The sequence below is a fragment of the Muntiacus reevesi genome, chromosome 3 (assembly GCF_963930625.1).
Source record: "Muntiacus reevesi chromosome 3, mMunRee1.1, whole genome shotgun sequence".
NCBI classification, from domain to species: Eukaryota; Metazoa; Chordata; class Mammalia; order Artiodactyla; family Cervidae; genus Muntiacus; species Muntiacus reevesi.
In genome coordinates this window covers 187,769,426-187,830,373 of record NC_089251.1, presented here as the reverse complement: position 1 = coordinate 187,830,373, position 60,948 = coordinate 187,769,426, and the positions used below count along the sequence as shown (strand labels likewise).

At 38.4% G+C, this 60,948-nt stretch overlaps 6 protein-coding genes across 6 annotated transcripts in view; 4 read left to right on the top strand and 2 right to left on the bottom strand.

The window, feature by feature from the left end:
- The first annotated feature begins 7,170 nt into the window (after positions 1 to 7,170).
- Positions 7,171 to 8,205, top strand: LOC136163354 (trace amine-associated receptor 6-like). The gene has a single exon (XM_065927787.1). It carries the CDS (start codon positions 7,177 to 7,179, stop codon positions 8,203 to 8,205), a length of 1,029 nt encoding a protein of 342 aa, XP_065783859.1. The 5' UTR covers positions 7,171 to 7,176.
- Positions 8,206 to 14,244: 6,039 nt separating this feature from the next.
- Positions 14,245 to 15,276, top strand: LOC136164178 (trace amine-associated receptor 7a-like). Its single transcript, XM_065928963.1, has one exon. The coding sequence runs from the start codon at positions 14,245 to 14,247 to the stop codon at positions 15,274 to 15,276; it is 1,032 nt and encodes a 343-aa protein (XP_065785035.1).
- Positions 15,277 to 27,034: 11,758 nt separating this feature from the next.
- LOC136164177 (trace amine-associated receptor 7a-like) lies at positions 27,035 to 31,074 on the top strand. The gene is made up of 4 exons (XM_065928962.1): positions 27,035 to 28,062; positions 28,796 to 28,897; positions 30,246 to 30,267; positions 30,874 to 31,074. Exons 1-4 carry the CDS (start codon positions 27,035 to 27,037, stop codon positions 31,072 to 31,074), a joined length of 1,353 nt encoding a protein of 450 aa, XP_065785034.1.
- Positions 31,075 to 33,747: 2,673 nt separating this feature from the next.
- LOC136164176 (trace amine-associated receptor 7a-like) lies at positions 33,748 to 34,779 on the top strand. Its single transcript, XM_065928961.1, has one exon. It carries the CDS (start codon positions 33,748 to 33,750, stop codon positions 34,777 to 34,779), a length of 1,032 nt encoding a protein of 343 aa, XP_065785033.1.
- A 13,369-nt stretch (positions 34,780 to 48,148) lies between these two features.
- LOC136163352 (trace amine-associated receptor 6) lies at positions 48,149 to 49,183 on the bottom strand. The gene has a single exon (XM_065927786.1). It carries the CDS (start codon positions 49,175 to 49,177, stop codon positions 48,149 to 48,151), a length of 1,029 nt encoding a protein of 342 aa, XP_065783858.1. The 5' UTR covers positions 49,178 to 49,183.
- A 9,991-nt stretch (positions 49,184 to 59,174) lies between these two features.
- LOC136164175 (trace amine-associated receptor 7a-like) overlaps positions 59,175 to 60,948 on the bottom strand; it is a 2,573-nt gene continuing 799 nt past the window's right edge. Inside the window, exon 2 of the mRNA XM_065928960.1 lies at positions 59,175 to 60,242. Within this exon, the coding sequence (XP_065785032.1) occupies positions 59,175 to 60,242 (1,068 nt within the window). The remainder of the gene's footprint in view (positions 60,243 to 60,948) is intronic.

The following is a 60,948-nucleotide window of genomic DNA, read 5'->3' as shown; positions in this document are numbered from 1 at the left end:
CATGCCTCAGAAGAAAATGACCTACTTGTTCATATGAGTACCTTCAAGAAGAACCTTCCACTTTGCTTGGGATATAGGGGAAACAACACCTATTTGCTGAATAAATAAATGCATGTTTCCTTTAAATACAGAGATACTTCATAGACATTGGAAAAAAATTGCATAGCATGAAACTTGAGAATTAAGTTTCATTTAGGGCAAAACAAAGACTGTAGCCTAGGAGATGGCATTTCAGAGAGTTTTGAACTGCTCTGAGGGGGCAAGGGGAGGAACTAGATATATAGGAGTTTTGCAACAAAGGGTGGGTAGTTGGGAATATAAAAAAAATTACTGTTAATTAAAGAATCCAGATGTGTCAAGTTAAGAAATTTAGTGCTTTTCTATATAAAGAAGTAAGAGTCTGGGCTCACTGAAACCATTCCTATGACATGCACCTCAGCTGCCTGGAGTCAGTATCCTGTATTTTCACATTTGGAGTATTCTCAGGTATCACTGTAGGGAGTGGTACAGTGTGATGGTTATTAGAGGGTAGGTATTCTTTTCTGAGTTTCATCAGGACTCAGAAGCTCGTGTTGGAGTACTGTAGTTGCTGATGACTGAAACATTCTTGTTTACTGATATGGCAGGACATATTCTATTTCTCATAGATTATATAAGAATACACATTTTGTTCAGTCACTCAGTCGTGTCTGACTCTTTGTGATCCCATGGACTGCAGCACACCAGGCTTCCCTCTCCTTCACCATCTCCTGGAGCTTGCTCAAACTTATGTTCATTGAGACGGTGATGCTATGCAACCATCTCAGCCTCTGTCGTCCCCTTCGATTCTGCCTTCAATCTTTCCCAGCATCAGGGTCTTTTCTAATGAATTAACTCTACACATCAGGTGGTGAAAGTATTGGAGCTTCAGTTTCAGCTTCAGCATCAGTCCTTTAACAAGTAATCAGGACTGATTTCCTTTAGGATTGACTGATTAGATCTCCTTGCAGTCCAAGGGATTCCCAAGAGTCTTCTCCAACACCACAGTTCAAAAGCATCAATTCTTCAGTGCTCAGCTTTCTTTATAGTCTAACTCTCACATCCATACATGACTACTAGAAAAACCACACCTTTGACTAGACGGATCTTTGTTGGCAAAGTAGTGTCTCTGCTTTTTAATACACTGTCTAGGTTGGTCATAGCTTTTCTTCCAAGGAGCAAGCATCTTTTAATTTCATAGCTGCAGTCACCATCTGCAGTGATTTTGGAGCCCCCAAAGACTCAATGTTTCCATTCCCTCCCCATCTATTTGCCATGAACTGATAGGACCGGATGCCATGATCTTAGTTTTCTGAATGTTGAGCTTTAAGCCAACTTTGTCATTCTCCTCTTTCACCTTCATCAAGAGGCTCTTTAGTTCTTCTTCACTTTCTGCCATAAGGGTGGTATCATCTGCATATCTGAGATTATTGATATTTCTCCCAGCAAGCTTGATTTCAGCTTGATTTCCAGCTCCAATCTTTATCCAGCCCAGCATTTTGCAGGATGTATTCTTCATATAAGTTAAATAAGCAGAGTGACAATATACAGCCTTGACGTACTCCTTTCCCAATTTGGCACCAGTCTGTTGACTATGTCTGGTTCTAACTGGTGCTTCTTGAACCTGCATACATATTTCTTAGGGGCAGGTAAGGTGGTCTGGTATTCCCGTCTCTTCAAGAATTTTCCACAGTTTGTTGTGACCCACACACTCAAAGGTTTTAGTGTAGTGAATGAAGCAGACATAGATGCTTTTCTGGAATTCTCTTGCTTTTTCTATGATCCAATGAATGTTGGCAATTTGATCTCTGGTTCTTCTGCCTTTTCTAAATCCAGCTGGAACAACTGGAAGTTCTCAGTTCACAAACTGTTGAAACTTAGCTTGAAGGATTTTGAGCATTACCTTGCTAGTATATGAAATGAATGCAATTGTGAGGATGTTTGGACATTCTTTGGCATTGCCTTTCTTTGGAATTGGAATTAAAACTAATCTTTTCTAGTCCTGTGGCCACCGTTGAGTGTTCCAAATTTGCTGAATATTGAGTACAGCACTTAACAGCTCCATCTTTTAGAATTTGAAATAGCTCAGATGGAATTCCATCACCTCCACTAACTTTACATAGTGATGCTTCCTAAATTCCACTTGACTTCACACTCCAGGATGTCTGGGTATAGATGAGTGTGGTTATCTAGGTCATTAAGATCTTTTCACATACATTAGATAAATAACTCTTTATGCATCATAGTGTTTATAGTAATACCAAAATTGCAGACACTATAGATGCTCATTTTGTAGTTTTTAGGATCATTCCCTGGAAAGAGGATTCCTCTTTGTCAGACATTTATATGTAAATTCAGGGTCAGAAACATTTCCAAATCAGGCATATCACATTAGCCACATTTTTTTGACCTTCCAATCATTAGCCCACTGTGATAAATGTACAAAATGCTAAAACTGAAAGCAACTTTGAGATGATCTATTCTGAACCATTTCTTTTTATTTTTAGAGACTCTAATTTTAATACTTTCATAATAGACATGTACAACAGATATAATGTATTCATACTTCTATAATCTGATGAATTTGGATTTTGTAGACACCTGTAAAGTTATTATAAAAATCAAGACTGAACATATATATCAGTTCAGTTCAGTTCAGTCACTCAATCGTGTCTAACTCTTTGCAACTCCATGGATTGCAGCACTCCAGGCTTCCCTGTCTTTCACCAACACCTGAAGTTTGTGCAAACTCATGTCCATCGAGTCGGTGATGCCATTCAATGATCTCATCCTCTGTCGTCCCCTTCTCCTCCTGCCTTCAATCTTTCCCAGCATCAGGGTCTTTTCAAATGAGTCAGTTCTTCGCCATCAGGCAGCCAAAGTATTGGAGTTTCAGCTTCAACACCAGTCTTTCCAATGAACATCCAGGACTGATCTCCTTTAGGATGGACTGGTTGGATCTCCTTGCAGTCCAAGGGACTTTCAAGAGTCTTCTCCAACACCACAGTTCAAAGGCATTAATTCTTTGGCACTCAGCTTTCTATATAGTCCATCTCTCACATCCATACATGACTACTGGAAAAACCATACCTTTGACTAGGCAGACCTTTGTTGGCAAAGTAATGTCTCTGCTTTTCAATATGCTATCTAGGTTGGTCATAGCTTTTCTTCCAAGGAGCAAGCATCTTTTAATTTCATGACTGCAGTCAACATCTGCAGTGATTTTGGAGCCCCCCCAAATAAAGTCTCTCACTGTTTCCATTGTTTACCCATCTATTTGCCATGAAGTGATGGGACTGGATGCCACAATCTTAGTGTTATGCATGTCGAGTTTTAAGCCATTTTTTTTCACTCTCCTCTTTCAATTTCGTCAAGAGACTCTTTAGTTCTTTGTTTTCTGCCATAAGGGTGGTGTCATCTGCATATCTGAGTATTGATATTTCTCCCAGCAATCTTGATTCTGGCTAGTGCTTCATCCAGTCTGACATTTCTCATGATGTACTCGGCATATAAGTTAAATAAGCAGGGTGACTATATACAGCCTTTAGCACTCCTTTCCTGATTTGGAACCAGTCTGTTGTTCCATGTCCAGCTCTTACTTTTGCTTCTTGTCCTGCATACAGATTTCTCAGGATGCATGTAAGATAGTCTGGTATTCCCATTTCTTGAAGAATTTTCCACAGTTTGTCGTGATCCACACAGTCAAGGCTTTGGCATAGTCAATCAAGCAGACATAGGTGTCTTTCTGGAACTCTCTTGCTCTTTCTATGATCCAACAGATGTGGGCAATTGGATCTCAAATTCCTCTGCTTTTTCTAATTCGAACTTGAACATCTGGAATTTCACCATTCATGTACTGTTGAAGTCTGGCTTGGAGAATTTTGAGCGTTACTTTGCTACTATGTGAGGTGAGTGCAATTGTGTGGTAGTCTGACCATTCTTTGACATTGCCTTTCTTTGGGATTGGAATGAAAACTGACCCTTTCCAGTCCTGTGGCCACTGCTGAGTTTTCCAAATTTGCTGGCATATCGAGTGTAGCACTTTCAATGCATTGTCTTTCAGGATTAGAAATAGCTCAACTGGAATTCCATCACCTCCACTAGCTTTGTTATATATCACTTCCCAGATTTCACCTTGTCCTTTGTAATGTTCTTCCTCCTCATCCCTACACACTCAACCCTCTTCCATCCCCACGCAGTCACTGATCAGCTTTATGTCACTCTATACTATTTGCACTTCCTCAGTCAGTTCAGTCGCTCAGTCGTGTCTGACTCTTTGCCACCCCGTAGACTGCAGCAAGCCAGGCCGCCCTGTCCATCACCAACTTCCGGAGATTGCTCAAACTCATGTCCATCATGTGGAACTCCCTAGAATTTTATAGAATATATTTCCTAGCATTTTACATAAATGCAACCATACATTATATTATGAGCTCATTTTTGTTTGAATTATTTCACTCTGAAGAATAATATAGAGAGTAAGCCATGTCAAAGCATGAATCAGCATTTGATTCTTTTTCTTTTTGATTGAGTAGGACTTCACTATGTGAACTGACCACGTTTGTTTCTTCTTCTTTTGTTGATTGAGGTAGACTTTGAATCATCCCTTTTCAGGTGCAGGCCCTAGCTTAAGTGACCTGAACGAGGTCATACAGCCAGAGTCTTGTGAATTCTCCGAGTGGGGCCAGCCACTCTCCAGAGGGTGTCTGGCTGCATCCGGTCCTGCTGGGCCAGCCCAGTGGTCGACCTTCATCATCTCCTCCCTCTGGCCCTGCACAAGCTCTCCTTTCTAAGAATTGCTTCACTTCTGCTCCATTATATGTGGCTTGCCTGCTTTTAATGATCCACGACCATCTATTTCTTCTCTATTTTATACTAATGCAAATATTATATATAATTTACATGATATATGCATTACTTCATTATATTAATTATAATTCATTGGAATACAAATTTGGTATAATACATTGATATACTGTATGATATATAGAAATATATGCTCTATGTATGTAATTATGCATTATATATTTCTTCTTAGTTCCATATGAGTTTTAAAGAATTTTGTAAGATTTCAATTAAAATTTTGACTTTAACTAGAGTTATGTTTCCAAAAATAAATTGTCTGATAACTTTGAAAGCACAACTCCATTGTCTTCTTGGACCTAGTGTACTGAGGAGAAGCTTGATCATGACATGATATTCATGTCTTTCTCATAAGCTGGTGCCCTCTGGTCTCTGTTCCTAGGAGCTTTTAAAAGTTTCTGTTTATATTTGTCTGTAGTTAGCATCTGCATTTGTATCATTTTTCCTCTTTGCACTTGGTAGGAACTTGAAGTTTAGACCCTTTAGCTGAGAAGAAACTTTTTATAGCATTGTTTTTATTATTTTCTTGTCCTCATTCTTCAGTTGCTTTTTCTGGGATTAAGAATTTCTTTCGGGATCTATTAGAAAAAATATTTCTTTCAATACAATATTTCTTACAATACAATATTCTTTCAAATACAATAAAGTTTATTGTATATCTCTACCCTGGTTTTTCCACTAGTTTACTCCACCAGATTTTCCTCTTTCAGAAACACTTTTTGGGGCATCTCATTGGGGTTTTAGGAGGCAATGAACTCTGTGATTAGTTAACAGGGCTTATCTTCAGATGGTATGTACCGATTCAAGCATTCCCTTGTTAAAATGATGAAATGCTTAAGTTCAGACCTGGCTAGCCTGGGCACAGTGAAGACAGGGATACTCTTTTTACATTTAGACTGTAGTTTCAAACTGGGGTTGTCCAACCTAAATTATTAACACGCAGATTGACCAGAAAGCTCTGGGGTGTGCCTGAGATCTAATGAGGGGTGAGGAAGGAGGATTTGCAGAGGACCCTGGGAGTCTGTGGTTGGAGAAAATACAATGTTGTATCATTTGCCATTTCACAGAAATTATTCCATAAGAGGTTAACATATTTTAAGAAATATCTATTAAACAGAAATAAATTATGTAAAGAATCAAGCTCATAACCAACTCAGTTTTATACTGACTTGCAAAAATGCTTAAAACTTGCATGTAATTAATGTAATTACTATGTGTTAGTAACACTATGAAGACATCTTTTCTAAAGAATATTTGATTTGGGGGGTTAGAACATGAGCATATCACTTTTTTGGGGGGCAGTATTGAATGCACTACAGAGGGGAATGTGAGGTCTTCTATCCACGAGGATCTCACAGCAGCAGTATTCAGGGGGATTACCCTCGTTTCTCAGGTGGATGGAGAAGCGTTGCAATCTGCTTCCAGTGACAACATCCTGAGAAGAGAGTGATCTTTTCTCGATCAGCATTGACTTTTGCGGAAGCTCACAAATGTGGGTGTGCCTAAATATCGTGGTGTTTTTAATGGTTTCCTGTAATGTAATTCGTCCTTTACAAGCTGCTCACGGTGTAAGGTCCCTTGTCTGTTCGTTGGTGCCTGCTGAAGATGCAAAAGTGATTCTTGCCTGGAGGAAAAAAGCCAAGTATTTGCTTTCACTGTGTGTACCCAGTTATATCTTTTTAGCTAAAATACAGTTAAGTGTCCACAACAGGATTGAGAATTGGCAAAAGGTTTAAGTCTAAGAATAAAAAAAAGTCTTTGGCCAAAGAAACATAATGGGTAACTTCATGTGAGGAACTCTTTTGAAGAATGACTTTCTTAATAATCACTCTTGGAAATAATCTTCCAAGTTCACACCTTGCACTACAGGGATTCCATCTAGGGATTCTCTTACAGATAGCGTTTATATATCAAGAAGGATTGTGTGCTTTAGGCAGTAATGCAGATAAACCTAGCAGGAGATGATTCTCTCTCTCTGTTGCAAAGAGGAACTCTGGAGGTAAGAAAAAACAGGAAAATATTTATGAAAAAAAAAATTTTATCAAATTCAGGGAACGAAGAATTAGTTGAAATTAATCCCAATGTTATTGTTCAGTGTAATTTTTGTGATTTATTTTGTTATTAAACACATTTGAGATTTATAAAAGAAGGAAAAAATATAATTGTAACAATATCTGATAATTTCCTCAGACATCCTAGTGGATGTATGTTTTTCCCCTAGGTGTATTGAAAATCAGAATCCTATATTCTTCATGAAAATCGAGGACAGAATTCTCTGAGTGTAAAGGACAGATCATGAGCAACTCGTCCCCCACCGCAGCTGTGCCGCTCTGCTACGAGCACCTGAATGGATCATGTGTGAAAACCCCCTACTCGCCCACGTCCCGCCTGATTCTCTACATGGTGTATGGTTTTGGGGCCACGCTGGCCGTGTTTGGGAACCTCCTGGTGATGACTGCCATCCTGCATTTCAAGCAGCTGCACTCACCAACCAATTTTCTCATCGCCTCTCTGGCCTGTGCAGACTTTCTGGTGGGAGTGACTGTGATGCCCTTCAGCATGGTCAGGTCCGTGGAGAGCTGCTGGTACTTCGGGCGAACTTTCTGCACTTTTCACACGTGCTTTGACGCGGCATTTTGTTACTCTTCTCTCTTCCACCTGTCCTTCATCTCCATCGACAGGTACATTGCTGTGACTGACCCCCTGGTCTATCCCACCAAGTTCACGGTGTCTGTGTCAGGGGTCTGCATCGGCGTCTCCTGGATCCTGCCCATCACTTACAGTGGGGCCGTGTTCTACACGGGTGCCAATGAGAATGGGCTAGAGGAATTGTCTAGGGCCCTCAACTGTGTAGGAGGCTGTCAGATGGTTGTAAATCAAAACTGGGTGTTGATAGATTTTCTGTCCTTCTTTATACCTACCCTTGTTATGCTAATTCTCTACAGTAATATTTTCCTTGTGGCCAGACAACAGGCCAAAAAGATAGAAAATACTGGTAGCAAAACAGAGTCATCATCAGACAGTTACAAATCCAGAGTGGCCAAGAGAGAGAGAAAAGCAGCTAAAACTCTGGGCATCACAGTCATAGCATTCATGATTTCGTGGTTACCATACAGTATTGACTCACTAATCGATGCCTTTATGGGCTTCATAACCCCGGCCTATATTTATGAGATTTGCTGTTGGTGTGCTTATTACAACTCAGCCATGAACCCCTTGATCTATGCTTTATTTTACCCTTGGTTTAGGAAAGCCATCAAAGTCATTGTGAGTGGTCGGGTTTTCAAGGATAGGTCTGGGAGCATGAATTTGTTCTCTGAATAAATGTAAGCCATTGGGTGGAGGAGGCTGAAGGTATCTTTACCCTTTCCAAATGAAATGAGTTTTAAAAAATCAAATAAGATTTTTCATGAAAGAAAACAAATTGCTTTTTCAATTTAACTGGATAAGCCCTTGTATTTCAGTCTTGTTAGGATGTGCACTTCCCTTTGCTTCTCCAAAAATATTTATTTGACTAATAAATGTTAACTCCCTTATTTGTTAACTACTGCAGAACTCACCATACCCCACTCTCTGCAGAGAGTCCACTCCCCCCCCCAAACACTTCTTTATTCCATTAACCATTCCTTTTTTACCCTGTAAACATTTCAGTTGTCTCTGATTTCCTTTGTCTTTCCTTCCAAAGTGGTACTTATTTCCAACTCCTCAGAAATTTCTCTGTGATTCACTTTCTCAAGGTGGTTGCCTTTTTTTTTTTCCTTTTCTGCTTTGCTCATATTCCCAGGAAACTTTGGGTTTCAGTTAAATCTATTATGCTTAAGGTTTGCACTGGTGTCTGTCTGAGAATTGACTTCAGCAACTTTTGCATCCTGTCTCTGGCCTACAGTGGTGCCAAATATACACAGATACCCAAGATGATGGGATGGAGGGGTAAGTAACTGCCCTCTGCTGGTAAGTGATTGTCAGCTTGTTTAAATCAGTTCTGCACATTTGTAGGATTACTATTATTTTTCACACCTGGCTCTCTTAAGATTCTTCGGTTCAGAAACACTATTCTTGTGATTAGAAAACAGATTAAAAAGATTTAAACATTACTAGAAAGTAAAATTGTTGCCAGGGAATTGCAAGAACTGAGTGGCTAAGAGACAGAGAAAAGCGGCTAAAACCCTGGACATCATAGCTTCGTATTTTTGGTCTCATGATTTTTCAATGTAATTGATTCATTCATTGATTTTTTTTTGAGTTTTATAGCATTTAATATGCTTATGAGATATTTTGCTTATTCAGTTACTATAACTGGCTCCAAATCTTTTGATTTATGCCTCATTTTACTTTGGTTTAAGAGAGTAATAAAACTTATTTAACTGGAAATATTAAAGGACATTTCATTAATCAACACTAAATTCTAAAACAAATTTCATATTGATGATTTGAAAAATTTAATAGTTATCTGGTGATATACTGAAAATTTCTGAATAATTGTTATGTGAAATACAGTGCTTGAAAATGATCCACTAAATTGGGGAGGAAAAACAGTACCTCAATTTCAGCAGCATCAGTCTTATACTGTTAGTTTTTGAGAAGTGAGTATCCTTTGAGCATTTGATAAAAACATATTATTTAGTACTGGTTGACACAGTGGTCATGATTTCTAGTTTCCTCACATCTTTACACTGTCCTGCTCTGTCAGTTGTTATTTTTCTCTTTCAAGTCCCTGTTTTTCTTCTACCTTTCCTACCAAGCTTAACTTTTTCTTTTTTCATTTTCAAATGTTTCTTCCAAATTGTCTGTTAACATCTTCCTGTAAACTCAGTTTCAGTTCAGTTCAGTTGCTCAGTCATGTCCGACTCTCTGCAACCCCAGGACTTAGTTTAGTTTGCTTTTATTTTTAGCAAATTGATTCTTGGGGTCCAGTCTTTCTGGAGCTCCTAAAGGTCTCTGAGTCATATCCATCAGCTATTACAGACCCAGGATGAGATTCATATTTTATATTTTAGGAGATATTTTGTAAAGGTAGGAATAACTATGAGCGATATGTTTACTGCAGTAGAAGTTTCTTTTATGTAACAGTTTTCTCATTTCATGAAGTTTGTTGCTTTTACTTTCCAGCTCATGATGGAGGGCAATTGTCTTTTATTTTTCCCCATATTAGTACTATTTGGAATTTATAGCTATTCATGATAAAAATAACACTATTATTTATGTTATTGAAAAATGGATAATTTAGAAATGTTAATGTGGTATAAAACTTTTTGAAAAACTTAATGATCTTACTTCATGTATTTTACAAAATCAAAACTGATTTATTCCAGATATTAAAAAACTAGAAGAAAATATAGTTTTTATAATTTATTGGTGGAATCATGACAGAATATCCATATAGATTCATGCACTAAATTTAAATTTTTCAACTTCAAAGTGAAAGAAAGGCATGTTAAAGAAAAACAAACAAACTTGGAAAAGCTATTGGGAGCAAACAGGATGAAGAATGAGTAGATTCAAAAATATAAAAAGAATTTACAAAACATTAAGATGGAGTTGAATATCCCACTAAACAGAAACAGGAAATTTTATAGAGGTATGGTTAATAAATACATTAAAATGTCAAATGTACACATAATTTTAAAATTAATTGAAATATTATAGTTTTGTATCTCATATTTGATATCAGATCATTAATATCAGATTAGAGTGTGAGAAGTTGAGTACTCTGCTGAAAGTTGAGCGCTTTCATAAACAACTAGGAAAAACATAGTTTAGCATTTTCTCTTAGAGGGGAATTAAGATATTTATGTAAAATTTCAAATCACACATATCACATGACTCTGTAGTTCTGTTTCTGGCAAGCAAGCATATGAAGAGAGTCAGGCAAGGGAAATGTAACAAGGACATTCATTGTATATCTCTCAATTATTAATTACAATAAACTAGGATTCATATGGTGTAAATTAAATAAATTATGCTCTACCTTTGAAATGAGATGTTATGGAACCATTAAAAAGCACAAGTGACCATTAAAAATAGCAACTGACAAGGAAAGAAAATCTCAATATACTTTTTTGACTAAAATCAAAAGAAAACAAAAGCAAAAAATCTGACCTAAATTATAAAGCAACATATAATAAGCCCCCATATTACACTTTGACAAAATGTAACTTTGTGTATAATAGTGTCTGTGTAAGGGGGGATTTACTTTGCAATTTATCTTTAAAATGTTAATGTTTGTGATAAAATAAATATATTAAAATTGATGTTAACAATGAACATCTCTATTTTTATCTAAGCATTGAAGTTAGTTTTATCTGTGTGATTGCTTGTTTTATTTTGGTGGACTAACATTTGAGCATATATCTTTGGTATATTTTTGCCTTATCTAACGAAACTAAATTGTAAGTACATTGGTATATTTTAGAAACTGCATCTTAAAGAGATTTAAGTATCTCAGGATTTATATCTTAATATTTTTAAAGTATTTTTAATGGTTTCTTTCAGTGTATCTTTAATGCTCCGACTCTTCTCTATATTAATTATGTGCTATACTCAAGAGCGATGGAAGCTACCAAGAGTTATGTTTCCACGTTCCACTTGTGCTTTATTTCTACTCTTTAGGTCATTTTTGAAAAGTGATAAACGTGCACAGTGGATGTGTTGAGTAGACGACATAACCTCCCAGCGTGGCTGGAAGGAGCCCTAGAGGTAGGAAAACGCATTCCTCAGCAGACAGACCTCAAAGAACACCCGCAGATACTGTGAGCCGGAGCTCTCTGAACATGGACGCCACTCTGGGGATAAAGGAGCAGACCCCTATGTTTATTGAGATGTTTTTCTTGTACCTGGTGCAACGTGAGGCTCTAAGTAGATTTAAGAGTATTGCAGAAAAATAAATCCTATCTAGCATCCCTGAGCAGGTGGAGTGAAGATTTGTATCTGTCACCACGGGTGACATGTCCTCGCCCCTCCTGCCCTCTGACCTCTGCAGAAATCCAAACAGCCCGGCAAAACGAGGGGGTGAGGACAGGTTTGCGCAGGGCTCCTGGAGCGCACGCCGCCCCCACACTGCGCCTGCGCCACCGCCGCTCTCAGCCGTGCGGATGCTCTCAGCCCTGCGGATGCGACCAGCCCACATCTCCCAGCCTCAACGCACACCTGTCTCTGCCTGGGAAACCCCTGTCTGTCTTTACCTTACATATCTTCTCGATCCTCTCGACGTATATTTAAAGTTACCTTCTTAAAAAATAAATAAAGTTACCTTCTTGGTAAAATTACCTGTGGATACAGTTCCCTTGCTTCATTGTGGTGACCCCCACTGCACTCTGCTTATTGGAGCCATCACCACATTGAGCTGTCATTACTTGTCCACATGTTAGCCTCTCACATAGAGAAGTAACATAAAGTATAATGGATAAGCTCTAATTTATTAACAAATCCTATAAGGTGATAGCAGTCCACCAGGAGGAAAGAAAGATTTGGCGCAAACTGAAACACTCATAGCTTGCTGGTGAGAGCATAAAATGGTCCAACTACCTTAGAAAATGTGTACTTCCTTATGGAGTTAAACATACACTTCCCAATATGACAGCCCCAAGATGAACAGTCTAAATATTTATCAACTCGTATATGGATAAAATAACTGGAAGGCAATTGAATTCAGACAATGGAATTCCATTTAGCAATAACGAGAAATGAGCTGCAAATGTTCTCAGACATGGGTGAAACTCACAGACGCTGAGCTGAATAAAATAAGCCAGACACAGAAGAAGACAAACCGTGTGACTCTTTGACACAAGGTTTTCAGGCCGCAGAAATTAATCCCTGGCCATAGAAGGGAGACCAGTGGTTCTCCAGGATAGGAGAAGGGAAATGTGGGTTGAGATTAAGTATAAAAGGGACTGAGGAGACATACAGGGTGTTGCTTCCTTTCTTGGTTGTGGTGGTGAATACAAGAGTGGATACATTTATCATGTCGTCAGTCTGTACACACTAAAAATGTAAACTTTTCAAATTTATTTTGTGCCTCAATATTAAAAAGCTGATTTTTCAACATAGGTAGAAGTCATTGAGGGCTTCCCAGGTGGTGAAGAATCTGCCTGTCAATGCAGGATAGGCAAGAGACATGGGTTTGATCCCTGGGTTGGGAAAATCCCCTGGAGTAGGAAATAGCAATCCACTCCAGTATTACTGCCTGTGAAATGTCGTGGACAGAGGAGCCTGGTAGACTCCAGTCCGTGGGATCGCAAAGAGCTGAACATGACTGAGCGCTGAGCACACCACACAGACACTCATCAGAAAACATTTTTTGAAACATCAGCTCATCTATTCTAGAACACTAAGGGGAAATGGAAATGTGTCAGTGGTAAAATCTGGAGTATAATATAGGAATGCTCCCATTCCGAAGTTCTTTCAGCAATTAATTTTTTAAAATATCTTCCACACCGTTCCCATTACAACAAGAAAAATGTCAGCAGGAACAATGTTTTATTTGTATTTGCACTTCCTTGGTTGTTTCATGAGGCAAAGACTTTGCCCTCTACTCCTCCACTTTTCCAAATCAGAGTTATTAAAGTTAAACCTGAAGCATTCAACTGTTTAATATATGATTCTATGTAATTTTTTTCTTTAACACAAACTGACACTGGAAGAGAGAAAGGACTTATTTGAAAGAGTTCTCGTGACATTCAACACATAAATTGTAAACAAATGATTCTAACAAAAATGAAAAGGCAATAACTAATGACAACAAATAATATGGCTTTCAATTTCTGCTCAAAGGTTTTAAAGGATAGGTAGTTATGTTTCATGCAAAGGTCAAATGACATCAGGAAATTATAGGACATAAACTTAGTTTAGCATAAACATAAAAATGTTATTTAATTCTTTCTAAACACCTTGCACTTGTGGGGATTCCGTCTTAAGAGCTTTGGGGATTGAAATTATGGCACTATGTTCCTGAGAGGAGAGAGTGTTTGGGGCATTATCATTGCTCTGTTAAATTAGGGTAATAGTGCTAATAAAACGTGGCATTCGGACATGCCTCATGTAATAGCTTCTTGAAGACAAACTCTCCTCTGAAATGAAGACCTAAGTAATGCAGGAAGTTTTTTTTTTAATTTAAGTAAACAGCATTTTATGTAACAATGAAAATTAACTGCTTGTACATTTAGAGGTGAATCATTTTACAAGATGAGGATATGAATCACCTTCTAAACATGTAAGTAAAGATTTGCACTTACAAGGAAGCAAAGACAGAATGCACTGGCAACTACTGACATTGTATTTATCTTTTCTTTAAGGACATTTCAAAATCAGGAATGCCATCCTGGGCCACAGAGGGTGACAGGTTTCCAGGTATCAAATTAGAGAATCATGAGCAGAGCGTCTCCTTCTGCTGTGGCTGAGCCGCTCTGCTATGAGCACCTGAACGGATCCTGTGTGAAAACCCCCTACTCGCCAGGTCCCCGCCTCATCCTCTACACGGTGTTCATCTTTGGAGCTGTGCTGGCTGTATTTGGAAACCTTCTGGTGATGATTGCAATTCTCCACTTCAAGCAGCTGCATTCTCCTACCAACTTCTTGATCGCCTCCCTGGCCTGTGCGGACTTCTTGGTGGGAGTGACTGTGATGCCCTTCAGCACAGTGAGGTCCGTGGAGAGCTGCTGGTACTTTGGGGAGCATTACTGTCAACTCCACTCGTGTTTTGAAGGCTCATTCTGTTACGCTTCCATCTACCACTTGTGCTTTATCTCCCTGGACAGGTACATTGCCGTCTCTGACCCCCTGGTCTATCCAGCCAGGGTCACTGTGTCTGTCTCTGGCATGTGTATCGCCTTCTCCTGGCTCTTTTCGATTATTTTTTCTTTTTCCCTTCTTGGCACAGGAGCAAATGCAGTTGGCCTGGAGGATCTAGTGAGTGCTCTCACCTGTGTGGGAGGCTGTCAAATTGCAGTGAATCAGAGTTGGGTATTGGTGAATTTCCTTTTATTTTTCATCCCCACCCTTGTGATGATAGCTGTTTATGTCAAGATTTTCCTCATTGCTAAACAGCAGGCTAGAAAAATTGAGAGTCTGAGCAATAAGACTGAGCAATGCTCAGACAGCTACCAAGACAGAGTGGCCAAGAGGGAGAGAAAGGCTGCAAGAACGCTGGGCGTCGCAGTGCTAGCGTTTCTGATCTCCTGGCTGCCTTACTTCCTGGACTCCATCATTGATGCCTTCCTAGGTTTCATCACTCCCACGTATATTTATGAAATACTGGTTTGGATTGCTTATTATAACTCAGCTATGAACCCCTTGATTTATGCTTTCTTTTATCCTTGGTTTCGAAAAGCCATCAAACTCATCGTTACAGGCAAAGTCTTGAGAGAGAATTCCTCAACAGTAAATTTATTTTCTGGGTAAGTCTACATTTTAGACGGAGGAATTGAATATAGATTCACAGTGAACACACCATTGGGTAGAAAACGTAAACCTGAAGATTTAAATTCAGTTTCATCTTTCTTTGGTCAATATAACATAAAAACCTGGTTGTTGTGGAAACAGCATGACCTTGGAGCCAGAAACGTGGCATTTTACCTTTGATCTCGGGCTGCTACTTGTCTCTGAACTTCACTGTACAGTCTAGTCATTAATCCCTTCCTTGCAGCATTCTTGAGAAAATGTAAAAGAATATATGGGGAAGGATAGAGTATATTTTTTATTCAAAATCTTCTTTTATCATTTTATAATAGCTTAATCCCTGGTTATAGCTTCTCTTTATTCCTTTGTAATCTTTTCTATTACAATGTAAATGCAGCTGTGGAATACTTAGAGAGGTCCTGGTTAAGGAGAGCAAGGTGGTAAGTCTGCCCTGTCTGGTGGTCAGATTTATGAGGTCAGAAATATGATCTCAGTGTCAGGTACGATCAATTCAGAGATAGATTTATTGACTGATATTATATATATATATATATATATATATATATATATATATATATATATATATATATACATAGGAGAAGGGCACTCCCAACATTCTTGCCTGGAGAATTTCATGGACAGAGAAGCCTGGTGGGCTACAATCCGTGGGGTCGCAAAGAGTTGGACACGACTGAGGTACTCACACCCACACATGTATCAGCTGAATTATTCACCATGGGAAAGATAATTGATGTCACAATTAGCATTCGTTTGTTGAGTGGGCTTCTTCCTGGTGATCCTCTGCTCATAAAATTTCACTTGAGTTTAGAAATTTTACTAGTTAACATATGTTTAGACTATGCATGAGTTTTTAAGATTGTCACTCATTATTGTACTTTAATTAAATTAACTTACAATTTTGTTCACTTTTGCATTGTTCGAGAAATTATTTATAAGGGTTTTCAATGATACACAAAAAAGCCCAGATTAAAAATGTATTCAAAAAAATAGAACACTGAAGTGAAAGGCATAAAAGGATGACAGACAGAGGTTGATAAATACATTTTACATGACTCACAAATTTGAAACTGAATATGTTAAGCAACTCACATTGGATAAAAGCCAGCCAGCTTTCGAGAAATGAAGCCTTGTTTTTGCTACAAAGATTGGAGGATGCTATACATCTGGGTTTTTAAAAATAAATTAAAAAATTATTTTACATAAATTGCTTGCTTCTATTCTAACTTTCCCTGGTGGCTCAGTGGTAAAGGATCTGCCTGCCAACGCAGGGGACGTGGGTTCAATCCATGGGTTGGAAAGTTCCCCTGAAGATGGAAATGGTAACCCACTCCAGTAGTCTTGCCTGGGAAATCCCATGGACAGAGGAGCCTGGTGAGTTACAGTACAATGGAGTAAAAAAAAGAGTCAGACTTGATTTAGCAATTAAAACAACAGCAAAACATTTTTACTTTTGTCGTAATTAGACATCAAGATCTAAAAATTAGAGCATCATATCTCCTGAGCAGGAGTGGATTCACATCAATATATTCTGATTTTTTTTCTACTTTCTTGTTTGATATACCTTAGTCATATATTAGCACATCATTTCTATTATTAGACATATGCTTTAAATCAATAAACCTTTCCTGAGAAACTGAATTATTTCTGATTACATTATACTATACTTGATTGAGATTCTCTCATCTTCAATTGGTGATTAAAGATGATTTAAAGGTACTTTAAACTGCTTAGTATTTAGTTTACCCACAGTTCTTCAGTTCCGACACTGAAAATCATCAATTTATTTTGACTTAGTGCTTTCAATGGAGTAACTTTCCCTAATTCTGTGCCACAGCTATAAGAGTTATACTTCCTGATTCTAAAAATGAAAAAGCTAAAATCAAAGTGTTTAAAAGTCTGTTGAATACCATAAAGCTTATGGATTCAAATAAGTGCTTCTAACATCTAGTTTAATACATTTGCACTTGTTTTTCCTTTTTCTTTTACATATGCTTTTACATATGCTAGACAAATCTTTAATTTTACCACTTTGTTTCCTAGAACTACATATTAGTCTATTTTTTAGAATATTTCTGAACTTTCTTTATGAGAGAGCACACTCTAGGCCTCATTTCTCTTTTCCATGAATTACTGTACTCATGTGGGACTGTCCACTTGCCTTTGCCTCAGCGAACATTTACTGAGTGCTTCTGGTATGCAAACCTAAGAATGCTTTGTTACAGACTCATCCTTTGCTTGGGACCGTCTTACCTACCCTATTCCATCTTTGCAACAACACTCTGTGAGAGGAAATATTATGACTGTATTAAATTATTATTACTTCTAGGTCACAAATGTGGGACCTGAGGCAAAGAGAGATGAGTCTCATGCCCAAAGTGGCATATTTGTTAAACAATAGGGGTCAGTGTTCATGTCCAAGGAGTCAGAAAGTGAAGTAAGTAGTAACTCCTCCTCCCCTGATGTGGCCTACCCACTGAAATAAAATTATTAAAAGCAAGAAATGGAATATTTTCTGCCATATCAGTTAACAGTGGAGGTTACGATCATCAGCAATTGCAGCCACCACGGAGAGCGAGCTGGTAACCTTGAGGGAACTCAAGAAGGAAAGAATATCTGCCATCCACAACCACATAAATTTCTTATGTATCATAGTGCTTATAGTAATATCAAAATTGCAGACTCTACACACACTTATTTTGTGGTTCTTGGGATCATCCCCTGGAAAGAGCATCCCTCTCTGTCAGATTTTGGTAGATCAATTCAAGGCCAGAAAAATTCCCAGACCAAGAATATCACATTAGCCAGATTTTCTTGACCATCCAATCATTGACCCTCGGTGACAAATGTGCAAAACACTAAAACTGAAGGTAACTTTGAGATGATCTTTTCTGAACCATTACCTTTTACTTTTTAACAGAGAAACTCAAATTTTAATATTTTCATAACAGCCATATGCATAATAGACATAAACTACACATACAAATGATATACAATTTGATGTTTTGACATTTGTAGACACCTGCAAATTCATCACCAAAATCAAGACTAAGCTTATTTATTACTCCAAAAGTATCTTCACATCTTTAGTAATGTCTTTCTTATTCATCCCTACAAACTTAGCCCCCTTCTGTCCCAGGTAGCCACTGCTGAATTTCATGTCACTCTACACTAGTTTGAACTTTCTAGCATTTTATATAAATGCAAGCATACATTATACACACTTATTTTTGTCTGAATTATTTCAGTGTGTTTAGTAATTTGGAGAATAAGCCTTGTCAAAGCATGAATCAGTATCTAGTTCCTTTTTCTTTGTGACTTTGAGACTGACTGAGTAGTGTTGCACTGTGTGGGTTGGCCACAATTTGTTTATTCTTCCTATTTGTTGATTGAGTTTGGGTTTGGACCATCAGTTTTTAAATGCAGGCTGAAGTTTAAGTGACCTGAGCAAGGCCAGATACCCAGAGTCTCATGAACTCACAGAGTGGGGCTAGCCGCCACCCAGGGAATGTCTGACTGGATCTGGTCCTGCTGGAACAGCCAGTGATCCACTTCCATCTGCTCCTTCCTTGGGTCTTGGCACAACCTCTTCTTGCTAAGAACTGCCCCACCTCTGCTTGCTTATTTGTGGCTTGTCTGCTTCTAATGATCCATGACCATCTATTTGTAGCTCTGTTTTATACTTACGCAAATTACATATTTGAAATATACAAGCATATATTGTATTAATTATAATCCAGTTTAATAATCTAATGCAGTATAATTATATTATTATATATATATAATTCAGTTTAATATTTGTTATAATATATTGATATATTGTATAGTACATAGAAATGCATACTATATATACATGCAATTAGAATTAATGTTCTTAATTCCAAACTAGCTTTAAAGAATTTTATAGGACTTCAATCATTATTTTAATTTTAACTAGAATGATGATTTCAAAAGTAAATTCTCTGATAACTTAAAAAACATGACTCCCTTGCTTTCTTGGACCTAGTGTACTGATGAGAATTTTGATCCCAGTATGATATTCACATCACTTTCATAAACCTGTTCCCTCTGGTCTCTGTTCTCAGGAACTTTTAAGAATTTCTCTTTAGACTTGTCCATATTTAGTGCCTGTATTTATTCTGTTTTCCTTCTTTAAACTTGATAGGCACTTGCATTTCAAGTTTAGACCCTTTCGCTCAGAATAAACTGTCTCAAGCATTGTTTTATGATTTTCTTGTTCTCATTCATTTAAAAAAAAATACATTTTGTTTCCTTGGCTGCATCCAGCCTTAGCTGAGGCAGGATCTTTATTCCATCACGTGGGATCTTTTATTGCAGTGCACAGAATCCAGAGCACACGGGGTTGGTCATTAGGGCGTGCTGGCTTAACTGCTGTGTAGCACGTGGGATCTCAGTTTCCTGACCAGGGATCAAATTCATGTCCCCTACGTTGCAAGGCAGACACTTACCCACGGGACCACCTGGAAAGTTCCCTTGTCCTCATTCTTCTTTTGCTTTTTCTGGGATTAAGAATCTCTGCCATGCTTTATTAGAAAGAACATTTTTTTCCACCTTAATGGTAAACTTTTATTGTGTATAGTGTGGATTGTATTTTCTCTAACCTGTTTTTTCCATTAGTTTGCTCCAGTGAATTTTTATCTTTCAGAAATATTTCAGGGGCATTTCAATGGAATTTTAGGAGGAAGTAAACACCGTGATCAGTGAACAGGGCTTATCTACAGAGGGCATGTGCAAGTTAAACCATTCCTTTGTGAAAACAATGAAATGTTTAAATTCAGACCTGGCTAGCCTGGGCGCAGGGAAGACAGGGGTATTCAAGTTATTATATTCAGGTTATACAAACAGGAATATTTAGGTTTTGTTTAAACATGGAGTCATCAAAACTGAGTTATTATCACACACAATGACTAGGCAGCTCTGAGATCTAATGAGAGCTGAGGAAGAAAGATATATAGAGGACATTGGGAGTCTGTGGTTGGAGAAAATACAATAATATATCATTTCTTGTTTCATTCAATTTATTCCACAAGAGGATAACATATATTTCTGAGAAATACCCATTAAACACAAATAGATTATATAAAGAATCAAGTTCATAATTTGATTCATAAAGAACCAAGTGTGATTCAGTTTCACACTCACTTGTAAAAATGCATTAAATTATAATTAATGTGTGTGTACTTATTGTGTGTTATCAATGCCAATTGCTGTTGATTCATAGTTCAACACTTCTACCCTGCTTTGTATTTGGTTACATCCAGCCTCTAATCCAAAGAGACAAGAGTACAAAGCATTTCACTCTCACCCCTCCCATTAACAAGCTTCTGAGTCTGGGTGCTGGAAAAATCGCAACTTTAATGCACCTTTCTCCTGTTTTGTTTTAAGGAGGAAAGTCTCACATTATCAGTCACCGGGGAGAGAGTTTATTGAATGGATTTTTATTTTAAGAATGCCTGAGAGTTTCAAAATCTGCAAATAGGGACCTAAAATTTTGGATAATGCAAGATAACCAAAACTGGCCTCCAAATTCTGTCCTTGGTATTAGAAGGATAGAATGAGAAATCTGATTACTGCCTCTGAGAAATATGATTGCTGTCTAATCTGATCTTCATTTGAGGCAGATCACTTTCTCAAGATGTATGCGCGTAAAAGGAAGAGTCAGGTACTGAAGGAATTTTGGAGGGTTTAGGAAGAGTCTCCAATTTTTGCCTCAACAAGGCTAGTTGTCCTTAACTGACGAACAACAAACATGAGAGTAACAAGTAACCTAGGTTCCTCTAGTGAGTTTTCAAGGTAGCAAAAAAGAAAGCGTAGAAGAATGCAGGATGACTCTTCTCTTTTCACAGCAGACATTAGATATTGTATTTTTCAAATTAGCCAGGAGCAAAGTCACAGACAGGTGTTTTCATCATATAATAAAGATATTTATTGCACTAAGTAATAAAGGCATGGCCTTGAGGAGGGCCTGGCAGCCCACTCCAGTATTCTTGCCTGGAGAATCCCATGGACAGAGGCGCCTGGGGGGCTACAGTCCACCGGCTCAGAAAGAGTTGGACACGACTGAAGTGACTTAACAAAGTAATAAATGATAAAGTGGTTTATTTGTGTCATCTGTCTTGATGCTTTGTACACACCCTTACTATATGTACTTGTTTCTTCCCATTTCTATGAATCCTGAATCTCATTTTTCATTCTCAAATCTGTAATCATTTTCTCATTTAGGTTTAACTTTCATTTATCTTTCAATGGTTCTTCTTTCTCAGTCTTTTGCAACATTATTTCATTTTCTAGGGCTGTCATAGCAAAGTATCACAGGTGGGGTGGCTCAATCAACAGAAATTATTTCTCCCCCTTAGAAATGTAGAGGTTAGAATTCCAAGATCAAAGTGTCAGCAAGAGTTCGTTTGCTCAGAGGACCTCTCCTTGGATTGCAGATGGCTGACTTCGCTCTGGGTCGTCTCATGGTCCTTGCTACATGAGAGTCTGTGTCCTAATCTACTTTTCTAAGAATACCAGTCATGTAGGATTAAAAACTCATTTTAGCTTAATTGACTTTTTAAAGATCTTGTCTCCAAAAATTGCAAAATACTGAGAGTTAGGACTTCAACATATGAACTGGGGGTGAGGGGTCCTGATTCAGCCCATATCAGACTGTCCAGGCTTGAAGACATTATCTCAGGGTCTGTTTATTTACTGCTCTCCTGTGACTCTACCTCCTCTGTATCTTCCTGGAGCTTTAGGAGCAGGAGGTAAGCCTCTCCTGCTTAACGGCTGGGAAGAATCTTAGAATGTTCACTTGTGGTATTGTGGAAACAGTGATTCTACTCAGGTATTAGTTACAGATATTATGAAGAAGTAGAAAATTGTGGAAAAAATTTACCAAAAAAAACCCCTGGTATAATGATTATTAGCTAATATAAAATCTGCATGTGAAAAAATTATCTATTGTCACTAGCAGGGACCATTTCTGCATCAATTTCTCTCACTTGAAACTAATGTGTAATTCACATTCTCATTTTTTTCTCAGCAGTTTCCTCACCTAAGTGTAGTCTGTATTTACTTCTCCAGGATGTTTTAGGATTAAAAATTCTTTGCTTTTGCTGCAAAAAAACCCAATATTAGAAAAAGCATAAACAATGTATAAATCTCTGACCCATGTCTCCTGTATCTCCTATATTGCAGGCAGATTCTTTATCTGCTGAGCCATTTTGGAAGTCCAGTGTATTTTGTATAATGAAACCATTGTAGTACAAGTAGTGGTATGTAGGTCCTTTTCTTTTGGATTTTTCTGTCTTGTCATTCATTTGAAGTAATTTTTTCTCATTGGTTTTCATTGAGTCTTTTCATTGTTTTCAAACAAATACTGAACCTTAATTATACACAAGTAAGTACCTGTGTAAGGATAGCTAAGGATTAAAAAAATGTATTTTATCTAGTATTTTCCTCAAGGAAAATAATTTTGTGGGTAGTATGGACAATTCATTTTGAAACATATTTTTTTGAGACTCAGAAAAGTATCACAGATCTAACTCCCATGAGCAGAGGATGAGTTGCCATCACAAGACTGGCACATGGTATTTGGTCATTCCTGTAACATTGTCTTCTCACCCACATATGGTCCCACGGCCTGTGGGTTTAAAAGTTGTTAAAGCAACCTTATTTTTCAGTAGAAAGGACTTTTGAGGAATCCCCAAGCATGTGTGGACTTGTGTGGGCAAATAGAAGGGTACATTAGTTTAGGACTGTAGGATTAATTTCCATAAATGGAAGACTGGGCTTGGAAAAAGAGGAAGACAACAAGTAGACCAATAGCATCATAAAAATAAGTACATTTTCATGTTATCACTTAGTATCCTCAATACATCAGATTAACTGCAGCAGATTTTAAAAAAGGACATGCTTCCTATTTTTAGAGCACAGAGAACACAGGCAAAATTAAGTGAGTCAGATAATAGTTCCATTCAATAAATGTCACACAGAATTACACTGTTACTAAATTAAATTGTAAATAGTCAGGCCAAAGGAAAAATAAAGATTTTTAAAATATTTCCTATGGGTAGGAAAAATATTCTATTGTTATGAATGATACCAAAATCTCTAGTACAATTCTGAATATGAAATTTCTTTTGAGCATGTAGTGAGTATGTGGAACTCAACAAAAGAAAAAGAAAACAAGAGAGCAGATTCTTTCATTCACTTCAGGAGAGCAGTAGCAGTGTTAGTCGCTCAGTTGTGTCTGACTCGTTGCAACCCCATAAACTGTAGCCTGCCAGGCTCCTCTGTCCATGGGATTCTCAAGGCAAGAACACTGGAGTGGATTGCCATTCCCTTCTCCAGAGCATCTTCCTGACCTGGTGATCGAACCCAGGTCTTCTGCATTGTAGGCAGATTCTTTTCCATCGGAGTTACAGGGAAGATCACTTCAGGATAGTCTTTCCTAAATATGACTACCCCAGGTTGGCTGATCATGGCTTTCTAATTACACAAGCATGTAATGCTTTTGTTGGTACCATATTACAACCTCCTTAGCCTTAGATGACTGAATTAGAGTTGGCAAAATGATTCCAGGAAAACTCATTAGTAGGTAGGAATTAATCTATAATATTATTACTCAAGAGAAAAATAACAAAGACGCCAGATCATGTTAATACTAAGTATGAGGATGAAGCTCTTTGATCTTGCTTGAGTTCTATTCAAAGTTTTGATTGCTCATTGTTTCCATCTTTAATATGATAAAAATCTATCTATCACTGAAATTCAGCACACACTGAGAGATGAAATTTTAGAAGCAATCTCTTTGGAGTTCAGTAAAAGACAAAATGGTCCAATAGTATCACATTTTATAAACATTGTTTTATTGCTATTGTGGTTCAGCTGCTAAGTCATGTCCAACTCTTTGTGACCCCCATGGAGAGCAGTGCACCAGGCTTCCCTGTCCCTCACTGTCTCCCTGAGTTTGCTCAAACTCATGTCCACTGAGTTGGTGGTGTTATCTAACCATCTCCCTCTATCGCCCCCTTCTCCTCCTGCCCTCAATCTTTCCCAGCATCAGGGTCTTTCTGATGAGTCAGCTCTTTGCATCAGGAGGCCAAAGTACTGGAGCTTTAGCATTAGTCCTTTCAATGAATATTCAGGGTTGATTTCCTTTAGGATTGACTGGTTTGATCTCCTTGCTGTCTATGGGATTCTCAAGAGTCTTCTCCAGCACCACAATTTGAAAACATAAATTCTTCAGGCTCAGCCTTCTTTATGGTCCAACTCTCACATCCGTACATGACTACTGGAAAAACCATAGCTTTGACTATATGGACCTTTGTTGGCAAAGTGATGTCTCTGCTTTTATTATGCTAATTTGTAATAGCTTTTCTTCCCAGGAATAAGCATCTTTTAATTTCATGGCTGCAGACACCATCCATAGTGATTTTGAAGCCCAAGAAAATCAAGTCTGTCACCATTTCCATTTTTACCCTCTATTTGCCATGAAGTGATGAGACCAGAGGCCATGAACTTAGTTTTTGAATGTTGAGTTTTAAGCCAGCTTTTTCACTCTCCTCTTTCACTTTTTACCTCCTCTTCACTTTCTTCCCCCTAGGGTGGTGTCATATGCATATCTGAGATTATTGATATTTCTCCTGGCAATCTTGATTCCAGCTTGTGCTTCATCCAGCCCAGCATTTTGCATGATGTACTCTGCATAGAGGTTAAGTAAGCAGGGTGACAATATACAGCCTTAATGTACTGCTTTTCCAGTTTAGAACCAGTCCATTGTTTCAAGTCTAGTTTTAATTGTTGCTTCTTGAAGGGCTTCCCATACAGGGCTTCTCTGGAGGCAGGTAAGGTAGTCTGGTATTTCCATCTCTTGAACAATTACCCACATTTTGTTGTGACCCACACAGTCAAATGCTTTAGCATAGTCAATGAAGCATTCTTTTGCTCTTTCTGCAATCCAACGGATGATGGCAATTTGATCTCTGGTTCCTCTGCCTTTTCTTAATCCCGCTTGTACCTCTGGAAGTTCTCAATTCCCCGTTGAAGCCTAGCTTGGAGAGCTTTGAGCATTCCCTTACTAGCATGTGAAATAAGCACAGTTGTGCAGTAGTTTGAACCTTCTTTGGCATTGTCCTTCTTTGGGACTGGAATGAAAACTGACCTTCTCCAGTCCTGTGGCCACTGTTGAGTTTCCCAAATTTCCTGGCCTATTGAGTGCAGCACTTTCACAGCATCATCTTTTAAGATATGCAATAGCTCAGCTGTAATTCTATCCCCTTTGTTCATAGTAATGCTTCCTAAGGCCCACCTGACTTCACACTCCAAGATGTCTGACTCTAGGGGAATGACCACAACATCATGGTTATCTGAGTCTCTAAGATCTTTTTTGTACAATTCTTCTGTGTTATTCTTGCCAGCTCTTCTTAATCTCTTCTGCTTCTATTAGGTCCTTATCATTTCTGTCCTTTATTGTGTCCATCTTTGCATGAACTACTGCTTTGATAACTCTCATTTCCTTGAAAAGATCTATACAATAAATAAATATAAATGTCATATGCATGAATGACTGGAATGCATTTGAATTTACAGATATCTTGCATGACTTACAACTCATAAATTTTCTCCTACTAAAGTGTCTCTGGCTTTTTATTCATCCTAAAGAGAATTTTCTTAAATATCTCTCTTCAGTATATCCTGTGCAATAGGTCCTTTTTGTGTAGACCTCTTCAGATACATAAAATCTTGTATTTTTAGTTAGCTAAGAATTTTTCCTTTTAGCAATGAATAAATTTTGAAATACATCAATTGGAATTTTGTATTTCATTGGATGATCTTAGAATTTTAGTCTGCTAATATGGTGAATTATGGTAATAGATTTTTAATTGTTAAAGCAAATTTCCATTCTTGGCATAGACTCAAATTAAGATGTATCATCTCTTTATATGCTGTTAATTTTATTTTGTTTAGGATTTCTGCTTCGTTATGAGTGAGAGTGTTCATTCTTTTTTCCTTGGGTTTTGTATCCATGCTACTCTACATCAAACAATAAATTTTAATTGGAGTTTATTAAGTGTAAGTTTCTTCTTCTTCACAGCTTGCACCATAGGGACTCCGCTGTGGATGGTTTTTTATGTGGGATTTGGCTGTGCTTCCTTGGGGGGTTTGGCATTAACTTTTTAAATAGCTTGGAGGTGGGTAGTAAAAGGTAACCTGTACCTTTTGCATCTCCTGCATTGGCAGGCAGGAGTTTTACCACTGGCATCATATGGGCTTCCCTAAAATGTAATGAGTGACTAAGAAATCAATATGCACCATGCTAACTTTGACAAAGAGGAACATCCCCCCAAACATCAGCCAGGTAATAAAAGATTGTTGATAGATTATAAGACGAGACATCTTTGGTGGGAAAAGAAAATTTGCAACTGATTTATTTGAAGTTAAATTAGTATTCAATTTAGAAAATTGTTTCATAGTACATTTTAGTATAAAAATAATACTTTATATTCAAAAATTAAAATCAAATTCAGTATACAGTTATTTAATATGTTCAGAGATTAAAACTAACATAAATACATGACAGGTCATGCTATAATAATGTTTGGTAATTAAAACAAAAATAATCAGTTCAGAGCTATCTTTTCTCTCCCACCAGGAAATAGAAAACTGCTCTATTTTATTTGATTGAAAAGGGGCAGAACTTCTGCAGATGTCACGAGTTACGGACAGCAGCATCATGAGCAGCAGCTCACCCAGCATTGCAGCCGTGCCGCTCTGCTACGAGCACCTGAACGGATCCTGTGTGAAAACCCCCTACTCGCCAGGTCCCCGCCTCATCCTCTACACGGTGTTTGGCTTTGGAGCTGTGCTGGCTGTAATTGGAAACCTCTTGGTAATGATTTCCATTCTCCACTTCAAGCAGCTGCATTCTCCTACCAACTTCTTGATCGCCTCCCTGGCCTGTGCGGACTTCTTGGTGGGAGTGACTGTGATGCCCTTCAGCACAGTGAGGTCCGTGGAGAGCTGCTGGTACTTTGGGGAAAGCTACTGTCAATTTCATTCCTGTTTTGACGTGTCATTCTGTTACGCTTCCATCTACCACTTGTGCTTTATCTCCCTGGACAGGTACATTGCCGTCTCTGACCCCCTGGTCTATCCAGCCAGGGTCACTGTGTCTGTCTCTGGCATGTGTATTGCCTTCTCCTGGCTCTTTCCCATTATTTACACTTTTTCCCTTCTTGGCACAGGAGCAAATGCAGTTGGCCTGGAGGATCTAGTAAGTGCTCTCACCTGTGTGGGAGGCTGTCAAATTGCAGTGAATCAGAGTTGGGTATTGGTGAATTTCCTTTTATTTTTCATCCCCACCCTTGTCATGATAGCTGTTTATGTCAAGATTTTCCTCATTGCTAAACAGCAGGCTAGAAAAATTGAGAGTCTGAGCAATAAGACTGAGCAATGCTCAGACAGCTACCAAGACAGAGTGGCCAAGAGGGAGAGAAAGGCTGCAAGAACGCTGGGCGTCGCAGTGCTAGCATTTCTGATCTCCTGGCTGCCTTACTTCCTGGACTCCATCATTGATTCTTTCCTAGGTTTCATCACTCCCACGTATGTTTTTGAAATATTGATTTGGATTGCTTATTATAACTCAGCTATGAACCCCTTGATTTATGCTTTCTTTTATCCTTGGTTTCGAAAAGCCATCAAACTCATTGTCACTGGCAAAGTCTTGAGAGAGAATTCCTCGACAATAAATTTATTTTCTGGGTAAGTCTACATTTTAGATGGAGAATTGATAATAGATTCACAGTGAACAAAGCTGGGAAAAAAATTTAGTCATATGTGATTAAAATCTTCTAATGTAAAATAAATTATGCTTCAAATTTGACCCAAACACTTAAATTCAGTTTCATCATTTTTGGTAAATATAACATAAAATCCTGTGTGTAAAGGAAACAGCATGATCTTGGGCTGCTTCCACTCTCTGAGCTTCACTTTATGACTCTAGTTAATAACCTCTCCTTTGTAGCATTCTTAAGAAAAGGTAAAAGAATGTACAAAGAAAGTAAAGTCACTCAGTTGTTTCTGACTTTTTGCCACCCCAAGGACTATACTGTCCATGGAATTCTCCAGGTCAAACTACTTGAGTGGGTAGCCTTTCCCTTCTCCAGAGGATCTTCCCAACCCAGGGATTGAACCCAGGTCCCCCGCATTGCAGGCAGATTCTTTACCACCTGAGCCACAAGGGAAGCCCAAGAATACTAGAGTGGGTAGCCTATCCCTTTTTCCCGACCCAGGAATCGAACCAGGGTCTCCTGCATTGAAGATTCTTTACTAACTGAGCTATCAGAGAAGCCGAAAAAAAAGTATAGAAAAAAAACCTATGTTTTTATTATTCTAAATCCTCCCTTTCATTGCTTTATAATAGTTCAGTCCTTGGTTACTACTTCTCTTTGTATTTTTGTGGTTGAGATACTTTTCCTTTAAAATGTACATGCAGCTGGGGAGTACTCAGAGACATCCTGGCTCAGGGAGGGCAAAGTAGTGACTCCGCACTGTCAGAGGTTCAGATTTGTGGTCCAGAAGCACGATCTCAGAGTCAGTAAAATCAACCCAGAAATAAAGAGTGACTATAACATCCATTTAATTATTTACTATGGGAAAGGTGATTGGTGTCATTAACAGTATTTGATTATTCAGTAAGCTTCTTTATACTGATTAAGTCTACTCCTACAATTTCATTTTGGTTCAGAAATGTTACCAGTTAACATATGTTTAGAACATGGGTTTTAAGACTGTCACTCATGACTGTACTTTATCTTAAATTAATTTAATATTTGTTCACTTTTACATTGTACCAAAAATATTATTTTTTAAATATTCATTTTATTAAAGTATAGTAATCAAATGTACCAAAATTATTTATAAGGGCTTTCAATGATTCACATGAAATGTCCAAATTAAAAAACACCCAAAAGAATAGAAAAGTGAAATGAAGGAGATAAATGATGATAGAGAGGCTGGTAAACACGTTTTGTGTGACCCACAGATTTGAAACTGAATTAATTTAAGCAATTCACATTGGATAAGTTAAGCTATTCACTTTGTATGACATTCACCAGCTTTTCAGACATGAAGACTTGTTCTTGGTCCTAAGATTGGAGGGTGCTGTGTGTCCCATGCACTGAGTTAATTGCTTGATTCTCTTCTAACTTTTGGTTTGTTGTAATCAGTCACCAAAATTTAAAAATCAGAGAATCATGTCTTTGGGGCAAGAGTGAATACATATCAAAATATTTTTGTGTAGGGAGGTGGGAGGGGGGATCGGGATGGGGAATACATGTAAATCCATGGCTGATTCATGTCAATATATGACAAAACCCACTACAATATTGTAAAGTAATTAGCCTCCAACTAATAAAAATAAATGAAAAAAAATTCTTGTTAGTTTTCTTTAATTTCTTGCTTGATATAAATCAGAAATATATTAGCACATCATTTCTATTATTAAACAAATGCTTTAAACTGGTAATCCTTTCCTGAGACAGTGAAATTTTTCTGAATATATTATGCTTGAGTGTAACTCCCTCATCTTCATTTTATGATTAAAGATGATACAGATAATTTAAAGGCACCCTAGACTGCTTAGTATTAGTTTATACACAACTCTTCTGACACTGAAAATCATCAATTTATTTTGATTTAATGCTTTCAATGTAGTAACTTTCTCTAATCCTGTGCCACAGGCTATAGAGAAATCATACCAATCATTTTGAAAATAGAAAAAGCTACAAAGTGCTTACAAAATCTGCTGAATATCTTAAAGCTTCTGGATTCAAATAAGCGCTTCTAATATCTAGTTTAATAATTTTACACTTGTCTTTCCGTTTTTTAAGTCACTTTTCACATGTTTTTAACTAATGATTTAATTTTACTCCTTTCTTTCCCAGATCAACATATCATTTCATTTTGGTAAATATTTCATAACTTTCTTTCTAAAAACACAAGCTTCTGCTCATTTATGTGCACGAGTATATAAAAGAAATAATTCTTTATGCATCATAATGGTTATTGTGATATCCAAATTACAGACACTTCACACTTATTTTGTGGTTATTGGGATGTACCTCTGGAAAGAGCATCCCTCTCTGTCAGACATTTGGAGATGAAATCAGAGACAGAAAACTTCGCACACCAAGAAAATCAAGATGGTCACAGTTTCTTGGCCATTCAGTTGTTAGTCTACTGTGATAAATGTACAAAATAATAAAACTGAAGGTGACTTTGAGATGACCTATTCTGAACCATCCCTTTAAAATAATTACTTAAGTAATTTAAAGTTTTTCTTGGCTGCACCGCATGGCTTACAGAAATCTCAGTTAGCCCATTGTTGGGGTCCTTTAATGGACCTGGACCTGGCGGTCTGGAGTTGACGATAAGAAAGTGAAAGAGAGAGCTAGAGGGAGGGAGAGATAGAGACAGAGAGAGAGAGAGAGAGAAAGAAAGAAAGACAGACACAGGGACCTAAGCTCTGATGGAGCAAAAGTGCTTTAATGATTTTTCTGTGAATATATATAGGCTGTGGTACAAGAAGTTTCTTACGACAATGATAAAGATCAGAAAACCAAATGTACAGTAACCCTTACCGAGGGAGAAAAGGATAATAATGGTCACAAGGTCAGGGGACAATCCACATCTCAAGAAAGGGGGCGAGACTCAGCAATTTGTCGTAAAGAGAATGTTTCACTAAAGGAGACCCAAGCGTGGCTCACACAATGACCTCAGTCCTGAGAGCTGCGGGCAGGTCTACTCGCTTCTGGCAGAAGCTGATGAGGAACAGAGATTTATGAGAAACAGCACGTAGGAATCCTCCCGTCAAACATTCCCTGACAGCCCATCAGGTTTTGAACCCAGGCCATGGAAGTGAAAGCATTGAGTCCTAACCACTGGACCACCAGGCAACTCCCCATATTTAACATTTTTTAATAGAGAAGCTCATAATTTCATATTTTTCATAATGAACTCTAAATTGAACATATGTACCCTATACAACTTGATAAGCTTTGACATTTGTAGACACCTATAAAATCACCACCAAGATCAAGACTGAACATACATATCTCCTCAAAGTTCCTTCATGTCGTTTGCAATGTCCTTCCTGCTCCCCCCTACACACTCGACCCTCCTGCACCCCCAGGCAGCCGCTGATCCGCTTTACGTCACGCTATCCTAGTTGGTACTTCTAGCATTTTATTTAAATACAGCTATACCTATATACTCATTTTTGTCTGAATTATTTCACTCTGCATAGTAATTTGGAGAATAATCCATGTCAAAGCAAGAATCAGTATTTTAGTCTTTTTTCTTTGTGATAGTGGGGTAGCATTTCACTGTGTGAATTGAGAACAGTTTATTTATTCATGGCACCTGCTGACTGAAGTTTGGTTTGAACCATCCCTTTCTAGATGCAGGTCACAACTTAAGTGACTTGAGCAAGATAGCCAGAGTCTCGTGAACTCACAGAAGGGGGCTTGGCCCCCCTCCAGCAGGTGTCTGGCTGGATTGGACCTTGCTGGGAAGCCAACAAATCTACCTTCATCCCCTCCTGGCCCTAGTCTTGGCACAAGATCTCCTTTCTAAGAATTGCCTCATCTCTACTCCCCTAGATGTGGCTTGCCTGGTTCTGATGATCCATGACCATCTAGATCTTGCTCTATTTTATACTAATGTAAGTTTTATTTACAAATTTGTTGTATAATCATGTGTAATATGACTTATAATTTAATATAATAAAACATTTGTTATGCTGTGAAAAGTGAAAATGTTAGTCGCTCAGTTGTGTCTGACTCTTTGCGGCCCCAAGGACTGTAACCCACCAGGCTCCTCTGCCCATGCAATTCTCCAGGCAAGAATACAGGGGTGGGTAGCCGTTTCCATCTCCAGGGGATATTCTTGACCCAAGGATTGAACCTGGGTCTCCTGCATTGAAGGTAGATTCTTTACCATCTGAGCCACTATATTGTATATTATAGTATATAGAATTGTATACTATATATAATTATTCATTGTTTATTACTTCTGATTTGAGGCAAAAGGAGAAGAGGGTGACAGAAGATGAGATGGTTGAATGGTATCACCAATTCACTGGACATGAACTTGAGCAAACTCTGGGAAATAATGAGGGACAAAGAAGTCTGGCGTGCTGCAGTTCCTGGGGTCATGAAGAGTCGGACATGACTTGGGAATAAACAAATAAACAAATATAAATATCATATGCATGAATGACTGTGGAATGCATTTGAATTTACAGATATCTTGCATGACTTACAGCTCATACATTTTCTCCTACTGAAGTGTCTCTGACTTTTTATTCATCTTAAAGAGAATTTTCTTAAATATCTCTCTTCAGTATATCTTGTGCAATAGGTTCTCTTTTGTGTAGACCTCTTCAAATACATAAGATCTTGTATTTTTAGTTAGCTAAGAATTTTTCCTTTTAGCAATGAATAGATTTCGAAATACATCAAATGGAATTTTGTATTTCATTGGATGATCTTAGAATTTTAATCTGTTAAAACGGTGAATTATGGTAATAGATTTTCAATTGTTAAAGCAAACTTTCACTCTTGGCATAGACTCTAATCAAGATGTATCATCTCTTTATACGCTATTAATTTTATTTTGTTTAGGATTTCTGCTTCATTACGAGTGAGAGTATTCATTCTTTTTCCTTGGATTTTGTATCCATGATATTCTACATCAAACAATAAATTTTAATTGGAGATTAAAAATGTAAGTTTCTTCTTCACAGCTTGCACCATAGGGACTCCACTGTGGATGATTTTGGATGTGGGATTTGGCTGTGCTTCCTTGGGGGGTTTGGCATTAACTTTTTAAATAGTTTGGAGGTGGGTAGTAAAAGGTAACCTGCATCTTTTGCATCTCCTGCATTGGCAGGCAGGAGTTTTACCACTGGCATTATATGGGCTTCCCTAAAAGGTAATGAGGGACTAACAAATCAATACGCACCATGCTAACTTTGACAAAGAGGAACATCCCCCCAAACATCAGCCAGGTAATAAAAGATTGTTCATAAATTATAAGACAAGACATCTTTTGTGGGAAAGAAAATTTGCAACAGATTTATTTGAAGTTAAATTATTACTCAATTTAGAAAATTGTTTCATCGTACGTTTTAAGTACAGAAATACTACTTTATATTCTAAAATCAAAATAAATTCAAATTCAATATTCAGTTATTTAATATGTTCAGAGATTAAAATTAACATAAATACATGACAGGTCATGCTACAATATTTGGTAATTATAACAAAAATAATCAGTTCAGAGATATGTTTTCTCTCCCACCAGGAAATAGAAAACTGGTCTATTTTATTTGATTGAAAAGGGGCAGAACTTCTGCAGATGTCACGAGTTACGGACAGCAGCATCATGAACAGCAGCTCACCCAGCGTTGCAGCTGTGCCGCTCTGCTACGAGCACCTGAACGGATCCTGTGTGAAAACCCCTTACTCGCCAGGTCCCCGCCTCATCCTCTACGCGGTGTTTGGCTTTGGAGCTGTGCTGGCTGTATTTGGAAACCTTTTGGTAATGATTTCCATTCTCCACTTCAAGCAGCTGCATTCTCCTACCAACTTCTTGATCGCCTCCCTGGCCTGTGCGGACTTCTTGGTGGGAGTGACTGTGATGCCCTTCAGCACAGTGAGGTCCGTGGAGAGCTGCTGGTACTTTGGGGAGCGTTACTGTCAATTTCACACTTGTTTTGATGGGTCATTCTGTTATGCTTCCATCTATCACTTGTGCTTTATCTCTCTGGACAGGTACATTGCCGTCTCTGACCCCCTGGTCTATCCAGCCAGGGTCACTGTGTCTGTCTCTGGCATGTGTATTGCCTTCTCCTGGCTCTTTTCGATTATTTTTTCTTTTTCCCTTCTTGGCACAGGAGCAAATGCAGCTGGCCTGGAGGATCTAGTAAGTGCTCTCACCTGTGTGGGAGGCTGTCAATTTGCAGTGAATCAGAGTTGGGTATTGGTGAATTTCCTTTTATTTTTCATCCCCACCCTTGTCATGATAGCTGTCTATGTCAAGATTTTCCTCATTGCTAAACAACAGGCTAGAAAAATTGAGAGTCTCAGCAGTAAGACTGGGCGATGCTCAGACAGCTACCAAGACAGAGTGGGCAAGAGGGAGAGAAAGGCCGCAAGAACGCTGGGCGTCACAGTGCTAGCGTTTCTGATCTCCTGGCTGCCTTACTTCCTGGACTCCATCATTGATGCCTTCCTAGGTTTCATCACTCCCACATATGTTTTTGAAATACTGGTTTGGATTGCTTATTATAACTCAGCTATGAACCCTTTGATTTATGCTTTCTTTTATCCTTGGTTTCGAAAAGCCATCAAACTCATTGTCACTGGCAAAGTCTTGAGAGAGAATTCCTCAACAGTAAATTTATTTTCTGGGTAAGTCTGCATTTTAGATGGGGAATTGATAATAGATTCACAGTGAACAAAGCTGGGAAGAAAATTTAGTCATATGTGATTAAAATCTTCTAATGTAAAATAAATTATGCTTCAAATTTGACCCAAACACTTAAATTCAGTTTCATCATTTTTGGTAAATATAACATAAAATCCTGTGTGGATGGAAACAGCATGATCTTGGAGCCAGAGACACGGCAGTTTAACACCGATCTTGGGCTGCTTCCACTCTCTGGGCTTCACTTTATGACTCTAGTTAATAACGTCTCCTTTGTAACATTCTTAAGGAAATGTAAAAGAATGTACAAAGAAAGTAAAGTCACTCAGTTGTGTCTGACTTTTTGCCACCCCATGGACTATACCATCCATGGAATTCTCCAGGTCAAACTACTTGAGTGGGTAGCCTTTCCCTTCTCCAGAGGATCTTCCCAACCCAGGGATTGAACCCAGGTCCCCCGCATTGCAGGCAGATTCTTTGCCAACTGAGCCTCAAGGGAAGCCCAAGAATACTAGACTGGGTAGCCTATCCCTTCTCCAGTGGATCTTCCCAACCCAGGGATTGAACCCAGGTCCCCCGCATTGCAGGCAGATTCTTTGCCAACTGAGCCTCAAGGGAAGCCCAAGAATACTAGACTGGGTAGCCTATCCCTTCTCCAGTGGATCTTCCCAACCCAGGGATTGAACCCAGGTCCCCCGCATTGCAGGCAGATTCTTTGCCAACTGAGCCTCAAGGGAAGCCCAAGAATACTAGAGTGGGTAGCCTATCCCTTTTTCCTGACCCAGGAATCGAACCAGGGTCTCCTGCATTGCAGATTGTTACTATGTGAGCTATCAGAGAAGCTGAAAAAAATGTATAGAAAAAAAAACTACTATGTTTTTATTATTCTAAATCCTCCCTTTCATTGCTTTATAATAGTTCAGTCCTTGGTTACTACTTCTCTTTGTATTTTTGTGGTTGTAATACTTTTCCTTTAAAATGTACATGCAGCTGGGGAGTACTCAGAGACATCCTGGCTCAGGGAGGGCAAAGTAGTGACTCTGCACTGTCAGGGGCTCAGATTTGTGGTCCAGAAGCACGATCTCAGAGTCAGTAAAATCAAGCCAGGGAGAAAGAGTGACTATAACATCCATTTAATTATTTACTATGGGAAAGGTGATTGGTGTCATTAACAGTATTTGATTACTCAGTAAGCTTCTTTATACTGATTAAGTCTACTCCTACAATTTCATTTTGGTTCAGAAATGTTACCAGTTAACATATGTTTAGAACATGGGTTTTAAGACTGTCACTCATGACTGTACTTTATCTTAAATTAATTTAATATTTGTTCACTTTTACATTGTACCAAAAATATTATTTTTTAAATATTCATTTTATTAAAGTATAGTAATCAAATGTACCAAAATTATTTATAAGGGCTTTCAATGATTCACATGAAATGTCCAAATTAAAAAACACCCAAAAGAATAGAAAAGTGAAATGAAGGAGGTAAATGATGATAGAGAGGCTGGTAAACACGTTTTGTGTAACCCACAGATTTGAAACTGAATTAATTTAAGCATTTCACATTGGATAAGTTAAGCTATTCACTTTGTATGACATTCACCAGCTTTTCAGACATGAAGACTTGTTCTTGGTCCTAAGATTGGAGGGTGCTGTGTGTCCCATGCACTGAGTTAATTGCTTGATTCTCTTCTAACTTTTGGTTTGTTGTAATCAGTCATCAAAATTTAAAAATCAGAGAATCATGTCTTTGGGGCAAGAGTGAATACATATCAAAATATTTTTGTGTAGGGAGGTGGGAGGGGGGATCGGGATGGGGAATACATGTAAATCCATGGCTGATTCATGTCAATATATGACAAAACCCACTACAATATTGTAAAGTAATTAGCCTCCAACTAATAAAAATAAATGAGAAAAAAAAATTCTTGTTATTTTTTTTTAATTTCTTGCTTGATATAAAACAGAAATATATTAGCACATCATTTCTATTATTAAACAAATGCTTTAAACTGGTAATCCTTTCCTGAGACAGTGAAATTTTTCTGAATATACTATGCTTGAGTGAAACTCCCTCATCTTCATTTTATGATTAAAGATGATACAGATTATTTAAAGGCACCCTAGACTGCTTAGTATTAGTTTATACACAACTCTTCTGACACTGAAAATCATCAATTTATTTTGATTTAATGCTTTCAATGTAGTAACTTTCTCTAATCCTGTGCCACAAGCTATAGAGAAATCATACCAATCATTTTAAAAATAGAAAAAGCTACAAAGTGCTTACAAAATCTGCTGAATATCTTAAAGCTTCTGGATTCAAATAAGTGCTTCTAACATCTAGTTTAATACTTTTACACTTGTCTTTCCGTTTTTTAAGTCACTTTTCACATGTTTTTAACTAATGATTTAATTTTACTCCTTTGTTTCCCAGATCAACATATCATTCTATTTTGGTAAATATTTCATAACTTTCTTTCTAAAAGCACAAGCTTCTGCTCATTTATGTGCACGAGTATATAAAAGAAATAATTCTTTATGCGTCATAATGGTTATTGTGATATCCAAATTACAGACACTTCACACTTATTTTGTGGTTATTGGAATGTACCTCTGGAAAGAGCATCCCTCTCTGTCAGACATTTGGAGATGAAATCAGAGACAGAAAACTTCGCACACCAAGAAAATCAAGCTGGTCACAGTTTCTTGGCCATTAAATTGTTAGCCTACTGTGATAAATGTACAAAATAATAAAACTGAAGGTGACTTTGAGATGACCTATTCTGAACCATCCCTTTAAAATAATTACTTAAGTAATTTAAAGTTTTTCTTGGCTGCACCGCATGGCTTACAGAAATCTCAGTTAGCCCATTTTTGGGGTCCTTTAATGGACCGGGACTTGGCAGTCCAGAGTTGACGATAAGAAAGTGAAAGAGAGAGCTAGAGGGAGGGAGGGAGAGAGAGAGAGAGAGAGAAAGAAAGACAGACACGGGGACCTAAGCTCTGATGGAGCAAAAGTGCTTTAATGATTTTTCTGTGAGTATATATAGGCTGTGGTACAAGAAGTTTCTTATGATAATGATAAAGATCAGAAAACCAAATGTACAGTAACCCTTATGGAGGGAACAAAGGATAATAATGGTCACAAGGTCAGGAGACAATCCGCATCTCAAGAAAGGGGGCGAGACTCAGCAATTTGTCGTAAAGAGAATGTTTCACTAAAGGAGACCCAAGCGTGGCTCACACAGTGACCTCAGTCCTGAGAGCTGCGGGCAGGTCTACTCGCTTCTGGCAGAAGCTGATGAGGAACAGAGATTTATGAGAAACAGCACGTAGGAATCCTCCCGTCAAACATTCCCTGACAGCCCATCAGGTTTTGAACCCAGGCCATGGAAGTGAAAGCATTGAGTCCTAACCACTGGACAACCAGGCAACTCCCCATATTTAACATTTTTTAATAGAGAAGCTCATAATTTCATATTTTTCATAATGAACTCTAAATTGAACATATGTACACTATACAACTTGATAAACTTTGACATTTGTAGACACCTATAAAATCACCACCAAGATCAAGACTGAACATACATATCTCCTCAAAGTTCCTTCATGTCGTTTGCAATGTCCTTCCTGCTCCCCCCTACACACTCGACCCTCCTGCACCCCCAGGCAGCCGCTGATCCGCTTTACGTCACGCTATCCTAGTTTGTACTTCTAGCATTTTATATAAATGCAGCTATACCTTATATATATTCCTTTTCCTCTGAATTATTTCACTCTGCATAGTAATTTGGAGAATAATCCATGTCAAAGCAAGAATCAGTATTTTAGTCTTTTTTCTTTGTGATAGTGGGGTAGCATTTCACTGTGTGAATTGAGCACAATTTTTTTATTCATGGCACCTGCTGACTGAAGTTTGGTTTGAACCATCCCTTTCTAGATGTAGGTCACAACTTAAGTGACTTGAGCAAGATAGCCAGAGTCTCGTGAACTCACAGAAGGGGGCTTGGCCCCCCTCCAACAGGTGTCTGGCTGGATTGGGCCTTGCTGGGAAGCCAACAAATCTACCTTCATCCCCTCCTGGCCCTAGTCTTGGCACAAGATCTCCTTTCTAAGAATTGCCTCATCTCTACTCCCCTAGATGTGGCTTGCCTGGTTCTAATGATCCATGACCATCTAGTTCTTGCTCTATTTTATACTAATGCAAGTTTTATTTACAAATTTGTTATATAATCATGTGTAATATGACTTATAATTTAATATAATAAAACATTTGTTATGCTGTGAAAAGTGAAAATGTTAGTCGCTCAGTTGTGTCTGACTCTTTGTGGCCCCAAGGACTGTAACCCACCAGGTTCCTCTGCCCATGCAATTCTCCAGGCAAGAATACAGGGGTGGGTAGCCGTTTCCATCTCCAGGGGATATTCCTGACCCAAGGATTGAACCTGGGTCTCCTGCATTGAAGGTAGCTTCTTTACCATCTGAGCCACCATATTGTATATTATAGTATATAGAAATGTATACTATGTATAATTATCCATTACACATTACTTCTTATTTGAGGCAAACGGAGAAGAGGGTGACAGAAGATGAGATGGTTGGATGGTATCACCAATTCATTGGACATGAACTTGGGTAAACTCTGGGAAATAATGAGGGATAGAGAAGTCTGGCGTGCTGCAGTCCCTGGGGTCATGAAGAGCCGGACATGAGTTGGCAATTGAACAACAACAATTCCAAAAAGTTTAAAAAAATTTTTATAGGATTTCAATTATAGTTTTAATTTTCACAAGAATTATATTTCCAAAAATAAATTATCTTGCAACTTCAAAAATATAACTCCATTGTCTTCCTGGACCTAGTGTACTGATGAGAAGCTTGCTCCCAGTATGGTATTCATTCCAGGCCTCTGTTCCTAGGAATTTTTAGGAACTTCTCTTTATATTTGTTTATATTTAGTGCCTGTATTTTTTGTTTTGTTTTGTCTGTTTGTAGTTGGTAAGCATTAGAATTTGGAGTTTAGATTCTTTAGCCCAGAGAAAACTTTCTCTAGAATCATTTTTATTATTTTCTTGTGCTCATTCTTTGACTGGTTTTTTCTGGGATTAAGAATTTCTCCCAGGTCCTGTGGAAAGAATATTTCTCTTACCTTTCTTACAAACTTCACTGTGTTTAATGTGGGTTGTATTTTCTGTCCCTAGGGTTTTCCATCTGTTTGACCCTATCTCATTTTTATCTTTCAGAGATACTCTTTAGGGTATCTTACTGGGATTTCAGAAGTAAGTAAATTATAGGCTCACTTATCTTGACAGGGCTAATCTTTAGATGTTATGTGCCAATTTAACCATTCCATTGCGAAAATGATGAAATGCTTAAATGCTGGTTGGTAAATATTTGTTGACCTGAGCCTCCTATACCTCTCAAGCCTTGATATGATCCAACAATGAAAGATCAATAGAAAGTAAAGGTGAACGTCTCCACAGATTAACTATCTCTCCAAAGAGTATCCCTTCTGACCAGTCCTTGCTCATGTCTTAGCAGATTGGTCTTTTCATGTTTTGAAATCTCAGCCCTAAATACTGACCCGGAAATCAAGTGGTCACTTTTAGAAGAGCACTTCATCAACAGTACATTTACTTTTGATCATGAAAACTTAAATAGGGGAAAATTAAGAATGTACTCAGAAGTACTGAGTGATTGTTTAAATAATTATTATTTACTTTCTAAGAAATAAATGAGATTTCTGAAAATGTATAATGGGATAATGGGAAGAAGTTTTCAAATTATTCAGGAAAAGCATGAAGGAACAGAACTCTAGTCATTAGCTTCATCCTTCCTTCTAGTTTGATTAGGAAGTCTGGGACAGTCTGAACTTGATTTGGGACAGTCTGAACTTGGAGCATCACAAACACAAAACAGCTTTACCATTTATCTCCTAGAGCAGGCAAATCTACTCTATTGATTCTCCCTTCTCCATCTTTTAAGAACATTCTGGAAAGGTATTACTACTTTCCATTCAATTTCCAAAATTTATGAAGTCATGATAAGTTCTAATTCACAGTAAAGCTTTAAAATCACATCCTGTTAAGTCATCTTATCTTTCCTACCCCAGTGAGTGCCATCCAGGCCTAGGCCTCTTCCTTTCACTCTCAGTGTCTGCTTGGAGCCCCAGGCAACCTCCAGGATGGAAGAAGAATAAAGAGAATATTAATAAAGACATGAAAGCTATTCTCAGGCCTTGTAGTGTCATGGTCTTGATGACCAATGTCTTCATTGTGGCAGAAGCCCAACTGTAGGCTCAGTGATGAGGTATACATGTGACTTCTTTCGGGGGAATCCACCCACTTTTCAGTTCCCTAAGGTGGGGTGAACCCCTCCAGCTGACCTCCCTTGATTTCTCCTTAGAATCTCTCCAGGTAGACTTTTCTTCTGGGATCCTTTGTTAAGGAAACTACTCTGGTGAGGAAGGTACTGGCAAGATGATTCAAGTTGGGCTGTCTCTTTAAATCTGCTTCTTCAATTCCTTGCTGACCTGCTCTGGGTTTGTGAAAGCAGTGCGTGCATGCTAAGTCGCCTCAGTCATGTCCGATTCCTTGCAACCCTGTAGACTGTAGCCCACCAGTCTTGTCTGTCCATGGGATTCTCCAGGCAAGAATATTGGAGTGGGTTGCCAGGCACTCCTCCAAGGGTTCTTCCCCACCCAGGGATTGAACCTGCGTCTCTGACATCTCCTGCATTGGCAGGTGGGTTCTTTACCACTAGCACCACCTGGAAAGCCAGGTTAAGCAGGGGAAAGTAGAAATGGAGAGAGATGCCTGGAGGAGAAGTGGGCCAGTGGGGAGAGAAGACCATACTGTCAATGATTCAGGTGCCAAAGATGCATCAGTTTCGTGAGGTCTGGAGACCAGGGGGAAGCCAGTCTGATTTGGCCCTTCCTCAGGCCTCCCACTTCAGGGTGCGTCAGGCATCTGTGACACATCCCACAGGACTTGAGGAGGAGGCTGGAAAGGCCAAACCAGCACTGATCTCAAGGATGAGGCAGCTGGGGTGGGATGCCTCCTGCAGGGATGCCTGCGGCCCCCAGACATGTGATGCAGGAGTGGGGCGCTGTTAGAAGGTCACACACAGAGGTCATGGCCACTGAGTGAAGGTTACAAGGAGACAAACTGGGCACAGAATGATTGTGCTCTTTTTCTTCTTCTCTTCTCTCTATGGGGTAGAGCAGAAAAGGAGAGTGGGGTAAGGAATAAATGATCAGACATGCCATTTCCCTAAAATCCAGAGTTTTAAACTTAGGCTTGGCTAGTCAGGGTTCAGCGAGAACGCAGATACTTGATTTGATAGAGATCATGGGTTTAAATTAGTGTAGATCAAAATGCAAATTTTTAACATGCAGAGTGACTGAACAGCTCTGGGGTCTGCCTGAGATCTAATGAAGGGATAAAGAAGGAAGATATGTTACCCACACTGGACTGTGATGGGAGAAAATATAATTTTGTACTGTTTCTCACTCCCAAAGTATTCCATAAGCAGTTATACACATTTCTAAGAAATACTGGTTAAATACAAATGGACTGTATGGTGAATCAAGGTAAGAACTGATTCAGTTAGGCACCAACTTGAAGAATTGCCTAGACTGTAAATTAGATATATTTATCAAAATGGCCAATGCCAAGGGCTGTTTATTTATAGTTTAATACTCTGACCCTGCTTTGTGTTTGGCTACTTCTTGACTCTAATCCAAAGTGACAAGAGTACAAAATATGTCTCTCCCCTTCTCATTAGCAAGCTTCTGAGTCTGGGCACTGGAAAGACCGCAGAGCATCATTAATGCATCTTTCTCCCACTTTCATCATAACTGAGGAATATCTCACATTCTTAGCCATTGGGGAATTTGTTTGTTAAACGGACTTTAATTTGAGGAATGTCTTAGAGAAGTTCAAAGCCTGTAAACAAAGGTCCGATGTAGATATGAGACTGAAAACTGTAGATGATGCAAGACAACAGAAGTTTGACTCCAAATCCTGCCTAGTGTTAGTATATAATCCCCTGAGAAAAGTGACTGCTGCCTAATCTTGATCTTTATCTGATGCAAATGCATTTACTTAAAATGGTTTTATGAAAGCCTTAGGAAGAGCCTCCAACTTACATCTCATCTCAACATGACACGAATTCTCTTTAGAGGCTAACCCCAAAGATGAAAGTGTAAAACAACCTAGATTCCTTTAATATACTTCAGAGTTGTAGCAAAAAAAAAAAAAAAAAAAGGTGGAAAAACACAGGACAATTCTTTCCTTTTCTTAGTAGATGTTTCAGGTTGCTTTTTCTATGCAGCTGGTTTCTTGGACTTCTTCCCTGGGAGCATGTTAAGCTTATTCCTCCTCATTGTTACTTTTGAGTGTAATGTTTGGAATCGATCAATGTTGCCCTGATTTGTCTGAGGGGCATAATAAAAGGCTTACCTGCTGAAAACCCTGCCTTTGCTATTAAAAATACTAATGTTAGGAAACTGGTTCCTAGAAATTTGGGCTTCAGAAATTAAAAATTGATAAAAATTAGGGGAACCAAGAGATAATTACCCAATTTTAACTTGCCAAATAATGATTATCAGCAATAGTAACTGTGGGAACAATGTTCGTGTCCTTTTCCATAATTTTATAAAAGTGTTTTAATACCCAAAATCAGGAAGAACATAATCTAAGAAGAAACAACAGTCTTGCAAATTGAATAAACTTTCCATTATGAGACACGTGTCTCATTGTTCTTTTTTTCTCATTTTTTCCTTCTGACCAATGAAAAGTTTGCCATAGTTCAGCACTGATTCCCAGACTGGCATTTCAACATAACTGAATTAAGATCAAAAGACAGTATTACAAAGAGTCAATACTGAGGTATAACTTTACACACATGTTTCCCTCTATGTAGGCGCTCTGTAACTTTTAGGAACCTGGCCTTCACCTGAGGACTCTGCTCTTTGGTGGCAGAGAGAATGATGGGGCATCCTTTGTATTCCTCGTGGTGGTGGAGCATTCACCCTCCATCCTCCGCAATCCCCCCAAGGTCATTACACTGTACCAGTCTTGCCTCTCTCCAATACTGTCAACACATCCTTCTTTCTATTTTTGCTCCTTAATTTTAATACCCAGCACTCTGTCCTTCTCTCTAGTTCTACTCTCAGTACTTATTATACTTAAAACATAAACACTTGCTATATTAAGTTCTATGCCATGTGCTTTAGAAATGTTTACCTCAATAGTCATCACAGTAAGCCTCCAATGGAGCTAGCATTATTATCCCCATTTCACAGCTGAGAATACTGAGGCCTCGGAGATTACAAAGTTAGGGACAGTCTGGAGACAGTCCTAGCAGACTGAGTGGACTCTGTGTTCTGTTCACATGCTGAAGCTGCCTCCATAAAATCCTTTCCTTTCAGGATATCACTGTCACCCTACCTCAGCTGTAACCTAGGACTTGTAATCTACAAGCTACAGTCTTTTATCTGAAACCCTTGGGACTTCTGGAAATTGGAAATTTTTTTTTTTTAATTGTAAAAGGCACTTCTGTTAAATATTTTGAATGTACTGGTGAAGTATGTGAAGCATTTTTCATCAACACTGTTATATCTGCACCAAAGCATGAACCTTCAGACAGGCTGGTCAGAAATAAAAACTAGAAATAACTTCATGTCAGTGTTTGTCACTGAATTAATCAGACACTAACTTCCAATATTCTTGCTTTTGGAATTTCAGGATGTGGACTTTTACCAACACCCGAAATCTCTCCAATTTGGGTATCTGATCCCTGATGCCTGCCTTTCAGTCTCACTAGCTCTAGAAAGCCAGCTACAAATCACTGTTTACCTCTCACTTCCTCTCACTTTTCTTTCATCACTTGCTTCCTCACCCACCTTAAATATCAGCAACCATCATTCTAATCATTCCTTAGAAACTGAAGTTGGAAGAAAAGATTCTGCATTTGTTTTATTTTGTTAATGATTATCTATCAACTATCAAGTACTTTACCATACTATGCTATTGGTTACTATATAGTAACTCAGCTCCAACTATAACTTTAGTCCTTTTCCCACCTTATCTAACTCATACAGCTCTATATGGAGGTAATACTATTCCCATATTAGGGGCGAAAAATCTGCAGCTGGAAGAGGTTATGGAAGTTGTCCAAGGTCACAAAGCCAGGATTTGTCCTTAGCGCATTCTGATTCAAACCCCTGTGCAAGGGTTCTCTAGAGACTCCGCCTTCCTGTATTAGAAGATGCGATCTCCCCCATCTTATACCCAACACATCTACTATTACTGTTTATCACTTTTCAAGAAATGACATAAAGAGCAGAAACGAAACACAAATAGAAGTTAGAAGAATGACTCTTGGTAGCATCCACAGCTTCTGAATACAGCTTCTGATTAATGTTAAGAGGAAGAGTTGGAGGATCTTAAAGTACTGCTACAAAAAAAAAAAAAAAATGTTTTAAGCACTTTAACAACACTGAGATATATTATAACTCCTAAAATATTTACATCACTTTAGAATATGGTCTCTTAACTCTTCCCATGCAGCTACTATTTAACTTCATTCGGTAAGAAGATAATATATCAGAGATACATACTGAAAATATAGTCACCTACAATGAAAGAAATAAACACATAAACCTAACCCAAATGCATAGATAAGAATAGAGAAGTGAAAAAAAAAAAAGAATAGAGAAGTGTATGGTAATATCAATTTTCATATATTCATTACATCACAAATATTGAACCTATAGAGATAAATTATAAATTAGATCCCCCATACACACACTCAACATTATACATAAAGTTAGACCTTGTACAAGCATATAGAGGTATATATAAAATATATATGGGGGCATATTGTATATGCAGTTTTATAATCTGGGTCACAGTTTTCTGGTTTTGTTTTGAGTCAAAAAATAGATTGTGGTTGCCTTTTAATGTGAACTGATACAGAACTTCTCAGAGCTTTTTATCGGCTTTGTAACATTCTGCTGCATAGGTGGACCATATATACTTAATTTACCCCACATTGATCTACATTCTTCTCCAGTTAGTAATTGAGAGGTATACAATGAATATCCTTATCATGTTTGTTTACTTGCCTGACTCTTTTCTTAGGATTACTTGCCAGAAACAGAATTATAGAGTCAAGTGACATAGATAATTTGAAATTTTACATAAATATCTTAATCCTTCTCAGAAAAAAATCCTAAATTATATTTCCCTTAAATGTATATAAGCATGCTCAGCTCTCATGAGAGTGCTCATTTCCCACTCTCTAATTATAAAAGATATTATTGAGTCATTTAAAGTTTGCCATTTTGCAATCTGAAGCTCTATTATATTTTTTAGCACTATTTATTTGCACACTTGACCTTTAATGTATTTATTAGCCACATCTCTGTAAAACTGCATATTTATTTGTTTAGTGGGATGTTTGTCTTTATCTGTCTGTTTTGTAAAAAGCTTTTACATTTTTTTTAACTTCCCAGACCAGAAATTGACCCCCTATATTGGAAGCATGGAGTTTTAACCATGGTTAAAACATGGTTTCTCTGGACCACCAGAGAAATTCAAGCTTTTACTTTTCAAGTTACTAACACTTTTTTCATCATGTGTGCCACCAATAGCCAAGTTTGTCTTTTTTTCTTTGTCATGGCTCTATTTTTTTTTAAGTTTAAAAAATGTAATCCATATTTTCTATTGTGATTCCACCAATTCAAACTATAAAAACTATGCTATCTTCTAGCCTCTTAACATGTGGAAGAAAACAGTTTTGGTTTTGTGAACTACATGACACAAAATGCTTAAGACTTTTTCAAGAAATTTTATACCACATCAACATTTCTAAATTATCCATTTTTCCTAATAACATAAATGACAGTGTCATTTTTAAACACAGACAATGTAGAAACTCAAAAGAGTTTATAGGAAATAAATGACAGGAAATTGCCCTCTGTCGACACTGGAAGTTAAAACTAAAAACCTCACGGAATAAGAAAACTATGACATAAAATGATAACTACTATTACAGTAATTTCACCATTTGTTCATAGTTTTTCCTATAGTTACAAAGCATCCTCCTAAATGTAAAATATGAGCATCACATTGAGTTTGAGATGGCTGATGTGTGGGGCAGAGGCCTTCAGGATGTCCAGAAGTACCAGAATTCATGAAGAACGCTGCTCACAATGAAAGTAAACCGAGTCCAAAGAAAGACGAGGAATGCATGGCACCACCAGGAAACATGGAACGAGGAAACTTTTGAAGGTGAAGAAAAGGTGAGCTTGGTAGAAAAGGTGTGGCAGGTAATCAAGGCCTGAAGAGAGAATAATTAACTCACAGAACAGAGTAGGTGCTCAGATTCCAGGAAACTGGAAAATATGACCGCTGTGTCAACCATGAGCTAAGAAATATATTTCTATCAGATGCTCAAGGAAGTTCACATCACCAAGGAGGTAAAGTATAAAGGTGATGTTACTGAAACTGAGGTCCCATCTCTCTTCCCCAGTTTAATACGCCACTTTCAAGCACTGCATTTCATGCCATAGTTATTGGCAAACTCCCAATATATCACCAAATTAACTTCAAAATTTTCAAATTATCGATATGAAATTTGTGATTATTTAGATATTAATTTTTATGTTTGGTGAACTCTTCTTTAACATTGGTCAATTTGATGTTATATTGCAAAAAAAAAAAAAAAAAGCAATAGCACAGTGAAAGTCATCATAGAGAAGTTTTTGACAAGTTGGAAGTGAATGAAAGTCTTTGTAAGGAAAAGAGGAAAAGAAATCAAGAAAAAGACATTTTCAGGTTACAAAGGGAAGAGTCAATGGAATAAAAAGAAAACAGAAGGAGGAACGTGTCAGCTACATTCCACCTTTCACCTCTGGCTTGCAGGCATTCATTACTCACTCACCTTCAGTGTCAGCAACATCATTCTACTCAGGCCTTAGAAGTGAAGTTATAAACTGGAAGGAAAGATCCTGTACTTGTTTTATTATTTTTGCTAATGGTTATTATATCTCTAACTGTAATATGCTATACTAACCTGTACTATTCTATATTATTGGGGTACAGAGTGAGCTCTACTGTAGATAGCACATAGGGATTTAACATTTATGAGTCAAATAAATATTTTGGAGAAGCAACAGCAAGTGAGGATTCCAGCAAGACTGAAACATACTGACTTTTCCAATTAAATTGGAAAAGCAATCTGCTTTCTCTTCAGTAACAGTCTTATTTGATTTTTAAAAATTCATTTCATTTGGAAAAAGTAAAGATATCTTCAACTTCCTCAACCCAATGGCTTACATTTATTCAGAGAACAAATTCATGCTTGCAGAACTAGTCTTGAAAACCCGACCACTCACAATGACTTTGATGGCTTTCCTAAACCAAGGGTAAAATAAAGCATAGATCAAGGGGTTCATGGCTGAGTTGTAATAAGCACACCAACAGCAAATCTCATAAATATAAGCTGGGGTTATGAAGCCCATAAAGGCATCGATTAATGAGTCAATACTGTATGGTAACCACGAAATCATGAATGCTATGACCGTGATGCCCAGGGTTTTAGCTGCTTTCCTCTCTCTCTTGGCCACTCTGGATTTGTAACTGTCTGATGATGACTCTGTTTTGCTACCAGTATTTTCAATTTTTTTAGCCTGTTGTCTGGCCACAAGGAAAATATTACTGTAGAGAATTATCATAACAAGGGTAGGTATAAAGAAGGACAGAAAATCTATCAACACCCAGGTTTGATTTACAACTGTCTGACAGCCTCCTACACAGTTGAGGGCCCTAGACAATTCCTCTAGCCCATTCTCATGGGCACCCGTGTAGAACACGGCCCCACTGTAAGTGATGGGCAGGATCCAGGAGACGCTGATGCAGACCCCTGACACAGCCACCGTGAACTTGGTGGGATAGATCAGGGGGTCAGTCACGGCAATGTACCTGTCGATGGAGATGAAGGACAGGTGGAAGAGAGAAGAGTAACAAAATGCTGTGTCAAAGCACGTGTGAAAAGTGCAGAAAGTTCGCCCAAAGTACCAGCAGCTCTCCACGGACCTGACCATGCTGAAGGGCATCACAGTCACTCCCACCAGAAAGTCTGCACAGGCCAGAGAGGCGATGAGAAAATTGGTTGGTGAGTGCAGCTGCTTGAAATGCAGGATGGCAGTCATCACCAGGAGGTTTCCAAACACGGCCAGCACAGCCCCAAAGCCGTACACCGCGTACAGAATCACCCGGGATGCGGGCGAGAAGGGGGTTTTCACACAGGATCCGTTCAGGTGCTCGTAGCAGAGCTGCCCAGCTGCGGTGGGGGACGAGTTGCTCATGATCTGCCCTTTACACTCAGAGAATTCTGTCCTTGATTTCACGGACTTTCAATGCTTCTGAAGGAAAAACATACAGTAGGATGCCTGAGAAAATTATCACATATTAGTACTATTGTTTTTCAATTTCCCATTTTTTTTTTACTATAACTCTCAATTGTGTTCAATAGCAAAATAAAATACAAAAAATTGCATTGGCCAATATCATTAGGGGTTACTTTTGACTAATGCTTAGTTCCCTTAATTTGGTAAAGTCCTAAATATTTTTAGACATTTTACCTCCAAAGTTCCTCTTTTCAACAGGGAGTGATATAAGAAGTAATTATAGACTGAAAGCATCATCCCCTGTTAGGTTTCTCTGCATTACTGCCTAAAGCACACAGTCCTCCCGGATAAATAAATGCCATCTATAGGAAAATCCCTAGATGGAATCCCTGTAGAGCAACGTGTAAATTTGGAAGATTATTTTCACGAGTAATTATTAAGACGGTTATTCTACAAAATGAGTCCTTACATTAAGTTAGCCAAAGACTCTTTTTCTTCTTAGACTTGAAATCTTCCCCTATTCTCACTTCTGCTCTGGACACTTTCTTGAACTTTTATTACAAAGATAAAATAGGGTACAAAGAAAAACAGGGTACAAGCAGTGAAAATTAACACTTGTTTTTTTTTCTCTGGTGAAGAATCAGTTCTGCATCTTCACTGGACACCCACAAATAGCAAAGAGAACACACACTGGGAGCAACTTGCAATGAAAGCGCTAGAAGCACCATTAGTTGTGTTTAAACACACCCTCCTTTCTGAGCTTCTGCTACAGTTAGCGCTGGTGGAGAAAAGATCGTTGTCTTTTTAGGATATTGTCACTGGAAGCAGACTGCAGGGTCTCTCCATCCACGTGAGAAACGGGTGTAAACCCTCTGTGCTGCAGCTGTGGGATGCTCACAAACAGACTTCCCATTCCTCTCTGCAGTGGGTTCCATGTTACCCCCGCCCCAACCCTTGCAAAGGAAATGCCCATGTTCTAACCCCCAGAATCAGATCTTCTTTGGAAAACAGGCCTTCATGGATTTAATAAAGACATCATCCTGTACTATGATCAAGGGCCCTAAATCCAAGAGCAGTGTCCTTCTAAGGGACAGAAGTTGAGAAACAGGGAGAGTAGAAAAGACGGCCCTGTGCAAATGGAGGCAGAGAATGGAATGATGCCACCACAGACCAAGGAATGCTTGGAGCCTCCAGAAGCTGGAAGAGATAGAGAATGACTCTACCCAGAGCCATGGGAGGGGAGCATGGCCTGTCAATATCTTGCTTTCAGACTTCTAGTCTACAGGACTGTGAGAGAATACATTTCTGTGAGAGAATAGTGCAGGCAAGATTGTGGCTTTTTGTTGTGGCAGCCTAGGAAACTAAGACACTCTCCGGGATAATTTTCATTAGAATGCTTGGTAAGGGAGAAATTACAGCAAAGTATCAAAGGGTGAAAATCAACACGAGTCATTCAAAAAACTGGATTCATAGCTTTGAAGGCAAGTTGCACATAATGAGTGTGTCTATGGTCAGACATTTAGCAGTCATCACCTGATACTGTAGGTATAATTATGTTCATTTTAAACAAAATATTTTTAGAGGAGTTTTAGGTTCAAAACAAAATTGTGTGGATGGTACAGAACATTCTAAATCCAGCTTGTACATCTGGAAGTTTTCGATTCATGTACCGTTGAAGCCTGGCTTGAAGGATTTTGAGATTTCCCTTGCTAGCCTGTGAAATGAGCGCATTTGTGCAGTAGTCCACCTTGTTTATGTACACATCTTCCTTATCCATCTATAGAGAGACAGCAGTGTTGCTCCCATGTCCTGGCATTGGAAGCATGGAGTATTAACCACTGGACCACCAGGGCCTCCTCTCATTCTCCTCACGGTGCTGAGTGTCAGAACCACCACCCGCCAGAAGGTCAGCCAAGGTCAGAGAGGTGATGAGGAGCTGAGCTGAGAGGACAGCTGTTTGGGCTGAGACCAGTGAGTAGAGCTGCTAGTATTTCAGAGAGCTTTATTATCAATTGCATTATTATTTTGAAGAGATATTCTGTTATTCTGCTAACTGTCATTGAGTTTGATTTCTACTCTTTATGTTGTTTCTGTAAAAGTGATGAGCTACAACACACGAGTTTGATATAAACTATTGGGGGAGCCCATCTTCTAAGTTGGGAAGGCAATGTCCCTAGAGAATGACTGTACAGGGGTTTGAATCAGAAAGTACCAAGGGTAAATGCTGGACTTGTAATCTTGGACAGCTTACCTGAACTCTCCTGGCATCAGATTGCTCAGCTCTGATTTGGGAGTAATAATACCCACCATAAAGAGCTGTGTGAATAGAGGTAAGGTAGGAAAAGACTTAACTTATGCTTAAATGCAATTAATTTCTATATTATGTTACCAATAATACAGAATAATACAGGTATTATTCTATAATAATAGCATAGTAGAGTTAGAGATATAATAACCACTAGCAAAAATAATAAAAACAAGTGCAGGATCTTTCCTTCCCATTTATAACTTCACTCCTAAGGACTGAGTAGGATGATGGTGCTGACACTGAAGGTGGGTGAGTAATGAACGAGTGTAAGCAAGAGGTAAGAACTAGAATGCAGTTGGCTTCCTAGAGCAAGTGAGCTGGAAAGACTGGTGCCAGTGATTAGACACCCAGATTGGAGGGATTTCAGGTTTTAGTACAGGTCCATATTCTAAAATTCTAAAATCTATAACATTGAAAATTTGTGTCTAATTAATTTGTTGACAAACACTTACATCAGGCTATTTCTAGTGTTAATTCCTTATCAGTCTATCTGAATATTCATGCAGATACATTAATACTGTTTTGACTATCTGAGTATTGATGCAGAAATAATGCATTGATGACAAGTGCTTCATACAATCCACTGGTATATTCCAAATATTTAATGGATAGGCCTTTTAAATGAAAAAAAAAAAACAGAAAAAGAGTCTGATTTCTAATAGTCCTAGGGGTTCCAGATAAAAGATTGTATCTAGTAAATTACAAGTCCTAAGTAAGAACAGAGGCAGGATGCATGTGATATTCTAGAAGGAGAGAATTTCTAGAAACTGTGAAGCAGATTAGTGCATGGTCAAGAGCACAAACTCTGGATTCAATTGTCCTAGGATTGAATCCAGGCTCTCCCCAACTTCATAATTGGCCCAGGCCTCAGTATTTTCAGCTGTGAAATGGGGACGATAATTTTACCTTCAACAAAGAGTTAGTATGATGATTATTAGGCTTAGTATTGCTAAAGCACATGATTCAGTATTTAACAGAGCAAGTGTTCACACTTTAAATGTTTTATACATATATATATGTATAAGTATATATATATGTATTATAGTTCTGAGAGAATGACTGAGTGCTCAGAATTAACATTAAGATGCAAAAAGGAAGCAGGACCCTGTCACAGTGTTGACAATATTGGAGGGAGGCAAGACTGGTACAATCTGATGACTTTTGGGGGTTTCTGGGAGGTTGGGGGGGAATGTTCCACCACTACGAGGAAGAATGCAAAGGCTGCCCCCTCATTGCGGTGAAAGAGCAGAGACCTCAAATGAAGACCAGGCTCCTAAAAGGTGCACAGCTCTCTCCTATATTCCACATACAGCAGGATGTCCACCTTAGAGGTATTCATATGAAGAGCTGGTTATCTTCCTCTGAGGAGCACACATTTGGGGAGAGAGGGGGACACAATATACCAAACAGATCATCAGAAAGCAGAAAGCAGTGTAACAGACAAATGAACAAAGTGGTTCCTAAGAAGGCAGAGGCTAAATCTCAATATTTGTTCTTTGTAATGTCTTTCAATCTTAACTCAGTTTTGTTGAGATGCTAGTCTGGGGATCAGTGCTGAATGAGGTCAAACTCCTTATTGTTCAGAGGAGAGTGAGGACAATAACAATAAGATGCGTGTGTCATATTGTTGGTTCAATTTACAGAACTGTCCTTCATTCTTAAATAATCTATCTCTTATATATTGATAGGAAAACATACTTTTCTTCTGTGAAATTCTGTCAAAACATGAAGCTGTCCCTGCTACGGTTGCTGCTGCTGTCTATGATGTTCTGAGTTGGCAAAGTTTATATTTGGCAAGTAAATGTTGGTTCCTTGAATTTTTTTTTTTTCAAATTTTCTTATTTCTGAAACCCAGGTTTCTAAGAACTACCATTCTGAGATATTAGTCTTTTTAATAACAAAGGTGGTATTTTTGCATAAAATAACCCTCAAAATAAACCAGGGCAGCCTCTGGTCAATTCCAGACTTTTGAGACAGTGAAATCTCTTCCAATAGGAGCAGATATCCGAGAAATCGACTACATAGAAAAAATAAGATCTAATGTCGACTATGAAAAGAGTTGTGCTGAGTCTTTCTACATTGTTTTTGTTACTCAGAAAAACCTATTAGAGGAATCTATGCTACTTGCTATTCCAGTGTTTGGCTCTCTCCTATATTCCACATACAGCGGGATGTCCACCTTAGAGGTATTCATATGAAGAGCTGGTTATCTTCCCAGAGGAAGGAGCACACATTTGGGGAGAGAGGGGGACACAATATACCAAACAGATCATCAGAAAGCAGAAAGCAGTGTAACAGACAAATGAACAAAGTGGTTCCTAAGAAGGCAGAGGCTATGTAGATACACATTTCCAACCTCTATTGTTCTAGCTTTTCATTCATGAAGAAAATGAAGACACACTTTACCAGGTGGTTCTGGGACGTCCTGGGTGGTCCAGTGGCGAAGCCTCTCCATTCCCAATTCAGGGAGCCTGCTTTCAGTTCCTGGTCAGGGAACTAGAACCCACATGGTACAACTAAGATCCAGCACAGTCAAATGAAATAAAATAAATAAAAAATAAAATTATAAGGTACTGTAAATAAATGAGCTATTAAAGGAGCACAAGATTTGAAAATATAATCATTCCTTATCATAATAATATATGCTTTCCATTGAAAAACTGTATGCAATTTGGAAATTCATAATACTCAGGTGCCTTGAAATATTTTGAAAGTAGAAGTCTTGCTGTGGAGAAGAGGCTCAAAGGAACCAAATAGTTATTAATAGAAACAACAAGATTGTTTGTATTTGTTTGATGTGCAGACCAATCCTGCCATTGAAATTAAGATGCAATTTATCTAAATGATCCTCCCTTCACCCTCAGGGGGGAAACCTCATACAGTAAAATATATAATGAAGAAGTGTAGGTTGAAATGATATGTCACAGGAAATCAATTATTCCCACCAGTGTCCCCATATCTCCAAAGAATTTTGTTTAGCCTTTCCTTTATGATGACAGAATTTTTCCTTTGAAATAATTAGTACAAAGCTTGTTTTCATATTGCTCCCAGTGACTTGATGGCAGTGGCTGGGCCACAACAGGGGAAAAAATTTAGTTACTGGTTATTTCACTTAATTTCTGACTCCCTGGATGTGAATATTGGCTCTGTGTGTGTGTGTGTGTGTGTGTGTGTGTGTGTGTGTGTGAGTATGTGTGTACACACAGAGTCACATCTCACTCTTTCCAGCCCCATGGAATGTTGGCTGGCAGGTTCCTCGGTTCATGAAATTTTCCAGAATACCTAACTAGGTTGTCAGTCCTTACTCCAGGGGATCTTCCTGACCCAGGGATCGAACCTGCGTCTCTTGTGTCTCCTGCACTGGCAGGCTGATTTTTACCACTAGCACCTGGAAAGCCAGGACCCTGGCTCTATTGTTTAATGAATATGCCACCTTGGGCATGAGACTCACTTCTTTACACCCCAGGTTCCTCACTTACGATGTAAAACAACAATAATATAGTAATAACATTCCCTTGCACATAGAGCTCTTGTGAAGCCTGAGTGGAGAGGTAAGGTGTTCCCAAGGACACAGTGAAAGATCCATGACTTAGACAAAGCACTCTTAGGTTTAGATGGCTTTTATGGTTGTACCCTGCCAGCTCCAAAGCTCATGTGTTACACACCAGAAACACTCAGTAAGTGTTCGCTGAAGCAAAGGCCAATAGACTAGTCCACACAGAGCCAGAGTAAATTACAGAAGAGAGAGACGAGGGCAAGTACTTGTTGTTTTCTTAATAAGGAAGTTCTAAAACATTTATAATTATAGACAGAATAAAATGCTGACCTAGGAAAGGAGGTGGTAAAACTAAATGATTGTCTAATATATGTGAGAGTCTACTAAAACAAAAGAAAGAGAAGTATAAATGCATCAAACGAGATGTTAGAGTGCTTATTTGAATCCAGAAGCTTTATGATATTCAGCAGACTTTTAAACTTTGATTTTAGTTTTTTCATTTTTGAAATGAGGAAATATGGTTACTCTATATCTCGTGGCATGGGATCAGAGAAAGTCACTGCACTGACGAAGGCACAGTGGTGTCTGAGGAGGGTTCACAAATAGTGAGGAAAGAAGAGACGTGAAAAGCAAAGGAGACAGGGAAAGATATATCCAACTGAACGCAGAGTCCCAGGAACAGCAAAGAGAGATTAGAAGACCTTTTTAAATGAACAATGCAAAGAAACAGGAAAACAGCAGACTGGGAAAGACTAGAGATCTCTTCAAGAAATCAGGAGATATCAAGGGAACACTTCACACAAGGATGGGCATGATAACGGACAGAAATGGTAAGGACCTAACAGAAGCATAAGATATTAAGAAGGGGTGGCAAGAACACACAGAAGAACTATATATAAAAGGTCTTAATGACTCGGATTAACCACAATGGTGTGGTCAGTCACCTAGAGCCAGACATCTGGAATGAGAAGTCAACTGGGCCTTAGGAAGCATTATAAGGAACAAAGCTAGTGCAGGTGATGGAATTCCAGCTGAGCTATTTCAAATCCTAAAATATAATGCTGTGAATGTGCTGCACTCAATATGCCAGCAAATTTGGAAAACTCAGCAGTGGCCACAGGACTGGAAAAGGTCAGTTTTCAAACCAACTCCAAAAAAGGGCAATGCCAGAGAATGTTCACCAGAGAATTGTACTACCATACAATTGTGTTCATTTAACATGCTAGTAAGGTTATGCTCAAAATCCTTCAAGCTTGGCTTTAACAGTGAACCGAGAACTTCTGGAAGTGCAAACTGGGTTTAGAAAAGGCAGAAGAACCAGAGATCAAATTGCAAAAATTCACTGGATCACGGAGAAAGTAAGGAGATTCCAGAAAAATATCTACTTCTCCTTTATCGATTTCAGGAAAGCCTTTGACTGTATGGTTCAACAAACTGTGGGAAATTATTCAAGAGGTGGGAATACCATACCACCTTCCCTGTCTCCTGAAAAACCTGGGTGCAGGACGAGAAGTAACAGTTAGAACCGGACATGGAACAAAGGACTGGTTCAAAATTGGCAAAGCAGAAAGACAAGGCTGTATATTGTTACTTGGCTCATTTAACTTATATTCAGAGTACATCTAAATGCACTGGCCTGTGTACATCTGGCATGTGAAATGCCAGATGAATGAATTGCAAACTGGAATCAAGATTACCGAGAAAAATGTCAATAACCTCAGATATGCAGATGATACCACTCTAATGGCAGAAAGTAAAGAGGAACGATAGAGCCTATGGATGAAGGTGAAAGAGAAGAGTGAAAAGCTGGCTTACAACTCAACATTCAGGAAACTAAAACCATGGCATCTGGTTCCATCACTTCATGGCAATTAGAATAGGAAAAAAGCCGAAGCAGTGACAGATTTTATTTCTGGGGGCCTCCAAAATCACTCCTGACAGTAACTGCAGCCATGAAATTAGAAGACGCTTGCTCCGTGGAAGGAAAGCTATGATAAACCTAGGCAGCATAATAAAAAGCAGACATCATTTTGCTGACAAAGGTTCGCAGAGTCAAAGCTATGGTTTTCCAGTAGTCATGTATGGATGTGACAGTTGGACCATAAAGAAGGTTGAGCACCAAAGAACTGGTGCTTTCCAATTATGGTGCTGGAGAAGACTCTCGAGAGTTCCTTGGACAGCAAGGAGATTAAACCAGTCAATCCTAAAGGAGATAAACCCTAAATATTCATTGGAAGGACTGATGTTAAAGCTGAAGCACCAATACTCTGGTCACTTGATGTGAAGTGAAAGTTGCTCAGTCATGTCCAACTCTTTGCAACCTCATGGACTATAGAGTCGAGGAATTCTCTAGGTCAGAATACTGGAGTGGGTAGACTTTCCCTTCTCCAGGGGATCTTCCCAATCCAGGGATTGAACCCAGATCTCCCACACTGCAGGCAGATTCTTATCCAGCTGAGCCACACCTGATGGCAAGAGCCAATTCATTGGGAAAAAAACCCTGATGCTAGGAGAGATTAAGGACAGGAGGATAAGGGGGTGACAGAGACAGAGGATGAATTTGAGCAAACTCTGGAAGATAGTGAAGGACAGGGGAGCCTGGTATGCTGCAGTCCACGGGGTTGCAATGAGTCAAACATGACTTTGTGACTGAGCAACAACAAAGATTGTAGTTTTGAAAGCAGTAAATCAAAATACATTGATGATTTTCACTGTCAGAACTGAAGAGTTGAGGCTAAACTAATGCTAAGCAGTCTAGGGTGCCTTTAAATGATTTGTTTCATATTTAACTATCAAGTAAAGATGAGAGAGTTTCTCATAAGTACATTAAATCAGAAATAATATACAATCTCAGGGAAGGTTTACCAACTGAAAGCATTTGTTTAATAGCAATCAGAAACGACATCCCTAATATATGATTGATTTATATTAAATGAGAAATTAGAGAAATAAACAAGGATATTTTGACATATATTCATCCTTGTCCCAATGATATGATGCTCTGATTTCTCAAACTTGAGATCTGATTGCTAAAAAATAAAATTAGAAGAAAATCAAGCAATTTATTTTAAAAATTATTTAAAAATACAGAAATATAGCATTCTCGTCTTAGTACCAAAAACAAGTCTCCATGTCTGAAAAGTTGACTGGCTTCTATACAGTGTGAATTGCTTAACTTGTTCAGTCCAAATTTGTGGATTATATAAAATGCATTTATCAGCCTCTGTCTGTCATCTTTTTATATCCTTCATATCAGTTCTGTATTTTTTGGAACATATTTGTAATTTGGGCTTTCATGTATATTATTGAAAATCCTTATAAATAATCTTTGGAACAATGCAAAAGTGAACAAAACAGTAAGCTAATTTAATATAAAGTACAATAACAAATGACAATATTAAAAACTCATGTGTGCTCCAAACATATGTTAACTGGTAAGATTTATAAAGTCAGCCAAAATTTTATGAGCAGACAATTACCAGGAAGTAGCCCACTCAACAAATGAATGTTATTTATAACATCAATTACCTTTCCCATAGTAAACAATTGGACAGATACAGTCAAAACATTTATCTCTGGGTTGATTTTACCCAACTCTGAGATTATATTTCTGGACTCACAAATCTGAACATCTGACAGGGCAGTCACTACTTTACCCTCCCTGAGCCAGAATATCTCTCAGTATTCCCCAACTACACTTACACTGTAATATTAATTAAAAAAATATTTCAAAGGAATAAAGAGAAGCTATAACCAGGGATTAAACTATTACAAAGTAATAAAAGGGAGGATTTCGAATAACAAAATATTGCAGTTTCTATCTATACATTCTTTTACATTTTCTCAAGAATGCTACAGAGAAGGGATTAATGACTAGAGACATACAGTGAAGTTCAGAGACAAGTAGCAGCTCGAGATCAAAGATAAAATGCCATGTTTTTGGCTCCAAGGTCATGCTGTTTCCATAACAACCAGGTTTTTATGTTATATTGACCAAAGAATGATGAAACTGAATTTAAGTCTTCAGGTCATATTGAAAGCATAATTTATTCTTTTACTTTACAAGATCTTGCATGTATATGATTAAGTTTTCTACCCAATGGTGTGTTCACTGTGAATCTATATTCAATTCCTCCATCTAAAATGTGGGCTTACCCAGAAAATAAATTTACTGTGGAGGAATTCTCTCTCAAGACTTTGCCAGTGACAATGAGTTTGATGGCTTTTCGAAACCAGGGATAAAAGAAAGCATAAATCAAGGGGTTCATAGCTGAGTTATAATAAGCAATCCAAACCAATATTTCATAAACATATGTGGGAGTGATGAAACCTAGGAAGGCATCAATGATGGAATCCAGGAAGTAAGGCAGCCAGGAGATCAGAAACGCTAGCACTGCGACGCCCAGCGTTCTTGCGGCCTTTCTCTCCCTCTTGGCCACTCTGTCTTGGTAGCTGTCTGAGCATCGCCCAGTCTTATTGCTCAGACTCTCAATTTTTCTAGCCTGTTGTTTAGCAATGAGGAAAATCTTGGAGTAAAGAACTACCATCACAAGGGTGGGGATGAAAAATAATAGAAAATCCACCAATACCCAACTCTGATTCACTGCAATTTGACAGCCTCCCACACAGGTGAGAGCACTTACTAGATCCTCCAGGCCAACTGCATTTGCTCCTGTGCCAAAAAGAGAAAAAGAAAAAATAATCGAAAAGAGCCAGGAGAAGGCGATACACACGCCAGAAACAGACACAGTGACCCTGGCTGGATAGACCAGGGGGTCAGAGACGGCAATGTACCTGTCCAGGGAGATAAAGCACAAGTGGTAGATGGAAGCGTAACAGAATGAGCCTTCAAAACACGAGTGGAGTTGACAGTAACGCTCCCCAAAGTACCAGCAGCTCTCCACGGACCTCACTGTGCTGAAGGGCATCACAGTCACTCCCACCAAGAAGTCCGCACAGGCCAGGGAGGCGATCAAGAAGTTGGTAGGAGAATGCAGCTGCTTGAAGTGGAGAATTGCAATCATCACCAGGAGATTTCCAAATACAGCCAGCACAGTTCCAAAGATGAACACGGTGTAGAGGATGAGGCGGGGACCTGGCGAGTAGGGGGTTTTCACACAGGATCCGTTCAGGTGCTCGTAGCAGAGCGGCTCAGCCGCAGCAGAAGGAGACGCTCTGCTCATGATTCTCTGATTTGATACCTGGAAACCTGTCACCCTCTGTGGCCCAGGATGTCATTCCAGTTTTCAAAATATCCTTAAAGAAAAGATAAATACAATGTCAGCAGTTGCCAGTGTATTCTGTCTTTAATTCCTTATAAGTGCAAATCTTTATTTGCTTGTTTAGAATGTGATTCATATCCTCATCTCGTAAAATAATCACTTCCAAATGAATAAGCAGTTAATTTTCAACATTACATAAAATGCTGTTAATTTAACTTAAAAAATCTTACCTAGTTTTTCACAACAAAGGAGAGGTTGTCTTCAAGAAGGTATTACATGATATGTGTTCGAATGCCACATTTTATTAGCACTATTTCCCTAATTTATCAGAGCAATGATAATGCCCCAAACACTCTCTCCCCTCAGGAATATAACTAAATAATTTCAATTCCCAAAGCCCTTAAGACTGAATCCCCATAAGTTTAAGGTGCTTAGAAAGAAAAAATTAAATAACAATTATGTTTATGCTAAATTAAGTCTATGCCCTACTAATTTCCTACTAATGACATTTTAGTTTTGCATGGAACAGAATAGCGGCTATCCTTTAAAACCTTTGAGTGGAATTTGAAAGTCATATTATTTGCTATTATTAAATATTGCCCTTTCACTTTTGTTAGAACCATTTATGTATGATTTCTATGTTGAATGTCACTAGAACTCTTTCAAATAAACTCTATCCCTACCAGTGTTGATTCATGTTAAA

Coding starts and splice junctions, on each gene's coding strand:
- LOC136163354 (XM_065927787.1), top strand. CDS start 7,177: ATGAGCAACTCGTCCCCCACCGCAGCTGTGCCGCTCTGCTACGAGCAC.
- LOC136164178 (XM_065928963.1), top strand. CDS start 14,245: ATGAGCAGAGCGTCTCCTTCTGCTGTGGCTGAGCCGCTCTGCTATGAG.
- LOC136164177 (XM_065928962.1), top strand. CDS start 27,035: ATGAGCAGCAGCTCACCCAGCATTGCAGCCGTGCCGCTCTGCTACGAG. Junction 28,063..28,795: donor ACAATAAATTTATTTTCTGG/GTAAGTCTACAT, acceptor ATGTACATGCAG/CTGGGGAGTACTCAGAGACA. Junction 28,898..30,245: donor GAAGCACGATCTCAGAGTCA/GTAAAATCAACC, acceptor TTTCTTTCCCAG/ATCAACATATCATTTCATTT.
- LOC136164176 (XM_065928961.1), top strand. CDS start 33,748: ATGAACAGCAGCTCACCCAGCGTTGCAGCTGTGCCGCTCTGCTACGAG.
- LOC136163352 (XM_065927786.1), bottom strand. CDS start 49,177: ATGAGCAACTCGTCCCCCACCGCAGCTGGGCAGCTCTGCTACGAGCAC.